The sequence below is a fragment of the Muscardinus avellanarius genome, assembly GCF_963383645.1.
Source record: "Muscardinus avellanarius genome assembly, chromosome: 18".
Classification (NCBI taxonomy): Eukaryota; Metazoa; Chordata; class Mammalia; order Rodentia; family Gliridae; genus Muscardinus; species Muscardinus avellanarius.
This window is the reverse complement of record NC_137804.1, coordinates 43,522,583-43,593,630: the sequence shown is the minus strand read 5'-3', so window position 1 is coordinate 43,593,630 and position 71,048 is coordinate 43,522,583. Positions and strand designations below refer to the sequence as shown.

The 71,048-nt window shown below is 44.8% G+C and overlaps 2 protein-coding genes across 2 annotated transcripts; one reads left to right on the top strand and one right to left on the bottom strand.

Annotated features, from left to right (window-relative positions):
* Positions 1-13,378: 13,378 nt before the first annotated feature.
* Positions 13,379-39,328, bottom strand: LOC308276626 (vomeronasal type-2 receptor 116-like; the record flags this gene model as incomplete). The annotated part of the gene is made up of 4 exons (XM_080715450.1): positions 13,379-14,280; positions 28,677-28,821; positions 29,631-29,922; positions 39,231-39,328. The coding sequence occupies 4 exons, from the start codon at positions 39,326-39,328 to the stop codon at positions 13,379-13,381; spliced, it is 1,437 nt and encodes a 478-aa protein (XP_080571576.1).
* A 19,937-nt stretch (positions 39,329-59,265) lies between these two features.
* LOC308276305 (peptidyl-prolyl cis-trans isomerase G-like) lies at positions 59,266-61,528 on the top strand (the record flags this gene model as incomplete). Its single annotated transcript, XM_080714969.1, is given in 4 exon segments — positions 59,266-59,727; positions 59,731-59,979; positions 59,983-60,167; positions 60,169-61,528. Coding segments are annotated over 4 exon segments (2,256 nt in total).
* Between the last annotated feature and the right edge of the window lie 9,520 nt (positions 61,529-71,048).

The window sequence follows — 71,048 nt, the reverse complement described above, 5'->3', positions numbered from 1 at the left end:
TGAGAGGATTTGTTGTGGAGTGTGATTGACACCGTTGTCATCTTTGCCAGCTGAGACAGTCTCATCCAGTTGCGGAGGGAGCAGCTTGGGACTCTCACTGGAGAGAGAGTCTGCGATCCTTCAGATCATCTTTAACGGTGAGGACCGATGTTGCAGCCGATCTCATGGGGAGCTCTGGAGTTGGTGCTGCCCTCCAAGGCAGACCTAAATTAAAGCAAAGAGATGGTATGTTTTTACCCTGCATGAGCCAGTCATTGGAAGCAGGCTGTCTTGTTAAGGTGCCATGTCCTTACCGTGGCACTTCCCTTTGGCCTGAGAGAATTCCCGCAGAGGACAGCAGCATGAGCCCTTAGCAGTCAGTCCCTCTGGAAGCCGAGGACTGTCTTGTGTTCTGGATGCCACTCAGACACACTTGCCTGTAAAAGACAGTACCCTGAAGATCTGGGGTAGTCTGGTCTCCTGGAGAGACCTAGAGGGGGAAGATCAGTGGGACGGATTAGATTATAGGCAGCGCTTATTTATTGCACGTTACTCCTGGCAGCCCTAGCCCTCAACTTACTTGAGGGACACTGGTAGAGGCAGCCATTTTTTGGCTTCAGGCGAAGTTTCAACTGGCAACATTAGTCCAGGGCAGCACAGTGGCCGACAGAACCCTGGGCAGTGGTGCGGACCTCCCACCAGGCGATGTGATGGACCAGCGAGGAGTCTGAGAGGCAGAGGGATAGCTAGTATTGGGCTATCTTCCCAGTGGAGCCAGCTCCTCTACTTGTGGCACCTGGGAAGCTTAGTTGGTACTGATGGCATCAATGTGGTTCTCTGCCTTATAGGCTCTGGTGGGGTTTCTCAGTGGGTTGCACAGGCATGAGATGTGAGGGATGAAGAAGTCTGAGTTCTGTCCGGCTAGTTCCTGCAGAAGAACCTGGGTCTAGATGCTGCCTTTGATCTCCTCTCAGATCCTGGAGTACAGCCTTGTCTCTAGATTTCAGGAAGAGGCATCTCCCCTCGCACTTCATACTTAAGGCCAGACCTTCCCAGCTACTGAGCACTGCACTGCTGGATTGGTGTTCTCCAGGGAGACAGAGCCAGCAGGATAGGAGTGGAGGCATTTATCATGGGGGATTGGCTCATGTGATTATGGAGTCTGAGAAGTCCCAGGATCTGCCATCTGCAGGCTGGAGGGCCAGAAAAACCAGGGATACATTTTTAGTCCAAGCCCAAGGATCTGAAAAGCAGAGGAGCCAATGGTAAGCCTGCCCGAGTCTAAAGGCCTGAGACCTGGAAGGGGTCACGGTGTCAGTCTGGGTCTGAGTTCAAGGGCTAGAAAGCCAGGAACACCACATCTGAGGACGGACGAGGACGGAGCTCCCCTCTGCCACCTTTCACAGTTCTGTGGTTTGACGCAGTGCCCAGGAAAGCTCACATATTGGTGGAGGGCCTACGTTGTTGAGGCTGGCCACAAACAGTGATCCTCCTGTCTCAGCCTCCCAAGGACTGGGATTACAAGCATCCTCCGCACCAACACAAAACAAAACAAAAGTTCAGAGGTGAAGTCACTGAAATGGGGGCTCTAGTCTCATCTGTGGATAAAGCCACAGAAGGGCTAGTGATCTGAATGGATCTACTGGGTGGTAATATGGGGCATGGCGGGGGAAGGTCACTGGGGGGGTGGCTTTGGGAACTGTATCTGTCCTTGGTCACGTCATGTCTTTTCTCTGCTATCCAGTGGTCATGAGATGAATTGAAGCTGTGCCACATGACACGACGCCTGCCCTGGAGTTGGCCCACTCTGGACTCTGAAACCTGAGCCCAAGTAAACCTCTCCTCCTCTACTTTGTTCCTATCAGGGCTTTGGACACAGCAATGGGAAAGAGGACTAAATGTGGTTTCCTCACATTCTGTCCACAACTCAGAGAGTAGCCTGCTATGAAAACACCTCACATAGACCTAGTGGGAGTGCAGCGACTGGTTCCTGCTAGACACTCACTGATATTCCAACTCACTGATATTATGAGTCCTAGCTGGGCATAGTGGCACATGCTTGTAATCCCAGTACTTGGGAGGCTGAGATGAGCAGATTGCAGGTTCATGGCCAGCTTCAGCTACTTAGTGAGATCTTCTGCAACTTAGTTAGACCCTGTTTCAAAATCAAGAATAGCCGGGCATGGTGGTGCACGCTTGTAATCCCTGCACTTGGGAGGCAGAGACAGGAGGATCGTGTAGATTCGAAGCCAGCCGCGCTGGCTTAAGAGACCCTGTTTCCAAATAAAAATATAAAAAATAGGTGTCTGGGAGTGTAGCCCGGAGGTAGAAGGGTTTCCAAGAATCCCAGTACAACAAAAAATAACAAACAAAAAACCACCACCAACAACAAAAAAATAAAAATAAAAGAATAAAAAATACGGGTGTAACTTGGAGGTAGAATGCCCCTGGGTTCGACCTCCAGTACAGGGAAAAAAAAAAAAATATATATATATATATAGAGAGAGAGAGAGAGAAAAGAACTTATGAGTCCTAACAAGACTCCATATACCCCAACACATATATCGCAACACCGCAACGCCACGCCACTGACCATGTCGTCTTCTCCCCACTGTTCCTGCTCCTGTGCTGTCTTCTGCGTCACGGTCTGTCCCTTGCATGTCAAGACTGCTCTTGCCACACAAATCCACGAGTGTCATTCATTAAGGTCTCTGCTCAAATGTCCTTCCAATGAGAGACTTTCCCTCCTTACCCTATATAAAATAAAATAGGAAGTTCCCAACCCCAATTAGCTTTCTTACAATGATTGTTGTTTCTGATAAGACATATAATAACATGTCGCTCATTTCCTATCATCTGTCACTCCTCATTAGGATGCAAATGCCTCAGTGGCAAAATCTGACTTGTAGTCATTGCTGGAGACGTAGCGTCTCCGTGTTCGAACACATACGACACCCACAATAAATAGACCCATGGTTATGAGCTTGGACTATCTAAATTTGATCTGAGCTCTACCACTTACTAGTTGGTGAACTCAGGCAAGTAAACATTCCAAGTTCTCTTATCTTTATAATAATAGTACATACCTCATAAGTTTAAATTGAATGCTTAGTCAACACTCGTTGGACACTTAGAAGAGCACCTGGTTTATGTTAAGGGCAGGTAAAAAATCTGATCTGTGACGGTCAATGTGTTAAAATGTTTTGGTATAAAGAAAAGGTCCCCGCCAAAAAGGAGCAGTTCCCAAGAAAATATCTAAACCTGTATGCACCTAGTTATGTTATATAAAAATATGTAACGCAAAAATGACACAATATAAAAAGAATCTGCTAATTCACGATTCTAGCTGAAGACTCCTAACACTTCTATGACCAAGTCAAGTCGAAAGAAAATGAGTGAGGAAGTACATACCACATATGAAAAAACAAAGTTAGATTGAGTAAATGGATATATCCTCTATGTAAAAATGAAGAGAGTAAACATTGTTTTTGAAGGAACTTATAAAAACTTATAAAAATTGGTTGATTAATAGGTTTATTAGTTAGCTATTGCACTCAGCTACAAGTTAACAGAACACTTCCTAAAACACACACATATACACACATACGCATGTGTGCCCACATGTTGGCTTTAGTCAGTTAGGATTTACTTTTAATTATATGAGGAAAAACCTAGCAATAAACAGCCCAGAGCTGATGCAGCCAATTAGAGGCTTCTGGGGAACTCAAATCACGGAGACTTTTAAGTGCACTGTGGCTTTTGTCCTCATAGTTGCTGCAGTTTTAGTGGCTGCTGTGAGCTCTTTTCCCCAGCCTAGATAGATATCATGGGCTGGGAAATAAAAAGTCAGGACAAGCAGTTGGAATTTAGTGCAGGGTAATAAGAAAGAGAGATTTGTTATAAAAGTGAGAGTCACAGTGCCATGTCTTAGAGATGGAGGAGGGAGAAAGAAGAGAAAAAGGGAGAGAGGAGAGGAGAGGAGAGGAGAGGAGAGGAGAGGAGAGGAGAGGAGGAGAGGGAGCAGGAGAAGCATCATGCCTTCAGGGGGAAGGCAGTGAAGCAGAGTGCTGCTGCCCCCTCTGCTCCCCCAGGTCTTAAATAGGATTTGTCCTGTCTGATCTTATCTGATATTTCTTATCTGAGTTGCTAAATTCTCAGACCAATAGCTCACACTTTGCCAGCATCTACATGAGAGGATAGCACAAAGGACTTCCAGATTAGGAAAGTTGGAATAAATACCTATAAGAGCTTTCAGGAAAGCACGTCTTCAACTAAAGGTCAAAATAAGGTGCCAGAAAGTGACCAAATAACAATCAGGATGAGAGAACTTGCAGAGAATTTGAAACATATATTTTAAAGAAAAGGAAACTCAGTGATCTCCAAGAAAACAGAGGAAGAGTTCCTAACAGAAAACAGTAGCAGATAAATAGAAACAACTAAATAAAAGAAAACAAGCTATTTGTGGGGCACATGCCTGTAGTCACAGACCTTGGGAGGCTGAGACAGGAGAATTGCAGGTTTGTGGCCAGCTTTTGCAATTTAGTAAGCCCCTCCCCAACTTAGTGAGACCCTGTTTCAAAATAAAAAATAAAGTAGGGCTGGGAGTGTAGCTCAGATGTAAAGTGTCACTGGGTTCCAATTCCTAGTACCACAAAAAACAAACAAACATAGAAACACTTGATCTGACAAAGAACCAAGATAAATTGAAAACACAGTGGAAGGCATCAATACCAGGGCAGACTAAACAAAAACCAACTAATGTGCTGTTAAGACAGAATATTTGAAAATGCAATCAGAAGGGAAGAAAAGATAAAAAACAAAAAGGAAGGGAAGTGGTCGTAGTGGCGCACACACTAATGCCAGCATTCGGGAGGCTGAGACAGGAGGATCGCTGTTTGCGGACAACCTCAGCTCCTTAGTGAGGTTGGGGGTTAGGGGTTAGGGTTAGGTTTAGGGTTAAGGTAAGGTAAGGGTTACGGTAGGGTTAGGGGTTAGTGGTTAGGTTTGGGGTTGTGGTTGTGGTAGAGTTTGGGGTTCTGTTGGGGGTTGGGGTTAGGGTTAGGATTAGGGGTTAGGATTAGGTGGTTAGGGTTAGGGTTTAGGTGTTAGGGTTAGAATTGGGGTTGGGGTTTGGTGTTAGGGTTAGGGTTAGGGGTTGGGGTTTGGTTGTGGTTGAGGTTGGGATTAGGGTTATGTTTGGGGTTAGGGTTAGGGTAGGGTTATGGTTAGGGGTTAGGGTTAGGGGTTTGAATTAGGGTTGGTGTTGATGTTGGGGTTAGGGTTAGGGTTTAGGGTGTTAGGGTTAGTGTTAATGTTAGGGTTAGGGTGTTAAGGTTAGGGGTTAGGGTTTGGGTTAGGGGTTAGGGTTGGGTTGGGATCAGTGTTAGGGTTAGCAGTTAGGGTTAATGCTACGGTTTTGGGGGTGAGGGTTACTGTTTGGGGGAAACTGTCCCCAGGTACCTTGTTAGACTCCTGGGATATTTCCCCAAAAAACCCCACCAAAATACAAAAAAGTGTGGGTTCTTGTCCTGAGCTAAGGATATATATGCAATAGCCCGGACTCTTGCTGAAGATTTAAAGGAGTTTATTAAAAAGATAGAAATAGCCGGGTGTGGTGGCAAATGCTTGGAATTCCCCGCGCTTGGGAGGCAGAGACAGGAGGATAGCGCAGGTTCGAAGCCAGCCTTGCTGGCTTAAGAGACCCTGTTTCCAAATAAAATATAAAATAAAATAGGTCTGGGAGTGTAGCCCGGAGGTAGAAAGCCTCTAGGTTCCACCCCCAGTACCACCAAAAAATAAATTAATTAAAAAATAAAAATAAATAAAATTGGAAATCCCAATACTGGTACAATTAGGGTTAGGGCAGAGGTAGAATGTCCCTGGGTTCAACCCCTAGTGACACAAAAAAGGAATGAATGAATGAATGAATGAGATAAAGTATGGCTGGGGATTTAGCTCAAAGGTCAGAAATCCTGGGTCCAATCTCTAGTGCCACACAGAAAAAGAAAAATTAAGGCAGGATTTGGTGCAGTCAGGTTTTTTTCTGCAAAAGTGGCCTTTTATCCAACCCTAATACAGAATATGGTTCTCATTTCCATCTGAGACTAATTCCCTAGTCTTTCCGTGTTCTGAACCCAGACCAGAATTGCCCCTAATGCTGTTTACAGCATCTGTACTGTTTTCAGCTTCTTCCTCCAAACTCTTCTAGCCTCTGCCCATAATCCACTTCCAAAGGTAGCTCCATAATTTGAGATATTCCTTATTAGCAGCAGCCCTATTTGCAATGCCAATGTTTTGTATTAGTTTTACAGTATTATAACAGATATCCTCCCGAATAAGGGAGAGGGTTTTTAAAATTTTGTAGTATTGGGGATGGAACCCAGGGCATTCTACCTCTGAGCTACACCCCAGCCCTATTTTTATTCTTTATTTTGAAACATGGTCTCATGGAGTTGCAAAGGGCCTCACTAAGTAGCTGAGGCTGTCCACGAACCACGATCCTCCTGTCTCAGCCTCCTGAATGCCAGGATTACAAGTGTGTGCCACCATGCCTGGCTTAAAGGAGACTTTTTTTACCTCAATATTTGGAAGGCTAAATTTTCAAGATAAGGTGGCCCCTGGTGCTTGGCCTCTGGTTGATAAGCATGTGTAAGAATTTCATTCTATTGGGCCAAAGAACATAGTTTTTCTGGGCATAGTGGTACACATATGCAATCCCAGTACTTGGGAGGGCAAGATGTGAAGATCGCAGATTCCAGCCAGACTCATCGACTTAATGGAACCCTGTTTCAAAATTAAAAAAATAAATAAATAAAAAGGAAAAAATATACTTTGTATGGTTTAAATATTTTTAGATTATTGCTGAATTGTCTATATCTTTTTTTTGTGGTACTGGGGATGGAACCCAGGGGTCTTCTACCTCTAAGCTACACTCCCAGACCTATTTTATATTTTATTTGGAAACAGGGTCTCTTAAGCCAGCTGATGCTGGCTTTGAACCTGCGTGATCCTCCTGTCTCAGCCTCGCAAGTGCGGGGATTAGAAGTGTGCACCACCACACCCGGCTTTGTCTATATCTTTTATTGTCAGTTTTGTTTCATGTATTTTGGAAGTCTTTGTTAGTTCACATACTTTTTTATTTTGTGTTTGTGTGTTACTAAGATTGAACTCAGGGGTTTTCTACCTCTGAAATGGTCCTCAAAACTATTTTATCTTGAAGTGGGGTCTTATTAAGTTTTTGAGGTTCTTGATACGTTGCTGAGGCTGGCCTTGAATCTCTGATCCTCCAGTTTCACTTTTCCAAGTACTGGGATTATTGGTGTGCACCACCATGCCCAGCTTACACACATGTTTACAATTGTTACAACTTGTAAGTGGACTGATGATTTTATTATCACAACATTATGATTAGATATAAAATGTCCCCTAGAGAAGTCATTATTAATATTCAGGATTGGTACAGTGGAGTCTTGAGGGTCGTAATCTCAGTAGTGGAAAATTCCATTGTAACAAATTGATCTGGGTGGTGACCCGGGCTGTTAGGTTGTGGCTGGAGGAGGTGGTCCTTGAGTGCAGCCTTGGGGGTTATGTGCGGTTCCTCCTCCTGCTCTCTATCTTTGCTTCTGGCCTCCAGGATGTGAGCAGCTCGGCCTCAGCTACTTAGGCCCTTTTCAACTCAGTGAGACCCTCTTTCAAAATAAAGAATAAAAAATAGGGCTGAGGGTGTAGCTTAGAGGTAGAATGCCCCTGGGTTCCATTCCCAGTACTGCCCCCTCCAAAAAAAAAAAAAAAAACTATTTGGGAATATCCGATTATGCAATATACTGATATTTGATATTTTTAAAAGTTAATTTTAATGAATATATTATATATAAAGTCATTTAATGTAACTTGAAGATTATTGAGATTAGCCATAGATGTTTATGCTAAAAAAAAGACTAAACATTAATGGGCTAGAGGCCCAACTAAGGATGAGACACTGATAAATGTAACCAGATTTTAGCATCTACCCACTGTTGTTCCTGGTATGAATGACTTTGTGGCCACTCAGTGAAGAGCTGGAGTCGAGGCAGGGCATATTGATCGCATTAGAACTTCACTCCAGGATGAATTCCCACACAATGAAGAGAGGAGCCATCAAATTTCTCAAAATCAAGACATTTTGTCCAGGGAAGTTTTCATTTTTCTTTTGCTTATATTGGGGTCTCATTGCAGACTTCCCCTCAACCTTATACTAACCTCTTCCTTTGCAGTGCGAATACCCACGTTTCTAAGAAATGTAAGAAAACGGAAGGTTGATCCGTGTCAATGGGTTCTACTCTCTGGTATGGATTCTGTCTAAAAATGGAGAGAAGCTGGGCCTGGTGGCACACACCTGTAATCTCAGTACTCGGAAGGCTGAGACAGGAGGGTTGCAGGTCCGAGGCCAGCCCCAGCAACTTAAAAGACTGTTATCAACTTAGCAAGATGCTATTTCAAAATAAATAAAAAAAAGGTCTGAGGGTGTAGCTCAGAGATAGAAAGCCCCTTGATTTATCCCCTGGCACCACAAAGCAAAGCAAACACAAAACCTGAGAGGGCTTTCAGGGTTTTCTGTTCTTATCTCACCAAGCTACTGTCTTGTCTTCAATAATGCAAATGCATTGGGACTTTTTTGTGAGATGAGGTGTCACTATATTGCCCAGGCTGGCTCCTTCAAGTGACCCTTTGCTTCAGCCTCCTGAGTAGCTGGACTCTAGGCACGCACCACCACACCTGGCTGGCTTGCAGGCTTTTCCACGCTCCTTATGTGCAAAGTGTTCCTTTGTGGTGTGATTTCTCAAGTATTCCTTCTGGGTTCCCATCTGTTAGGGTTAGGTATAGAATGTCCCAGAAAGAGCTCATGTACTGATGTTCAGAGTTGATATAATTGAGGAGGGGTATAGCTGTAATCTCATCAGTGGGTCAATCCACGGCAGTGGTTTATTGGGTGGTAACCTAGGCAGCTGAAGCGGATGGATGAGGCGGGCCCCTGGGGGTGTATCCTTGTGGATCACGTGTGGTCTTTCCTCCCCCTCTGGCTCTCCTGCTTTTGGCCTCCATGATATAAGAGCAGGGTCTGGCTCTCTCCCTCTTTGCCTCCCCCACCATGCTCTGTGCTCTGCAGACCTCACCCAGCCTAACATGCACTGAATCCTCTGAAATCTGCTGGACTGTGAGCAGATGAATCTTCCTTCCTGTAAGTTGCATGGTGGTCAGGATCCTGGGTTACAGCAGTGAGAGGCTGACTGAGGCACCACCTGGGTGACATCCAGCTTTTCCTTGCTATAATTTGTTGTGCGACTCCTCGAGCGATCACTGAAGGCTCCCTACAGCTTCTGCACTGCTCAGGCTTCTCCCCAGCAGATGATCGATGTGTCTGTGTAGAGGCTGGAACAGGAGGCATGCGTGTGTGCGTGTGTGTGTGTGTGTGTGTGTGTGTGTGCGTGCACACACACACACACACAATGGGGTTAGAGTTGAAGGCCTTACCATATAGACTACACTTACAAGGTTTCTCCCTAGAGTGAGTTAACTAACTTGTGGGTTATTGAATACTATTCCATATTGATTAGAAGGATGAGACCTGATGAAGGTTTTCTTCATTGATTCCATGGCAAGATTCCCAGATGGTTCCCAGTGATCGGCTGCCTGGTTTTCAGCCGTGAGTATTCTCCTCGCACATAGTACAAGGATAGGTGTGAGTAACCACTGTGGAAAAATGTTAGAGCGTGACCTTCTGAGGTGAAGTCATGACAGACTGCTTATGTCGGTCTCTGGATCCCTTGCTTTTGGGGGAACCTGCTTCCCAGCATGACGACTCGGTTCTATAGCTATTTCTCCTTGGAGAAGAACAAAAATTTCCTTGTGGAGTTCGTTGTAATGACATTCCTGACACAGGTACTTATAAAGTTGCCGCAGACTTCTCAATCGGAATGGCCGTGAGTCCACTCAGGATCTAATTGTCTCAGAAAAGATGGGCGAGGATTCGGGTACCGTTCTGCAGCCGCTTATCTGCAGCGATTCTTTCCCCTTTAGGAAATAAATTTCTTTAAGTTCCTATTTACGGCGCTTCTGGAAAGAATCTGACATGGACAAAAGCTTCTTGAGCTATTGACACTTTATTACAAGAACCCAGAAAATTTATACCCTTCACCAGTGAGGTTAATAGTAAGAAAAAAGAGGGGAGTGCAATCACTGCAAAACAATAGTGAATAACATGTAAACAAAGGTAAAAAAAAAAACTAGTCCGGCATTCAAGGGATTAGCTCTGGATCTTTTCCCGGTTCTTGCAGACAGTGCTTCCAAAGGGCAAATTCCAGAAGGCATGGCACGCCCAGGGCTTGGAGGCCTCTCATGGAATCTTCTTTAACTTTTTTTTGAACTTTCCATCTTTAGGGCTTAGTCCATATGGCAGGCATGGGGAGATGTGGCGATCCAGGTGGATGTGATGGAGTTCTCCCAGGTGTCATCCACCTTGCCTTCTAAAATCTGAAAGCTTAAGCAAACTCACAACACAGTTTGGCAGATAAACACCAAAAATACCCTGAAGTTTTTAGATTTAGTTGTCAGATGTATTTCCTTAGCTGCTGAACACTTTTCCTCAAACAATAGGCTTATTAGAAACCTATTCATCTTATAAATAATCCATATTCCTGTCCCAGACCCTTTGTAATATCTTTTTCTTAGCCATGTGGCATCTCTCTGTCTCTGGCAGGGGTCATACTGGGTGTAAAGGTCAAGAATCTTCCTAGCCTTCAGCTCCATTGTATTGGGCAGTGTTAGCTGCTCATAAACTAGGTTGCTTTGATGTCACGCCCAACGTTTGTCTTCCTGTATCTGGGCAGGATCACAAAGAGAGGGGTAAATAGAGGCACCAGTTGCCTCCCTTCTAGGGCTTTTGTTGTAAGTTAGTGATTAGGATGAAGGTCAGAGATAGAGGGGAAATCTGCATTTGTAATTACTGACTGGAATGCTGCCACTGCATCTAAATTCTAACTAGATTTTATTATCATTTGAACAAAGCCGAGGGCGTTTAGAGGCTTAGACAAATTACCAGAAAGTTTGTTTTCCACGGACTCAGTTTCTCTCACAGACCTGATCTTACACCACCGGAGCAATTTGTGTGGAGAGTTAAAAGAATCATTACCAAAAGAATAATAGTTATGAAAGAATATCTAAAAGCCGGGGGAGTACTTTGGCCAGAGACAACACCCTCTCTCGGGGCTTTTTTGCCGATTAGCTGCATGGGAGGTCTTCACGCAGATGCTGAGAGAAAGCAGGTGGTCTCGGCATGAAGTAAAGATTTATTTGAGTCATGATTCTGGAGATTCAAATCCAAGATGAGTGGCTTCATGGATTTGGGTCTCGAGAGGGTGGCACATCATGGCAGGAGTGAGTGGTCACATTTCAAGCTGAGAAGCACAAAAGTAGAAAGGATGGGTGCAGTTCTGTGATTCATTTTCAGGACAGATCTTCTATAGGGTGTTACCTCTGTTTTCATTTTGAAACTGATGATTAAACCCAGGGATTTTCTACCTCTGAGAAGCACCCAGCCCTTTTTATTTTTATTTCAAAGCAGGGTCTGGCTAAGTTGGTGAGAATGTCGCTAAGTTGCTGAGGGTGGCCTTGAGCTTGCAGTCCTCTTATCTCAGCCTCCCAAATACTGAGATTACAGATGCACTACCATTGCTGGCATCCAGTGCTCCTTACCAGTTGAGATTATTAAAGTCTGACTGCACCCTGCACACTGACTCTGTTCAGAGGATGTCTCTCTCTGGTGTATACCCTTGTGTGCACAGTTAGAGAGAAGTGACTGCTGAGGAGTTTCCCACACGCATTACAGTCACAGAACCTTTCTCCTATGTGAGTCCTCACATGCTGTGTTAGAAGAGTCCTTCCTGAAGATTTTCCCACAGTCATGGCACTTGTAAGTTTCTCTCCTGTTGGAATTTTACTGTGTGTACAATGAGGGAGGAGCGTGTGCTGAAAGCCTTCCCACAGGTTATGTTCATAGCAGTTCTCCATACGAGTGCTCTTGTGCCTTTTGAGAACACGTGGACACACTGACTGGTAATGTCCACAGGGTTTTCTCGAGTGTAAATGATCACATGCAGGCGAAGGGACGAGGGACGACTGAAGGCTTTTCTGTGCTCACTGCACTTGTGGGGCTTCTCGTTGTGTAGTCTCTGATGAACAGTGAGTTAGTTACTGCTGAAGGGTTTTCCATGTTGATTATAGTTATGTTTTTCCCCTCATTGTGAAGTCAGTGTTGAATCAAGTTAGACTTTATACTGAATGCTTTGAAATGCTGATTAATTTATTTTTACTCCAGTATCACTGCTTTCCATTTTAATAAATGTTGACTAATAACTGAGTGGAAGTGTTTCCTGAATTTCTTTTTCAGTGAATTTATGGTTGGTGTACAGAAAAGCTTCTGATTTTTTAAGATTGATTTTGTATCCAGACACTTTGCTGAATTTTTTTATTTAAAGGACTTTATTAAAAAGATAGAAATATAGAAGACAGTTACAGCCTATGTTATAACATGAAGGGGTGCTTCAAACGAAATCACCGAAGTACAAAACACAGAACAGACTTTTTATACACATGATATCCACCTTGTTTCACGTAATTCTGACCCATTAAAAGTCCCTGTAAAGTTCCTCCCCTTACTTTTCCCACTGAACTCTTAGTTTGTGCCCAGGAGTCTCCTTTCATGAAGGTCGACCCCTTCCTGCCATCCTAGCTAGATTATCCAATTATGTAAACCTGTCTTTAGAATGAGGATGTCCTAGTTCCCCTCTCCTATCAACTTGCTAATTACCTTTAGCTAGGTTAATTTACATTAGAATAGTTGCCTGTTTCTTGGCAGAAGCCAAGTCCTTTCACAAATCTGTCCCTTACCCAATATTTGAAATTTATTTATTTATTTAATTAATTATTTATTATTTCTTAAAAAATTTTTATTTGTGCATTATATTCATACATCATATTGGGGTAAAAACTTGTGTGTACATACATGTACACATCACCGATTTAACCCCTACCCAATTCCCACCCCATTCCCTCCCCATCCCTCCTTCCCTTGCTTGGCTTAGTGGTTGACTTCGATGTTTAAGTACATTGTGTGTTTTAGAGAATTTCCTTCTTCCCCTCTCCCATCCCCTCATTTAGGTTGCCTTGTTTGCTGCTCTATAGGATTTCCTTTTTCATCTAGAGTTCCTCCTATGACCCATTTTTCCTTGGCTTTCACATACTGATTTCTTATTTTTTTGTGACTTAGTAACAAGAAAAGAAAAGTATATTGAAATCCCAAATTAGGTCTCTTTTTGCTTTAACTTCCTAAAACGTGATAGAGATGTGATAAACTAAAAAATGTTTATTTCCCCCCCAATTTTCTTCCTTTAAAGGAGTTCTTATCAGGTCTTATGAGAATGATGTAGCACTTGGGGGCAAAGATGCAGCCCAGGAGCCCCGCACTGGAGGCCAAGATGGAGAAGACCTCCACGGCCACCATGGCCTTCCCCTTGCTGCTGTGGTAGACAGGGAGGAAGGTGACCCAGACACTGCAGAACAGCAGCGTGCTGAAGGTCAGGAACTTGGCTTCGTTGAAGGTGTCAGGCAGGTTCCTGGCCAGGAAAGCCACAGTGAAGCTGCCCAGGGCCAGGGAGCCCAGGTATCCCAGGACACAATAGAAGGCGGTGACTGAGCCCTTGTTGCACACGATGAAGATGTGGCCGTGTTCAGAGTGTGCATCAGTGTCAATGAAGGGAGGAGAGGTTCCCAGCCAGGTGGCACACAGCATCACTTGGATCAGGGAGCAGATGGGGATGATGAAATTAGGAGCCCCTGACACCAGGAGCTGCTTCATCCTCCTCCCAGGACCCGTGGCCTTGAAGGCCAGAACCACAGTGACAGTTTTGGCCAAGACAGTGGAAACAGCCACAGTGAACCCGACTCCAAAGGCAATCTGCTGGAGGATGCAGGTGGCCATGTTGGGACGGCCAATGAAGAGCAAGGAGCAGAGGAAGCAGAAGGCGAGGGAGACGAGCAGGACGTAGCTGAGTGCGCGGTTGTTGGCCTTGACGATGGCAGAGTCTCTGTGCTTCACAAAGACCCCAAGAACCCCAGCTGTGAGCGCAGAGAAGCCCAGAGCGGCACAGGCCAGAGCCGTCCCCAGGGGCTCCTCATAAGCCAGGAAGGCCACCACCTTGGGGAGGCAGCGGCTCCTCTGTGTGTTTGGGTACTCGTGCGGGGGACACCGGATACACTGCTCTGCATCTGGGGAAAAGCAAAGATTCAGCATTTCTTCACAACGTCTTTATTTTTGTCATTTTTAAGAAAATGATTGCCTCTGCAATATCATTTGAATGCAGACTGCTTTGGAGTAATTCTGAGATACACAAGAGAAAACTCATTTCTACCACTGCAGGAGTACTTTCAACCACAGACAGAATCAAACCCACTCAAATGGCATCTTTAGAGCCTGGCGTGGTGGCACATGCCTGTGACCCCAGTACTTGGGGGCTGAGAAGGAGGATCACAGTTTTGACACCAACAACTTAGTGAGACTGTGTTGCAAAAGAACAAAATAATAACAGTAACAAAAATAAATTAATTATAAAAGTTTAGCTTGAAGGTAGAATGTCCCTAGGTTCAATCCCCAGTAACCCCACTCTCCCAAAAGAAAAAAGGGCACACTTGGTTTTGACAGATATAGTTCCTTACATTTATATCATGTCTAAAGCTATTCGCTGGGTACCAGATTGAGCTGCTTATTAGAATATCATCCTCTAGCCGATGCTTGTCCCTTTCTTGAATGCTGTGATTTTATAGCAATGGCATCTTAATATTAATAACATATTAAATACTGTGCAATGTTTTTAGACATGGTACAAATTTTTAAAAAAATTTTTATTGGTGCATTATATTCATACATCATATTGGGGTAAAAAACTTGTGTGTACAGACATGCACACATCACTGATCTAACCCCTACCCAATTCCCACCCCACTCCCTCCCCATCGCTCCCTCCCTTGCTTGGCTTAGTGGCTGACTTTGATATGTTTAAGTACATTGTGTGTTTTAGAGAATTTCCTTTTTCTGCCCTCCCATCCCCTCATTTAGGTTGTCTTGTTTGCTCCCCTATAGGATTTCCTTTTTCATCTAGAGTTCCTCCTATGACCCATTTCTCCCTAGCTCTGATTTCTTATTTTTTGTGACTGACTAATCTCACTTAGCATAATGTCCTCCAGTTCCATCCATTTTCCTGAAAATGATGTAATTGAGTTTTTTTAATGGCTGAGTAAAATTCCATTGTGTACATATCCCACAGTTTTGTAATTCATTCATCTGTTGATGGACATCTTGGCTGGTTCCATAGTTTGGCTATGGTGAATTGTGCAGCTATGAACATAGATACACATGCATTAATTTGGTAGTTTGGTTTCCTATCTTTTGGGTAGATACCTAGGAGTGGTATTGCTGGATCAAATGGTAGATTTGTTCCTATTCTTCTGAGGATTCTCCATACTGTTTTCCAAAGTGGTTGCACTAATTTGCAATCCCACCAACAATATCTTAGAGTTCCCACTTCTCCACATCCTCGCCAGCATCTGTTGTTGTTTGTGTTTTGAATGATGGCCATTCTAGTTGGAGTTAGGTGAAATCTCAGGGTAGTTTTGATTTGCATCTCTCTGATTGCCAGTGATGTTGAGCATTTTTTCATGCATTTATTGGCCATTTGAATTTCTTCTCTTGTGAAGTGTCTATTTAGTTCGCTTGTCCATTTTGTTATTGGATGCTTTGTTTTCTTAGTGTTGAGTTTGTTGAGTTCTCTGTATATTCTAGATATTAGTCCTCTATTGTAGGAGTAGGTGGCAAAAATCTTCTCTCATTCTGTTGGCTCACGATTGAGGTTCTTGACAGTTTCCTTTGCTGAACAGAAGCTCTTCAGTTTCATGCCATCCCATGTATTGATTCGCTTTTTAATTTGTTGTGCCTTTGGGGTCTTGTTGAGAAAGTGTTTATCTGTGCCTATGTGTTGCAGTGTTGGAGCTATGCCCTCTTCAAGGAGTCTCAAGGTCTCTGGTTTGATTTCCAAGTTTTTGGTTCATCTTGAATTGACTCTTGTGCAGGGTGAGAAAGTGGGATTGATTTCCAATTTTCTGCATATGGTTAACCAGTTTTGCCAACACCATTTGTTGAACAGGCTATCTTTTTTCCAGTGTATGTTTTTGGCCCCTTTGTCAAAAATAAATTGGCTGAGAGTGTGTGGACTTGTTTCTGGGTCTTATATTCTGCTCCATTGGTCTATATATCTGTTTTTGTGCCAGTACCATGCTGTTTTTATTACAATGGCTTTGTAGTATAGTTTATTTATATTTTTTTGAAGACTTAAAGGAGTTTATTAGAAAGATAGAAATACAGAAAATAGAAATACAGCTCCATACCAGACTGGCACAGAAGGGTGACTCGAAATGAATACACCCGTAGTATAGTTTTAAGTTGGGTATTGTGATTCCGCCTACATGGTTTTTATTGCTGAGAACTACTTTGGCTATCCTGGGTTTTTTGTTATTTCAAATAAATTTAAGGACTGATTTTTTCTATGTCTGTGAGGTATGATCTTGGTAGTTTAATGGGCATTGTGTTAAATCTGTAGATCACTTTTGGAAGGATGGCCATTTTAATGATATTTAGTCTGCCAAACCATGAACATGGAAGATCTTTCCATCTTCTAAAATCTTCTTCGATTTCTTTTTCAATGTTTTATAATTTTCTTTGTAGAGATCTTTTACCTCTTTGGTTAAATTTGTTCCTAATTTTTTTTTTTTGTGGGAGATCCTGAGTGGAAGTGTTTTCTGAATTTCTTTTTCAGTGGATTTCTGGTTAGTGTACAGGAAAGCTTCTGATTTTTTTTTTTTTTTTGGTAGTACTAGGGGTGGAACCCAGAGGCTTTCTACCTCTGGGCTATACTCCCAGCCCTATTTTATATTTTATTTGGAAACAGGGTCTCACTAAGTTGCTGAGAGCCTCACTAAGTAGCTGAGGCTGGCTTCGAACCTGTGCGATCCTCCTGTCTCAGTCTCCCAAGCTCAGGGATTATAAGCGTGCACCACCACGCCCGGCTCAAAGCTTCTGATTTTGTATCCAGATACTTTGCTGAATTTGTTGATCAGTTCTATAAGCCTTTTGGTTGAGTTTGTTGGGTTTTCTAAATATAGTATCATGTCATCTGCAAATAGTGAAAGTTTGAGTTCTTCTTTTCCTATTTGTACTCCTTTGATTTCCTTTTCTTGCCTTATTGATCTGGCTAGAGTCTCTAGTACTATATTGAAGAGAAGTGGTGATAATGGACATCCTTGTCTCATTTCTGTTTTTAGGGGGAATTCTTGAAGTTTTCCCCCATTTAATATGACATTGGCAGTGGGCTTATTGTAGATTGCCTTTATGATGTTGAGATATTTTAATTCTATTCCAATTATCTGCAGTGTTGTTATCATAAATGGATGTTGGATTTTATCAAATGCTTTTTCAGTGTCTATTGAAATGATTGTGTGATTTTTGTCTTTGATTCTGTTTATATGGTGAATTACATGGATTGATTTTTGTATGTTGAACCAGCCTTGCATGCCTGGGATGAACCCTACCTAGTCATGGTGTATGATTTTCTTCATGTGGTTTTGAATGCGTGTTGCTAGTATTTTGTTTAATAGTTTTGCATCCAAGTTCATCAGAGATTTAGGCCTGTAGTTTTCCTTCCCGTATTAGTGTGATGTTGGCTTCATAGAATGTATTTGGGAGAGTCCCGAATACAGTGTAGACATTACTACACTGTCAGTAGTAATGTCTCCTTTTTATCTATCTTGTTAATTTTTTCAAGAAACCAGGTTCTGGTTTTGTTGATTTTCTGTATTGTTTTTTTATTCCCTATTTCGTTAATTACTGTTCTAATTTTAATAATTTCCTGTCTTCTACTGGCTTTGGGGTTCAATTGTTCCTGCTTTTCAAGGGCTTTGAGATGTGTCGTTAGGTTATTTATTTGAAGATTTTCTGTTTTTTCTATTTCGTGAAATAGTTTGAGGAGCATTGGGGTTAGCTCTTCTATAAAGGTTTTATAGAATTCACCTGGGAAACCATCTGGTCCTGGGCTTTTCTTTGATGGTAAGCTCTTTGTTGCTATTTCAATCTCTTTGATTGTTATTGGTTGGTTGAAGTGTTCTATATCTTCTTGACTCAGTTTAGGAAGGTTGTATTTATCTAGGAAGTTGTCAATTTCCTCCAGATTTTCCATTTTGTTGGAGTATAGTTTTTCAAAGTAGTTTCTGATAATCCTCTGAATTTCTACACTGTCAGTAGTAATGTCTCCTTTTTCATCTCTTATCTTCATAATTTGGGTTGATTCTCTTTTTTTTAGTTAGGTTGGCTAGTGGTTTATCAATCTTGTTAATTTTTTCAAGAAACCAGGTTCTGGTTTTGTTGATTTTCTGTATTTTTTTTATTCCCTATTTCGTTAATTTCTGCTCTAATTTTAATAATTTCCTGTCTTCTACTGGCTTTGGGGTTCAATTGTTCCTGCTTTTCAAGGGCTTTGAGATGTGTCGTTAGGTTATTTATTTGAAGATTTTCTGTTTTTCTTATGTGAGCACTCAGTGCTATAAATTTTCCTCTTATTACTGCCTTCAGAGTGTCCCAGAGGTTTTGATATGTTGTATCTTTATTTTCACTTATTTCTAGAAATTTCTTGATTTCATCTCTTACATCTATGACCCATTCTTCATTTGGAAGTGTGGTGTTCAGTCTCCACATGTTTATGTTGTTTCTCTGGGTCTTCTTATAGTTGATTTCTAGTTTCATTCCATTATGGTCTGAAATGACACAGGGAAGTATGTAACATTTTTAAAATTTGCTAGTGCTCATTTTGTGTCTCAGGATGTGATGTATTTTGGAGAAGGTTCCATGAGCAGCTGAGAAAAATGTGAACTCCACTGTAGTTGGGTGAAATATTTTATATGTGCCCAATAGGTCTATTTGATTAATGGTGTTCTTTAGTTCTGAGGCATCTTTACTGACCTTTTGTCTGGAAAATCAGTCTAATGTTGTGAGAGATGTGTTGAAGTCTCCCAGTATTATTGTATTGGGATTTATGTGTGATTTCATGTCACAAAGAATTTGATTTATGAAAGTAGCTGCAACTATGTTTGGGGCATAGATGTTGATTATTGTTATTTCCTCTTGCTGAATTATTCCTTTTACCAGTAAAATATGACCTTCTTTGTCTCTTCTAATAAGTTTGGTTTGAAGTCTAACTTGTCTGATATCATAGTTGCTACTCCTGCTTGCCTTCGAGTTCCGTTAGCATGGATTACCTTGCTCTAGCCCTTTATCTTGAGTTTGTTCCTATCTCTACAAGTTAGGTGTGTTTCTTATAAGCAGCAGATGGATGGATTCTGGTTTCTAATTCATTTTGCCACTTTGTGTCTTTTTATTGGGGAGTTGAGGCCATTTACATTCAGTGTGATTATCAAGAGATAATTTTTTTTGTTGTTTTTGGTGGTACTGGGGTGGAACCCAGAGGCTTTCTACCTCTGGGCTATACTCCCAGACCTATTTTATACTTTATTTGGAAACAGGGTCTCAGTAAGTTGCTGAGAGCCTCACTAAGTAGCTGAGGCTGGCTTCGAACCTGTGCGATCCTCCTGTCTCAGCCTCCCAAACACAGGGATTACAAGCACACGCCACCATGCCCGGCTCGAGAGATAATTTTTAATTCCTAACATGTTAAGATTTTATTTCTGTTTGAGATACTGTTTATTCTTCTTTGTTTAGTTGTCTGCTGAATGGGAAATGTTGTTTCTTTGGTTCTGGGTTGTATTACCTATCTCCTCTTTGTAGTTAATCTCCTTGAGTATTTTCTCTAGAGCAGGTTTTGAAGACATAAATTCCTTCAGTTTCTGTGTGTCATGGAAGCTTCTTATTTTCCCATCTAATTGGATAGATAGTTTTGCTGGGTAGGAAATTTTTGGCTGGAAGTTGTTTTCTTTCAGAGTTTAGAATATGTTACTCCAAGCCCTTCTGGCTTTCATGACTTGGTTTGGGAAGTCTGGAGTGATTCTAATTGGTTTGCCTCTGAATGTCACTTAGCCTTTTGTTTTTGTTGCCTTTAAGATTCTCTCCTTGGCGTCCACATTAGACATTTTGACAATTATGTGGCATAGGGAACCTCTTCTCTGATCCTGTCTAAAGGGAATTCTATAAGTTTCCTGGACCTGTGTATCGACCTCTTGCTCTATGTTTGGAAAATTTTCTGCTATTACTCCCTTGTAGAGATTATTCATCCCTTTGGTTTCACCTTCTTTCCCCTCCTCTATTCCAATTATTCTTAGGTTAGCTCTCTTAAAATGGGCCCATATTTCTTCACTGTCAAATTTCTGGTTTGGATTTTTTTTTCCTAAATTATAAACTATGCGTTCATTTTTGGAGTGATCATCTTCTAGGAGCTAGATTCTATTCTCCATGTGGTCTAATCGGTTGTTTATACTTTGAATTGAGGCCTTTACTTCATTGATTGTATCCTTTATCTCTTTTTGACTCTCTCTGAATTCTTTTTGAAGGTCCTGTATTATTTCTACAGTTATTTTCCTGATTTGATCTCATAGAGATCTCTGAATTTCTGTGTTATCAGGTTCTGATGTTGTGGGGTTGTGGGCATTCATTGCTCCATTGTTATTCCTCTTTCCCATGATTTCAGAAGCTTGTTCCTTCTCTGAGTTCTTCCCTGGGTCACTATGACTTCACTTAAGGTGCTCTGGATCTCGAGTCTGTGGTAATCTCAGTCACCACTACTCCTTTACTGGGTTGTACTGCAAAGTCTCAGACCCAGGGAGTTAATTGAGGCTGCGTGAGATCATGGGGTTGCCGGGCTAAATGTTTTCCCATGGGGAGTTGCGACTAGGGTGTGGTATCTCTGCCACTGCTACTCCTTCACTGGGTTGGACTGCAAAATCTCAGACCCAGGGAGATTATCAAAGCTGTGCAAGTCCCTGGGGATGCAGTACTGGGATTTCTCCTATAGGGGCTTCAATTTGACTCACAGTTGTTGAGTGTGCTGATCTGGAGCTGTCACAGACTCGGTGAACTCACTGCTGCTGCCGCTGGCAATATGGCACCGCTATTACACCCTTGGCCATGAGGCTGGTGTATTTCTTTTCTGGTTTTGAGCTCCACTCTGAGTTCCTGGAGGGCGTGCTGAGCCCGGCCCCTGGGAGCTTTAGACACTTCTTGTGCCGAAAAAACTGCTGAAATATACCCCGTTTTTCCGCAGCTGCTCACCTCAGCTCCCTGTCCACCCCTCTTCTCTGGAGCCTGGTGGGTTGTTGAGTGCGCTGATCTGGAGCCGTCCGGTGAACTCTCCGCCACCACCAGCAGTATGGCCCTGCTGCCACGCCCAAGGCCGTGAGGCCGGTGTATCTCTTCTCTGGTTTTGAGCTCCGTTCTGAGTCCCCCTCCTCTCTGGAGCCTGGTGCTGCGAGGGAAGATGGCACTGGCACGGCTTTGCCATAGCACTGTGAGCTGGTTTCTTTTCTGGTGTCTGGTTGTTCTTCTAGCCTTCTTTTTCTCTGTCCTGTGTATTTACAGTTTTTATTTCTCTGCTGATGGTGTTTTCTGGCTATGAAAAGCACTGATTTTGTGGTAATAGTGATCGATTGTTAGCGGGATTGTAAATGCAGTCCTGTCGTAAACAGGACTCGTAAATGCTGCTTTTCTCAGTTGCCATCTTCCTGGAAGTCTAAAAAATTAATACAGTATTTTTGCAACAGCTTATGTACTTATCATTTGGTATGAAAAAGTGTTGCTTGCTTTCAATACTTCAAAGCACCCACAGTTGACCTTGAGACCCACACATCTTACAGCTCAAGGATAGACTTTATTCTGATTTCCTGTGAGGTCTGAGATTGAGGCTGTCTCACAGCCTTGGATGGAAAACAAAGGCAGACTCACTTGAGTCTAATATAAGAGTCTGAGACACCCAGGCAAGAGCTGGCGCATTACCAAATAATGGCAGTGACTTTGACCTGGTACCTAAGCTGCAGGTGCGCGGGTGGGTGAGAACAGTGGTGTAGTGATCTTGTCGCCAACACCCTGGTTTCCTTTCAATTGGGAAGTTGCTAGGTGGTAGATTTAGCCATTTGTAGTTCTTTAATTTCTACCTGTCTGGTTGGAAATGTGTCTCTCTTGGCAAAAAGCACAAGCAAAGCAGCAGACTGGTCTTCCTTCCTGTGGAATTTTCCTGAATCCTGGACCACAGCTCTGGCTGCACAGAGATTGGGGAGTCTGGGGGGAAAAGAGAGGTTCTGGTCATGGTTTAGCACATTATTAGCCGTTCTGACAGGGTGTAATTCCCTCCCTCTGCAGAAGGAAACTCAACTTTGAGTAAGTCATCACTTTATCTTTTCCCAAGCTTGCCATGTTGATACCACCTAGCACCTCCTTCTGAATTACAACAATGAAAGAAAGGAAGAAAAAAAGAAAGAAAGAAAAGGCATTTTTAAAATTGATGCATTGCACATTATACATGATAATAGGGTTCAGATTGATAGAAACTTACATGCACATAGCACTGGGCCCATCCTGCACCCTTCCTCTCCCCATTCATAATAGTAAATTTGGCAGTGATAATATCACACATGAACATAGGATATTTGAAATGTTTCCTTCATCAAATTTCCCCTTTCATCTCTTTACCTCCCTTCCCAAATTCTCTTCCATCATTCCACTCTTCTCTCCCCTTATTTATCTGAAGTCACTTTTGTTTCCCAATTTTACTTAGTGCCCACATGTGAGTGAAAACTCATGGCCTTTCAGTTTCTGGGACTGGCTAAACTTGCTTAGCATATATTTGCAAATATTACCAAAACTCCTGATCATGTCTGTTTCTGAGAATCACCAGCAACACCCCTTCTTGGTTTTCTCTCTTCATATACTACCACTTCATTCCAAATCTTTTTCATGCAAGTTTCTGTGTGGTCATGACTCTGAGAGCGCATTTGCCTGACAATACGTTTTACCATGCCTTCATTCTTGGCTGAGTATAAGGTTTTAGCTTCTAGGCAAGACTGTAATGGCATAGCAAGTAGCAAACTGCCGAAAGTCAGTGATGTTCCCACTGTTAGCAGCAAGGTCACAGAGGAGTGTTGGCATGCACTGTGAACCGTGACTTGTGTTTCTTGTACTTATGGCCTTCCGATTCAAGGTGGACGCCACTTTTTAAAATTAACAGCACATCAGGGATGCAAAGAAATATTTCTAAATCACCTAAAATATTGTGTGGGATCATCTGCCTGTGAAAAGATGGTATGAAATCATGCTAGTGCTTTGAGATGCTGAGTAAAAAAATGTCAAAGACTGAATGTTATCCAAATTAACAGAGGATAATGGGGCAAAGATGTGAATGTGTGTCAATCCATAATTTGCTCGTGTTTCTAGGGCATCAGAGCCTAGTGTCTCTGATGATATATAATTCAGGGCTTCAGAGAAATATATGGTGTTTATGAATCTGTATCTTTGTCTCTTCCTCAATTTTGTCTATTTTATTCCTTCCACTGCTGTATGAATTCATATACTCAATTGAGAAAATAATGACTTGAGTTAGCCATAGTCTTGCAAACCTGTAATCCTGGTAGTTGGGAGATTGAGACAGGAGCATCAAAGGTTTGAGACCAGCCTCATCAACTTAGTGAGACTCATGGAACCTAGCAAGACCCTGTTTCAAAACAAAACAACAACAATAGAAAAGGGCTGGGGGTATAGTGTTGAGGTGAAATCCCCTTGTGTTCAATCCCCAGTAACACATAACACACACGCGCGTGTGCGCACACACACACACACACACACACACACACCTTAAGAAAACTTGTTCTTTCTATGGATTTTAGCTCTGAATATATCAAGGCAAAATCACTTAGTACAAAGATTCTCAGGAAGTATGGATGGATATATTTGGTATTTATCTCTCTCTCTCTCTCTCTCTCTCTCTATATATATATATATATATATATATATATATATAGTGTGTGTGTGTGTGTGTGTGTGTGTGTGTGTGTTTTCCTGGGGGTGGAACCCAGGGGCATTCTACGTCTGAACTACACCCCCAGCCCTATTTTTTATTCTCTATTTTGAAACAGGGTCTCACTGAGTTGCAAAGGGCCTCACTAGGTAGCTGAGGCTGTCTGGGAGCTGCAATCTCAACTTCCCAAATGCTGGGATTACAAATTTGCGCCACCATGCCCAGCTTTTTATCTCTATTGTTATTCATTAACTTTGTTCAATCTCATTATGGATGCATGAATAAATGTACTAAAAATTAAAAAAATATAGCTTCTAAAAACTTGCTCGTCCTATAGATTTTAGCTCAGAATTTGTCAAAGCCAGATCCATAGTACAAAATTAGGATGTGGTGAGCGAATTTAGTACAGAGCTGAAGGAGTCACATTTGATCTCATCTCAGGACTCTATTTCTTGATTACTTTTATATACTCAGGATTGACCAGGACCTTGAGTGTGCTAGGCAAGTGTTCTACCCTGAGCTGCACTCACAGCCCTTTAATGCTCTAGCTCTGTCTCTATGTATCTTTCCTGAAGCAAAAACATACCTGTGTGAAGCCAACAGGCCACTCTATGATCTCTTTGTTGATGACTAAGCCTTGCTTGACTGGACTCTGGGAAACAAACTCCCCAACTTTAACCAGCAACCTAAGGCTATCAGGGAAATTCACAGAGTTCTGGATATCATAATGGGTCCTGTGGTTTCCTTTCTTGTCTAAGGACATGTGTAGTCCAGCGCTGTTGGTAAACTGGATTTTCTTCAGAAATGGATGGAGCTGGAGGAGAGGCATCAATTTGGAAATTAAGCATGTGAACAAATTAAACAATCCTCCCCACTTTTCTAAACTCAGGTTTTCTCATAAAGGTTCAGGTCTGTCTGTTCGAATGGTCACCTTCTCCTTGGCTCAAGGGAGGAGATGAGTTCTCCCATGGACACAATGGTTGAGCAATGGAGTCTGGGCATTCTAGGGTTTGCCCAGAGGGTGGCAGTGGCACGGGCTCTGACAGAATGCCGACCAGTAAAGTCTGGAGCATCGCTGAAGCTAACCCTTGGATTTTATTTTACTTTAATTTTTTTTATTTTTTGCAATAATTGAGATTGAATCCAGGGGCATTCTACTTCTGAGCTACACCCCCCAGCCCTATTTTTTATTTTTTTGGTGATACTGGGGTTCCTGGAAACCCTTCTACCTCCGGGTAGAAGGATTTTATACTATTTTTAACCTATTTTATACTTTTTTTTTTTTTTTAATTTGGAGACAGGGTCTCTTAAGCCAGCATGGCTGGCTTCGAACCTGCGCGGTCCTCCTGTCTCTGCTTCCCAAGCGCAGGAATTACAAGTGTGTGCCACCACACCCGGCTTTAAATCTTTATTTTGAAACATTGTCTCACTGATTGCAGAGGGCCTAAGTAGCTGAAGCTGACCATGAACCTGTGATTCTCCTGCCTCATTCTCCCAAGTACTGGGATTATAAGCATGTGCTTCTGTGCCCAGCTGCCTTTGTATCTTAAGAAGTTGTGACATGGGTGGGTTTGTTGCCCTTTCACTGTGGAGATGTCACATGAGTGTGTATAGGTCTAAACTCATGGAAATTTATACATTAAATATGTGCACTTTTGTTCTAGGAATGGTGGCACATGCTTATAATCTCAGCGGAGATACCAGGATTGCTGGTTCGAGGCTAGACTCAGCTACTTAGCAAGATTTTCAGCAACTTAGTAAAACCCTGTTTCAAAGCAAAAAATAAAATAGAGTTGGGGGTTTAGCTCAGAAGTAGAATGCCCCTGGCTTAAATCTCTAGTATCTCACCCCTCAAAATGTACATTATTTGCATATCAAGTATATCTTAACAAAGCTTAAGAAAGAGCACAGTAGAGAATCATATGAAATAAGGCTCTTAAAATGTTTTACACATCCCAGCATTCAAGAGGCTGAGACCGGAGGATTGTGGTTCGCGGACAGCCTCAGCTACTTAGTGAGGTCCTCAGCAACTCAGTGAGACCCGGTTTCAAAATAAAGAATAAAAAAATAGGGCAGGGAGTGTAGCTCAGAGGTAGAATGTCCCTGTGTTCCATCCCCAGACCCACACACACAAAAAAAGGTTTACACAGTGCCTAGAATATTAGCATTTGGTATACTATAGCCTTTGCCATTATTTCTTAACTGCCAAATTTGAGGGAGGGAGGGAGGGAAGGAGGGAGAGAGAGAGAAAAGAAGAAGAAGAAGAAGAAGAAGAAGAAGAAGAAGAAGAGAGAGAAAGAGAAGGAGAAAGAGGGAGAGAGAGAGGAGAGAGAGGTAGAGAAGAGAGAGGAGAGAGATGAGAGAGAGAGAAAGAAGAAGAAGAAGAGAAGGAGAGAGAAAGAGGAGAAAGAGGGAGAGAGGAGAGAGAGGTAGGGAAGAGAGAGGAGAGAGAGATGAGAGAAGGAAGAGAGGGAGAGAGAAATAGAAACAGAAAAGAGAAAAGGAGAGAGGAGAGAGAGGGAGAGAGAAAGAGAAAGAGAGGAGAGAGGAGGAGAGAGAGAAGAGAGAGAAAGGCTATAACATGGGCTGTTTTCTCTCTGCTTTGTGGGGTTACTGGCACTTGAACCTGGAAACATTCTACCTTCAAGAAGCATTCTAATCAATTCATAATTATTTGGGAGGATGAGACAGGAAGATCATATATTCTAGGCCAGCACACAGAAACTTAATAAGACCCTACCTCAAAATAAGAAATGAAAAGGGCTAGGGGCACAGATGAGAGGCAGGATGCCCCAAAGTTCGGTTCCTAGCACCACAAATATAAATAAATGAATAAGTAAATAATTTATAACTACATCATTGGAATCCATCCTGGGGAAATCACCTATTATTCTTAGAGTCAACTCCAAGAAGTTTAATGTGTCCTATCAAATATTATTAGTGGTAAAAATGGAGCTTGAATGTTCAACTTGACATTGGAATATAATGTACATATTTGCATTTGTCTGCATATTAAATTTATTTAATTTATTCAACAAATTGATTAAAGTATTTGTCTCTTGTTTACAAAGTCAGTAGTTCATAATTCCATGTGTGGGTTATGCACTCATATAAACCAAGGTTAAAATACAGAAAAATTTATATGTGCCCAGGTAGATAACCTGAACTGATATGCATATAGGACCACAAGTCCTGCTCCCAGTATCATTCTATATTTTAAAAGAACCTTGATGTCTAAAGATAATTCATTTCCAAGAGTGACTGAGGGACAATATGTAGAACCCTTTTCTGTTTTTACCCATAATCTCTGGTGGAGGGCTACTACTTATACTGTATTATTTTGCTCACTTTTTGCTTTGTTATCACATGATTTAGACTTTTTTGTTATTATTACTGAGGAACAAATCCAGGGGCATTCTATCTCCAAGCAACACAATCAGCCTCTATTCTATTTTTTAATTTTGAAACAGGGTCTTAATAAATTGCTGAGGCTGGCCTTGAACCTGTAACCCTCCTGTCTCACCCTCCCAACTACTGTGATTACCAATGTATGCCAGACAAACAGGATGGAAATATTTTTGATGTACCATTTAATTAGGTATTCAAAAATGTAGCACTCAAAGCTGGGTGTGGTGGCACAAACTTGTAATCTCAGCATTTGGGAGGCTGAGACAGGAGGATCGCGGTTCGTGGCCAGCCTCAGCTACTTAGTGAGGCCCCCTACAACTCAGTGAGACCCTGTTTCAAAAATAAAGAATAAAAATAGGGCAGGGGGTGTAGCTCAGAGGTAGAATGCCTCTGGGTTTCACTGCTAGTACTGCACCAAAAAAAATTGTAGCCCTTAGTGGCAGAATCTATTGATACTGGGTAACAATTATGAGCGGGGAAAGAAGCCATATCTGTTTGCCTGGTTCTACTCTTTAATGAAAATAGGGCCCTGGTGCACATAAATAAAATACTAACAGATGCTGTGAGGTGTTCAATTCCTGATCTGTTTCAGGAGGTTTACCTGCCAGGGAAGAAGGTCAGGCTGCTTTGCATCTCCTGGAGACCCCATTTCTATTTTCTCCAAAAGCATTTTGTGGAGAACATGGGCCACAACATACACCGCATTATAGATGAAATAGCTGGACTCAGATGTGGTCATGATGTCTATACGCCCTAGACCAGTCTCGAAGGAGGTATTGGGTTCACAGACTTCAGTTTTTATACATGAGGATCCAGCAGGTAAGCAGTCAAGAAGGTAATGCCACACTTTACTGAAGTGAAAATCTTCTGGGTAGTGGGAAGGGTCAACTGTCTTGAGAAAGTGTTTGAAGCCAGGAATTTCCCGTTTGTGGTGTAAAATTGACAAGCTTCCATGGAAAGAATTCAGCATGTGCTTCATCTCAAACATAAAAATATCCCACTGGTCTGCCATGATCCATACCTTCCCTGTGGTCAGATAGAATGCTGACCCAATGTCCACCATGATGAGGCTCCCAACTTCTCCATAGAGTATATGCACGTTTGCAGAAGAAATGCCAAGCCTGGTCAGGAAAGTGATATCACTTGACCCATACATTGTCTTCGTGGCAGGGAGCCTTTGTGTTAAGGCCACACAGATACCGTTCTTCATCATCTCCACTTTCAGACCTTGAAGGAACTGTTCTCCTTTCAAGTCATCAGATATGAAGATGGCCACCCACGTCCAGCCAAAATGCAGCAGTAATGAGACCATTGCACAGGCCAGAGAGCTGTCATCAGGGGCCATCTGGTAGAGTGAGGGGAACTGGCCTTGGTCACTTAGCATTGGATTGAAAGGACCATAAGTGACCTGAGTCAGTAAAGAAAAAGACCATGATTCTAAAGCCAGGCATGATGGACTGGCTTGTAATCCTAGTACTTGAGGGGCTGAGGCAGAAGGATCACAGGTTTGAGGCCAGCGTTGGCAGTGTATCCAGAGCTTCAACAACTTAGCAAGACCCTGTTTCAAACCAAAAAATAAGAAGGGCTGGGGGTGTATCTCAGAGGTAGCTCACCCCTGGGTTCAACCCCCCTCACACACAGATGTGCTTGGGTGGACTTAAGGCAGGGGTGGGCAGTGAGAGTGGCCATCAGGTCTCACTGAGCCTTAGCCACTCCTGTGCATGTCTGGTGCTGGGAAGGCCATCAGCGTTGGCCCAAGTGGAATCCAGATGCCAGGTGTTACTATCAATACAATATCTGACAGCCTTGAATGCCCCTGAGTAGGCTGTATTGCAGGATGGTCAGTTTTCTGTTCTGTGGACATAGGTCAGGAGAGCCTCAGCTGACAGCTCTCAGCAGGCAATATTCCCAAGGGTAGAGGGATGAGTACTTTGGCCACAACACAAATCTGGATACAAGTCCCAGGACCACAGAGGCCGAGCTTTCATTCTTCTCCTTCTCGCTACCAATGATTGTGCGATGGAAGCACTGCTCTCGAATCTGTTTCTAACCCTCATGGGATGTGCCCTTGGCTTCCTCTTTCCCTTTGATCAGATGTGAGGCTAGCACTGAAGGAGGTCTAAACTTTCTCTCCAGAATTCATGGGCCATTTACCTGCGGGATTCTGTACAGCTCCAAAAAGGTTCCGATCTCAGCTGAGAATGCTGCCGTTGTTCCTGAAACAATGGCCACAGATCTGCTCTGCGTCTGGCAGCTGTAATTTGGGAGAAGATCACTTCTTCCAGATAGCCACGATATGGGGCTCCATAAGGTCAACTGGTCACTGGAAAAGGCATTGTAGAGCTGGAACCCCAAGGACAGGTTGGGGAGCAAATGGGAATCCTTGTTGATCTCCTTGATGGCATAGTAGAAAGCCAGCACATACTGGTAGTTCTTCCAAATCCAGCTGAATGCAGAGGGAAGAAATAGTGTTCAAATCTTGTAACTCAAGGGAAACTCCTCAGTGAAGCACAGGCAATTTGGGTTAGACTCGGGCATCCTGCTCCCAGATTCTCCTGCCTGCCTGACACATGGAGCCAGTATGAGTTGGGTTCATGGAGGCTCAGGATGCTCTTGGAATGTGTCCGTGACCTTTCTGAAGTAAGCTATGCTCCAGGTACTGAGAAGGCTGCAGGCATTGTGAGTGTGGTGAAGTGGCTGTGAGTTGGATGGTGTAGATGTCCACTGGACATACTTACTTTAAATGTCCCATAAATGGGAAATGCATCCATGTAAAGATGAAAGAGCATGGAGTTGCCCAGGGACCTGAGTGAGGACTGCAGGCATTCATCCATAAACACCTTTACAGAGGCTTGGTGTTTCCCAGCCTAGGAGCTTGTTTCTACTTTGAGGAAGACACCAAAATGCAAGCATTATGGTTTGGTTTTTTTTGGTACTGGGGATGGAACCCAGGGGCGTTCTACCTCTGAGCTACACCCCCAGCCCTATTTTCATTCTTTCTTTTGAAACAGGGTCTCACTGAGTTGCAAAGGGCCTCACTAAGTAGCAGAGGCTGTCCGCAAACCGCGATCTTCCTGTCTCAGCCTCCAGAACGTTGGGATTACAGGTGTGCACCACCAAACCCAGCATTCTGGGTTTCATATGTAGTACAAAAGTTGAAAAAAAACCAACTGTTTCTTGTCAGTTTTTCAAATGTGTCAGTATTCTCTTTATCTACATTCAAGATACATTTTGACTCAGCCATTTCTATAACTTTTTACTCTACTATGTCAACTCTTATAATTTTGTTCAAGTATATTTTTCTTAAAAAATAAATATTTGAAGCCTGGCATGGTGGTACATACCTGGAATCACATTACCTGAGAGGCTGAGACAGGAGGATCACAGCAATTTCATGATGCCCTCAGCAAGTTAGTGAGACACGCTTTCAACATGAACAAGTAAAGTAGGGCTGTGGGTGTAGCTCAGAGACAGAATATTGTTGGGTTCAATCCCCAGTACTGCAAACCCAAATAAGTGAATAAATAAATAAACAAATAAATAATAAATTAATAAATAAATAAAGCCAGGCACAGTGGTGCATGCCTCTAATCCCAGTAGTTGACAGGCTTGGAAGTGAGGATTGCAGGTTTGAGGCCAGCTACAGCCATACATAAATGAAATAGGGCTGACAGTGTAGCTTGGAGGTGTAATGTCCTGAGTTTCACTCCGGAGTACTGTGCCTCCCCCATTTTTTGTTGTTCTGTACTTCTAAGTTAATTTCAAAGATCAAGCTCTTCACTCAGTTTCTTTTAATTTTCTTTCTCCACAACGAATTCATCATTTTTCATCTTACATTTGAACATTCTTTTGGGTTTTTCCAAAGTAAATTGGCCAAAACCATAATTTTTTAAATTCAAAAGTGGGTCTCACATCTTTTAGCTTCACAAAGAAATAATGTTTTCTTTTCTCTTTATTGTTTCCCCCTTCTTTCTTGGGAATTGTTCAGGTATTTTGAATAATTGCTTAAACTTTAAGCATTCAGAGATAAGATTATTATTGGTGAAAAGATTATTAAACATTATGTCAGGATAAATATTATATCTAATCAATAGTTTAATTTCCATTTTCTTATCGTTATATTTTTTTGAGGTGGTACTGGGGTTCCTGGAAGCCCTTCTACCTCCGGGCTACACTCCCAGACCTATTTTTTTTACATTTTTTATTTGGAAAAAGGGTCTCCTAAGCCAGCACCTGCGGCTGGCTTCAAACCTGCGTGATCCTCCTGTCTCTGCCTCCCAAGTGCGGGGATTACAAGCGTGCACCACCACACCCGGCATCATTTTCTTATGTTTTAAATTTGTGATTATTTGGCCGGGCGTGGTTGCGCATGCTTATAATCCCGGCGCTTGAGAGGCGGAGACAGGAGGATCATGAAGGTTCGAAACCAGCCTCTCTGGCTTAAGAGACCCTGTTTCTAATTTTAAAAAATATAAAATGGGTCTGGGAGTGTAGTCCGGAGGTGGAAGGGCTTCCAGGAACCCCAGTACCACCAAAAAATATTGTGATTACTCTATTTAATATTTATTTTATGATAATTCTCTAATTAAATACCTTTGAGATTTTTTTTTTTGTGTGTGTGTGTTACTGGGGTTGGAACCCAGGGGCTTTTCTATCTCTGGGCTATACTCCCAGACCTATTTTATATTTTATTTGGAAACAGGGTCTCACTAAGTTGCTGAGAGCCTCGCTAAGTAGCTGAGGCTGGCTTCAAACCTGTGTGATCCTCCTGTCTCAGCCTCCCAAGCGCGGGGATTACAAGTGTGTGCCATCATAGCCAGACTTTGAGATATTTTTAAGTGCTTCCAAAAGACAGTTTTTATTTCATTACAATGTGTTTTTACTGCATCAAATAATTTTGTTTGTTATTTCTCTTACTTAAGGAATTTTGGCATTATTTTTATTGACTAAACATAGTCAAATTTTATTACTCTCTGATAAGTAGTTAAAGTAAAGATGTATCAGTTCACACATAGGACAAATTTGGTATACGTTAAATCTATTCAGTAGACAAAAGATACCATTTGTCCTGTCCAATACAATGTTTTAGAATGAATGAGAGAGACATCCCCAAACAGAACCCCAGAGAATGCCAACAGAAGCAATTACTGATAAGCACATAAATCAGGAGAATCCACTTGTAAGAAATGTTCAAAATAGACAAATCCATAGAAACAAAAAGTGAAGGAGTCCTTCCAGGGCTGGGTGAGAGGAAGAGGGTGTGAGAAGAACTGCAAGTAGGAGTGGAGAGAGAAATATGTCTGCTTCCCAGCAAGCATTTAGCAAGAATATCAGAAACTATGAAAGAATGTGTGTCTGTAATCTGCACACAATATCACATGCGTGGCTCCTCTTAACACCATCCCACTCCTCTCCCCACACACCACACACCTCTTGCGTGGCCCCTCACACCTCCCACTCCTCTCCCCACACACCACACACCTCTTGCGTGGCCCCTCACACCTCCCACTCCTCTCCCCACACACCACACACCTCTTGCGTGGCCCCTCACACCTCCCACTCCTCTCCCCACACACCACACACCTCTTGCGTGGCCCCTCACACCTCCCACTCCTCTCCCCACACACCACACACCTCTTGCGTGGCCCCTCACACTGCTCACTCCTCTCCTCATACTCTTGGCAAAGTTGTGAATGACATCTCACACTGCACACCCAGTACTGGGTGTGGTCCTTCCTTTAGCCTCCTCCCCCTCTGCTCACCCTTCCCTGATTCCGTCCACTTGTCTACTTGTCTCCCTCCCTGTCATCACCATGTCTGTTTTCTTTCCTATTTTCTCTCTAGCTTCCACATTTGAGAGAAAACAGTGTCCATTGTTGAGTAGAAAAGCATTGATATATCTATATAAAATGACACTTGGCACATATAGAAATCATAACAGGAGAGTGCATTAAACACAGGAAGTTATGTTTGTGATATTTTGTTAGGTGTGAGAAGCCCATTCGCAGAATGAAGTGGACAATTTGTCCTATGTGGGGACTTGTCTGCGCTTAGAAATAGATACTTCTAGGGCGTAACAACCACTTAGAGCCTGGTCTTCTCTCACGGTGAGTGGAGGTGGCCAGGATCTTCCCCAGCTGGCAGAAGGCAGAAGGCAAAATGTGCGCTCCAACTTTGCCACCTGGGCTGGTAGCTTTTGCAGAGTGTTGCAGGATAAAGAAGGGAGAAAAACTCAGAATTCATTGGTCTGCATGTCTGCTTTTGCTGAGCACATGTTTTATCATTCTGGGGACACACACACACACACACACACACACACACACACACACAGCCATACACAAAGTCCTAGCCTTAGTTAACACATATGCACAATCAAGAACTTACCTTGCTACTTTCACATTTGTTTTTGGCTGGAGTAAGAAAGCCAGCCGGGATACATCTTCATCCTGTCTTCTATAGTAAAGAGGGAAAAACCCGCCCAGCACCAGATTGCCATCCCTGTAAACACTTGGCCTCGAGTCCTGTAAACAGTCCAAAACTTTCACTGGCAAAGGGTGCAAAGGCTGAAGTAGCAGGAAGAGACAGACCAGAAAGAGCCACGTGTCCGGCTTTGCCCTTAGAGAGACAAAGCCCTGTGCGTGGTCTGCAGAGAGAAGGTGCGGCAGCAGCATTGTCTGCAGGCTCAGCGTTCCACAGTGAGAACTGGTGAGCTGAGGGCACGGAGAACTCTCACGCTGCTGGGTGTCCTCAGTCTGTGAAGCCCGGGGAAGACCTGTTCCAGACAAGGCTGCAGCTGGAAGCCCAGGGGCACTGGTAACACAGTCACAGCGCAGCGGCCGACCTCGCTGGCCCTGTGGTCAGAGCCGCTCTGGCTTTCCTGTCTCTTCCCTGCTTCCCTTCAGTTCCAAGCCGGGGCTCTGGGGACTCGCGGCCTCGGGCTTTGCACCTGCCACCTCACAACTTGGTGAAGAAAGCTTTTGAAAAACATGTTTGTGATGCCTTCTCCTCTAGGGTATGTGACTTCATGATCTTCCACCAGGGCTTCGGGGACCACCATGTTCTCAGAGAGCAGGTCCCATAACTGTTCTTATAATGAGCCTGAGTGGCTGTATCAGAAGCCCATCCTGAGGAGTGTAGAAGGTTTTGAATGAGCTGGTGTTGGAATTCTTGCTTTTTCCTTATGGAAAATATTTATGATAGCATTTTATGATTTTTTTGTGGTACTGAGATTGAACCTTAGAGTCCTTCTACCTTTAAGCCATACCCCCAGTCCACTTTTATTTTCTTATTGAAAACAGGGTATGCCGGGTGTGGTGGCGCACGCTTGTAATCCCCATGCTTGGGAGGCTGAGACAGGAGGATCGCACACGTTCGAAGCCAGCCTCAGCTACTTAGGCTCTCAGCAGCTTAGTGAGACCCTGTTCCTAAATAAAATATAAAATAGGTCTGGGAAGATAGCCCAGAGGTAGAAAGCCTCTGGGTTCCACTCCCAGTACCACCCCCCCCCCAAAAAAAAAAGAAAACAGGGTCTCTATGTTGATGAGAGTCTCACTATTTGCTAAGGCTGTCCTAGAGCATGCAATCCTCCTATTTCAGCCTCTCAAACACTGTGGTTACAAGTGTGGGCTACCACACCTGGCTCTATTATTTATTTATTTATTTATTTATTTGTTTATTTGTTTGTTTATTATTTGTGGTGCTGGGGTTCCTGGAAGCCCTTCTACCTCTGGACTGCACTCCCAGACCTATTTTTATACTTTTTTATTTGGAAACAGGGTCTCTTAAGCCAGCGCATGCGGCTGGCTTCAAACCTGCGCGATCCTCCTGTCTCCACCTCCCAAGCGCGGGGCTTACAAGTGTGCGCCACCACGCCTGGCTCTATGATTTATTTTTACTTGAAATATTTTACTAAGTATAAACTACATATATTTATGTTTTATAACAAGATATTTTGAGATGTGTAAATATCTTGAAATGGCTGTTTAACAATGCATTACCTCACATGCTATCATTTTTATGGTACAATCCCTTATAATATACTGTCAGAGCTGGGCGTGGTGGCCTTTATCTAAAGACAGATCTACATGATTAGATAAGCTAGCTAATATGGTAGGAGGGGTCGACCTTCATGAAAGAAGACACCTTGCCACACCTTGCTGGGGGAGGTACCTTACAGGGTAAGGGGAGGTACCTTACAGGGACGCTCACTACCTCAGAATTATGCAAACAAGATGGAGGTCATGGGTATAAAAAGTCCAGTCCATGTGTGATCCCTTTGGTGTACTCACTCGAGTTATCCCTCTGTGCCAGTCTGGTATGGAGCTGTACCTACCCTCTGTATTTCTATCTTTTAATACACTTCTTTAAATCTTCAGCAACTGTCCAAGCTATGCATATTTATTCTTAGCTTAGGACAAGAACCCGTGGTAATTTTCTGTTTTTGCCTGTTTTAGGTTTTGTTGTGGTTTGAGGGAAGTTGTGTCCGGGACCCTAACAGGGGTACCCAGGAACAGTTTCCCCACAACCATATTCTCCCAAACCATAACATTTATAATTACAAGTTTGTCATTTATAAGATACTCTAAGAAGAGACTGCATTTCACTGGTTGGATGTTATTATGCATTAAAGATTTTATTATCATTAAGGTGAGCTGGGCCTGGTGGCACACACTTCTAATCCCAGCATTTGGGAGGCTGAGACCAGAGGATCACGGTTTGCAGACAGCCTCAGCTCCTTAGTGAGGCCCTCCGCAACTTAGTGAGACCCTGTTTCAAGCTAAAGAGTAAAAAGTAGGGCAGGAGGTGTAGCTCAGAGGTTGAATGCCCCTGGGTTCCATCCCCAGACCCACAGAAAAAAAAAAGATGCATTAAAACCAGAATAAGCCGGGAGTGGTGGCACATGCCCGTTACCCAGTACTTGGGGGGCTGAGACAGGAGGATAGGTTCACAGCCAGCCTCAGCAATGTGTGAGCCCCTCTGCAACTTATTGAGACCCTGTTTCAAAATAAAATATAAAATAGGGCTGGGGTTTAGCTTTGAGGTGGAATGCTTGGGTTCAATCACCAGTACCACACAAACAAACAAGCAAACAGTAAATAGGAGACTCAAAAGCGAGGAAATAGTCTTATCCATTCTCTAAGATCTTTAAGATAAAAAGTGCTGGGTGTGGCTTGCACACACATAATCCCATTACTCCAGGGGCTGAGACTTGAGTAGAGCAGGTTCTAGGCAATCAGCAAGACCCTGTTCCAAAAGGAGGGAATGCAAAGGAGCTTCTATTTCAGGGTCAGAGGCAGTGACTTTGTTCTCCACTAAGTTAGCTCTCTTCAGGCCTCTAGGCCTGGGTAGGAGGTGGGGTAGAGTATCAGTCAAAGCAATCTGGCTTCCTCTTCTTGTTTTCAGGACCTGTGAATCCTTATTCTCATACACAATTTAAAGTCTATTTTACTAAGAATTAAATTTAAAAACTCAAGGTGGATTAAAATTTATTTTGATGGTATTGGGATTGAATCTAGGGGCATCTACCTCCATGTTACTCCCTGCCCCAGACCTAATTTTTATTCTTTATTTGGAAACAGGGTCGCACTGAGTTACAAAGGACCTCACTAAGCAGCCCAGGCTGTCTGCAACCTGCAGTCCTCCTGTCTCAGCCTCCCAAATGCTAGGATTACGAGCCTCCACCACCATTCCCGGCTTCTGGCAATCAGCCTACCTTCCTGTGGCCTGCAGAAATGCCTGGGGTGAGACAGCACAAGTGGTCGCTTAGGTATACATTTAATGTCATAGTAGGTACAGAAAGTCTTCTTGAAACTCTTGAGAAGCTTAAGTAATGATTTTGATTTGGTTTCTTTTAAATGCAAGACACCTGCAGTGTGCTGAGTATTCTGTATTGTTGCATTTCTTCTTCCCTAAAGGTCAAGCAGAATGTGATTGGTAAGCAGAAGTCTAGTTGGTGAGTCACTGAGACTGGTCAGGCTGATGGCTATTAAAAGACTAACATGTCACCCTTACTAAGCAGGCCCACTTCCTGGTGTTAGAACCCTGGGGGAAGCCCTGGGCTGAGGCCCCACCTTTGAGGGTGGAGGCTAGCTTGAGCAGACTCTCAGTGGCCCCTCCCCTACCCTCCACTCTTGCCCCCCGCCGCCCTCAGCATTTAAGCCCTGAGGAGCACACCTTCTTCCTCTGCGCTGGGAGCTGAGCTCCTGCAAGTGGGCTCTGCAGGCCCGGCATTGGCTGCCGCACCAGACACCTTCCTGGGTCCTCATGTACCTTTGGGGACTTGCCCCAGCTGTGGAGACCTGCCCCAGCTGTGGAGACCTGCCTCTTCTGAGCCTCCTTGGGTCTGAAAGCTGGTGCTCCTGCAGCCTTGCCCTAGGGCAGGACCTGGCTTTCTGTCCTCCAGGCATGAGGGAGAGGCTTCTTGGTGCTGCAGCGTCCAGGTTCCTCTGGCCCTATTGCTCTTTGGAAAGTCTATTCCTTGAGACATACAGCACACCACGGTGGATTTCAGGTAAGTTTGGGTGCGAACTTGTAGAATTGATGTGGGTTTCAGAGTGTTAGTAGACCCTGCTGTGGCCCTGAGGTCTGCTCTAGGGCACTGGGCCTGTTGTACACTAGTCCGTAGATTGGACAAGGAATTTTTCCATTGTGACCTCCAGTGCCAGATACCTTGTCTCTTATAGCTGGCCCTGGAGGCAAAGTACCTAGAATCCTATTACTTGGAGCAAGAGACAGGAGGGTCTCATGTTAGAGGACAGCCTCAGGAAGTAGTGGGACTCTCAGGATCCTGTGAGACCCTGTTTCTAAATTAAAAATACAATAGAATCTGGGCGTGGTGTAATCCCAGCATTCGAGAGGCTGAGACCAGAGGTTCGCGGACAGCCTCAGCTACTTAGTGAGGCCCTCTGCCAACTCAGTGAGACCCGGTTTCAAAATAAAGAATAAAATACAGGGCAGGGGCTATAGCTCATAGGTTGAATGCCCCTGGGTTCTATCCCCCGACCCGCAAAAAAAAAAAAAAAAAATACAATAGTGTTGGGGGTGTAGCTCAGAGGTAGAATGCCTCTGGGTTCAATCTCCAGTACCAAAAACAAGAAAAAAAAAAAAAAAAAGATACTATTTCTGGTGGATACTATTTCTGGTGGAAAAGAACCAGGGTTCCACCCCAAGCACCACACACAAAGCGAGGCAAAATACGGGAGGCCATTCAGGCAACAGCTCTCAGGTTTTCATTCCACACTGGACTTCATTCTAGAAGTAAAGAGGCAGCTAAAGTGAATTTTAATTGGTTAATTAGTTAATGCAATGAGTCTTACTGATACACTGGCAAGGACAGGTGGCACATAATATCTTTCACAAATACTGAACCCTAGCTACCTTCCCCGTCAACCCTTCTCGGAAGGAAGCACGTGGAGCAGCCGTTGCTCCTGGACCCTACGGGCAAATAGCAATACCAGTACAATTTGGGGTCAGCCAATAAAGGATGAATGGTGGCTGCAGCAAGAGTCAGGCTGTGCTGGGGCTCCCCTGACTACTAGGACAAGACTAGGGCTTCCAAAAGAGATTGAAAATGGACCAATCAGAGCCCAGTTCTATGGACCAATCAGAGCCCGGCTCTAAGGACCAATCAGAGTCCAGATCTAAGGCCCAAACAGGAGAGTTGTCAGGCTATTTAAGCCAGCTTTCTGCTCTCCAAGTAGTAGCGGCGGAGCAGCTGAGCAGTAGAGCAGTCAAGGGGCTGAGGGGTCAGTTGACCGAGGGTCCGTGGGGCCGAGCTTCCGAGTGGCGGAGCAGTGGAGCAGCAGAGCAGCAGAGCAGTGGAGCGGCGGAGCGCCCGAGGGGCCTAGCGGCATACGGCGGAGCCGCAGAGCGGCGGTGCGGCGGTGTGGCGGAGCTGCGGGCTGAGGAGCCTAGGGGGCATAGAATCTGTTTCCAAATAAAATATGAAATAGGTTTGGAGTGTGGCCTGGAGGTACAAAAGCATATGGGTTCCATCTCAAGTACCACAGATAAAGCTGGGCAATATACGGGATGCCATTCAGGCAACAGCTTTCAGGTTTTCATTTCACACTGGACTTAATTCTGGATGTAAAGAGGCAGCTAAAGTGAATTTTAATTGATTAATTAATGCTATGAGTCTTACTGATACACTGGCGAGAAGGACGGGTCACACATAATGTCTTTTACAAATACTGAACCCTAGCTACCTTCCCCCGTCAACCCTTCTTGGAAGGAAGCACGTGGAGCAGCCGTTGCTCCTGGACCCTATGGGCAAATAGCAATACCAGTACAATTTGGGGGCAGCTGGTAAAGAATGAACGGTGGCTGCAGCAGGAGTCAGGCTGGGCTGGGGCTCCCCTGACTACCTGGACAAGACTAGGGATTCCAAAAAGAGATTGAAAATGGACCAATCAGGGCCCAGCTCTAAGGACCAATCAGAGCCAGGCTCTAAGGACTAATCAGAGTCCAGATCTAAGCCCCAAACAGGAGAGTTGTCAGAGTATATAAGCCAGCCTTCTGTCCTCCAAGTAGTAGCGGTGGAGCAGCTGGGCAGCAGAGCAGTCAAGGGGCTGACGGGTCAGTCAGCCAAGCATTGGAGCATCGTAGCGGGCGGGGCTGAGGAGCCGAGGGGACAAAGAATCTGATTCCAAATAAAATATGAAATAGGTCTTGGAGTGTGGCCTGGAGGTAGAAAAGCACCTGGATTCCACCCTGAGCACCACACACAAAGCTAGGCAAAATATGGGATGCCATTCAAGCAAAAGCTCTCAGGTCTTTCATTCCACATTGGACTTCATTCTGGATGTAAAAAGCAGCTAAAGTGAAATTTAATTGGTTTATTAATGCTATGAGTCTTACTGATACACTGGCAAGAAGGACGGGTCACACATAATGTCTTCCACGAATACTGAACACTAGCTGCCTTCCCCCGTCAACCCTTCTCGGAGGAAGGAGGTGGAGCAGCCGTTGCTCCTGGACCCTATGGGCAAATAGCAATAATAATACAATTTGGGGGTAGCTGATAAAGGATGAACGGTGGCTGCAGCAGGAGTCAGGCTGGGCTGGGGCTCTCCTGACTACTTGGACAAGACTAGGGATTCCAAAAAGAGATTGAAAATGGACCAATCAGGACCCAGCTCTAAGGACCAATCAGAGTCCAGAACTAAGGCCCAAACAGGAGAGTTGTCAGGGTATATAAGCCAGCCTTCTGCCCTCTAAGTAGTAGGGGCAGAGCAGCTGGGCAGTCAAGGGACTGAAGGGTCAGTCGGCCGTGGGTCCGAGCAGCGGAGCCGCGGAGTGGCGGTGCGGCTGAGGGCCTGAGGGGATGAGGGGATGAGGGGCCGACGGGCCGACGGGCCGACGGGCCGACGGGCCGACGGCGGAGCGGCGGAATGGCAGCAGTGGCCTAGTGGCAGAGCGACGAGCTGAGGAGCCGAGGGGACATAGAATCTGTTTCAAAATAAAGTATGGCTGGGCGTGGTGGCGCACGCTTGTAATCCCCGCGCTTGGGAGGCGGAGACAGGAGGATCGCGCTGGTTGGAAGCCAGCCGTGCTGGCGTAAGAGACCCTGTTTCAAAAATATAAAATAGGTCTGGGAGTGTAGCCCGGAGGAAGAAGGGCTTCCACAGGAACCCCAGTACCAACAATAAATAAATAAATAAATAAATAAATAAATAAAGTATGAAATTTGTTTCAGCGTGTGGCCTGGAGGTAGAAAAGCACCTGGCTTCCACCCCAAGCATCACACACATAGTGAGGCAAAGTAAGGGAGGCCATTCAGGCAACTACTCTCAGGTCTTTTATTCCACACTGGACTTCATTCTGCATGTAAAGAGGCAGCTAACATGAATTTTAATTGGTTAATTAATGCTATGAGTCTTACTGATACACTGGTGAGAAGGACAGGTGGCACATAATGTCTTTCACAAATACTGAACCCTAGCTACCTTCCCCGTCAACCCTTTTCAGAAGGAAGCACATGAAGCAGCCAATGCTCCTGGACCCTACGGGCAAATAGCAATACCAGTACAATTTGGGGATAGCTGATAAAGGATGAACGGTGGCTGCAGCAGGAGTCAGGCTGGGCTGTGGCTCCCCTGACTACTAGGACAAGACTAGGGATTCCAAAAAGATTGAAAATGGACCAATCAGAGCCCAGTTCTATGGACCAATCAGAGCCCAGCTCTAAGGACCAATCAGAGTCCAGATCTAAGGCCCAACAGGAGAGTTGTCAGGCTATATAAGCCAACTTCTGCCCTCCAAGTAGTAGTGGCGGAGCAGCTGAGCAGTCAAGGGGCTGAGGGGTCAGTCGGCCGAGGGTCCGTGGGCCGAGCTCTGGAGCATTGGAGCAGCCGAGGGGCGGAGCGGCCAAGGGGCCTAGGGTCAAGCGGCGCAGAGGCGGTCTGAGGAGCCAAGGGGATATAAAATCCAATTCCAAATAAAATATGAAATAGGTCTTGGAGTGTGGCCTGGAGGTAGAAAAGCACCTGGGTTCCACCCCAAGTACCACACACAAAGCGGGGCAAAATAGGGGATGCCATTCAGGCAACAGCTCTCAGGTCTTTCATTCCATCCTGGACTTCTTTCTGGATGTAAAGAGGCAGCTAAAGTGAATTTTAATTGGTTAATTAATGCTATGAGTCTTACTGATACACTGGCGAGAAGGATGGGTCACACATAATGTCTTTCACAAATACTGAACCCTAGCTGCCTTCCCCCATCAGCCCTTCTCAGAAGGAAGGACGTGGAGCAGGCGTTGCTCCTGCACCGTATGGACAATTAGGAATACCAGTACAATTTGGGGGCAGCTGATTAAGGATGAACGGTGGCTGCAGCAGGAGTCAGGCTGGGCTGGGGCTCCTCTGACATATAGGACTAGACTAGGGATTCTAAAAAGAGATTGAAAATGGACCAATTAGGGCCCAGTTCTATGGACCAATCAGAGCCCAGCTCTAAGGACCAATCAGAGCCAGGCTCTAAAGACTAATCAGAGTCCAGATCTAAGGCCCAAACAGGAGAGTTGTCAGGATATATAAGCCAGCCTTCTGCCCTCCAAGTAGTAGCAGCGGAGCAGCTGGGCAGCAGAGCAGTCAAGGGGCTGACGGGGTCAGTCGGCCGAGGGTCCATGGGCCGAGCATTGAAGCTTTGGAGTGGCAGAGCGGTGAGGAGGGCCCAAGCGGCCGAGCGCCTTAGTAGTGGAGTGGCCAAGGGGCTGAGGGTCGAGCGGCTGAGCGGCCGAGTGGCCGAGTTCCAAACGACGGAATTCGGAAGGCGGAGCGGCGGAAGCGCCGAGGGACTGAGGGAACATAGAATCTGTTTTCTATGAAAATATGAAATAGGTCTTGGAGCATGCCCTGGAGGTAAAAAAGCAACTTAGTTCCACCCCAAGCACCACACACAAAGCGGGGCAAAATACGGGAGGCCATTCATGCAACAGCTCTCAGGTCTTTCATTTCACACTGGTCTTCATTCTGGATGTAAAGAGGCAGCTAAAGTGAATTTTAATTGGTTAATTAATGCTATGAGTCTTATTGATACACTGGCGAGAAGGACGGGTCACACATAATGTCTTTTACAAATACTGAACCCTAGCTACCTTCCCCCGTCAACCCTTCTCGGAAGGAAGCACGTGGAGCAGCCGTTGCTCCTGGACCCTATGGGCAAATAGCAATACCAGTACAATTTGGGGGCAGCTGATAAAGGATGAACGGTGGCTGCAGCAGGAGTCAGGCTGGGATGGAGCTCCCCTGACTACCTGGACAAGACTAGGGATTCCAAAAAGAGATTATAAATGGAACAATCAGAGCCCAGCTCTAAGGACCAATCAGAGCCCAGTCCTAAGGATCAATCAGAGTCCAGATCTAAGGCCCAAACAGGAGAGTTGTCAGGCTATATAACCAGCCTTCTGACCTCCTAGTAGAAGCTGACAGGCAGAGGAGCGGCGGAGCGAACTTGGACTGTTTCCAAATAAAATATGAAATAGGTCTCAGAGTATGGCCTGGAGTGAGAAAAGTAACTGGGTTTAACCCCAAGTACCACACACAAAAGAGTGGCTGAATACAGGATGCCATTCAGGCAACAGCTCTCAGGGCTTTCATTCCAGAGTGGACTTCATTCTAGATGTAAAGAGGCAGCTAACGTGCATTTTAATTGATTATTTAGTTAATCTATGAGTCTTACTGACACACTGGCAAGAATGACAGGTCACACAGAATGTCTTTCAGGAATACTTGGTTTATTTTACAATGCTCATTACACTTCTATCCTTCTCTAACCAAGCCACTGGCCAGATAGCATTGGTTACCTGAGGCAACATGGGTCTCTGCGGGTAATTGAGGTTCAGGATCGCTGTCACAGCCATCATCGATGGTCGAGGTGCAGATGCTCCATGTCCGGGGAGTCAGACGGAGATGAGCACAACTGTCATTTAGAATAATTGTACAGCAGCTGCCAGAGGAATGTTTCCTTCTAGCCGGGTTAACTTTCAGCCACTTAGATAATTGGGTCAGGACCACCAATCCGGCCATTTGCTAGGTCTTCTGTATCCTAAATTGATGTCACTACTTACGTAGGCTCATTGCTTCGACCGTCATCTTGTTTTCTCAGCTGTTTCATCTTATGGACATATGTCCAGGATGTGTGTCCGTTATACTCACAACAGTTAATTTTGTTGTTGGCACTGGGAATGAATCCCAGGGGCATTCTTGCTCCAAGCTACAGCCCCTATTCACATTTATTTATCCCTTTACTCATTTATTTTTGCTCTACTGGGGATGAACCCCAGGGGCATACTACTTCTGCGCCACACCCCCAGCCCCATTATTTATTCTTTACTTAGAAACAGGGTCTCACTGAGTTTCAAAGGGCTTCACTATGTAGCTTAGGCTGTCTGCAAACACCGATCCTCCTGTCTCAGCCTCTGAAATACTAGGCTAACAAGCGTGTGCCACATGCCCAGCTGTGCTTTATATTTGCTTAACATGATCGTCAGGCTTATGTCTTCCCACGTAGAGGCAATTAAATTATAAATAATGCGCCAGACAGAGCCACAGGGATGGCCCAGGAGAAGTCTCCCAGCTCTCCACAATCTCTGAGTCCTGACTGCCTGTCTACTGAACCGTAGCTATCCTTCCCCCTCATCAACCCTTCTCAGAAGGAAGCAGCTGGAGCAGCCATTGCTTCTGTTCCCTATGGGCAATTAGGAATACCAGTACAATCTGGGGGTTGCTGATAAAGGTTGAAGGGTGGCCGGAGAAGGAGTCAGTCTGGGGTCACAACTCCCCTGACCTCTAGGAGAAGACTAGGGATTCCAAAAAGAGATTGAAAATGGACCAATCCGGGCCAGCGCTATGGACCAATCAGAGCCCAGAACTAAGGACCAATCAGAGCCCAGAACTAAGGACCAATCAGAACCCAGAACTAAGGACCAATCAGAGTCTAGATCTAAGGACCAATCAGGAGAGTTGTCAGGCTACATAAGCCACCTTCTGTTCTCCAAGTAGAAGCAGTAGAGCTACCTGGCAGTGGCGGCTGCTGTTGATGTAGTGTTTTAACTTCCTACTGGCAGGAGAGCAAAGGCAGTAGTGACTGAAGATACTGACGCATGCAGAGTGGTTGTGTTGAAAAGCGGAGCTTGGGACAGATTCTACGGTGCCGCCTCTGAGTAGCTGTTGGCCAGGCCCACCAGGAGCATCTGTCCACAGCAACCCTCTCAGACCTTCTCAGGCTCTTCCACCTGCACGGGATCTCTGGTGGAGCAGAGATCATGGTTCACCCCCAGGCTCGGCTTCTACTTGTCCTTTTGAATTGTCCATCTTTCCCCACACAAGTCTCATTTCCACCAGATTCCCATGAGCCCAATGCGTGCAGAGCCATGGTACTGGACAGCTAGAGCTAGCAATTGATTCGACAGCACTTCCTCTGCAGTAGTGGCAGGCCAGGCCCTCCATAAGCTCAAAGTACAGAGACCTTTTCAGGCTCTTCCATGTGCGCGGGACCCCTTTGCCACTGGGAATTATGGTGTGCCACCAGGTTTGGCTTCTGTACGTCCTTTTGAATTGTTTATCTTTCTCCACTCAAGGCTTGCTTTCTCCCCCCTCTGTGCACACCCACTTCCCCAGTCCAATGAGGCCAGAGAAAATTGGAATTAACAGGCTATCTAGTCTGGGAGGCTCTCCGGAGTCAGCAGTGGTATGAAAACAGTACATTTGTCAAAGAGCACTGCTTCTCCCTACCCTGAAACTGAGGTGAATCCCTTCCTTAGGAGCTCTGGAGGTCCTCCATTTCTGCCCACTGTGGCTCTCAGGGGAGCAGAGCAGATGGTCCTGGCCCCGGGCACCCTAATTTGATAAAAGAGGAGGCTGGTCTGCAGACCCAAGGGCCATGACACGTGGCCACTGGCAGAGCTCGCTAAGGGAGGGGCCGCTCCAAGCTACATGGGCAGCGAAGCCATGGGCATTGATGAGATGCAGAATGGAGCGCCAGTTGGTGGAGCGGGCAGAGAACCTTCTCAAAGGGCAAAGTATGGGATGCCATCCAGGCAAACGGCTCTCTGGGCCTCTCTTTAATGCTGAACTGGATGTAGGCAGCTAAGGTGCATTTTAATTAATTTTGTTGGTGGTAGTGGTTATGGTTCTCAGTGGCATTTCACCTCTGAGCTACACACCTTATCCTAAATTATTTATATATTTTTGCGTTATTATGCATTAACGATTTTATTATCATTAAGGTGAGCTGGGCCTGGTGGCATACACTTTTAATCCTAGCATTTGGGAGTCTGAGACCAGAGGATCACGGTTCGCAGACAGCCTCAGCTCCTTAGTGAGGCCCTCCGCAACTTAGTGAGACCCTGTTTCAAGCTAAAGAGTAAAAAGTAGGGCAGGAGGTGTAGCTCAGAGGTTGAATGCCCCTGGGTTCCATCCCCAGACCCACAGGAAAAAAAAAGATGCATTAAAACCAGAATAAGCCGGGAGTGGTGGCACATGCCCGTTACCCAGTACTTGGGGGGCTGAGACAGGAGGATAGGTTCACAGCCAGCCTCAGCAATGTGTGAGCCCCTCTGCAACTTATTGAGACCCTGTTTCAAAATAAAATATAAAATAGGGCTGGGGTTTAGCTTTGAGGTGGAATGCTTGGGTTCAATCACCAGTACCACACAAACAAACAAGCAAACAGTAAATAGGAGACTCAAAAGCGAGGAAATAGTCTTATCCATTCTCTAAGATCTTTAAGATAAAAAGTGCTGGGTGTGGCTTGCACACACATAATCCCATTACTCCAGGGGCTGAGACTTGAGTAGAGCAGGTTCTAGGCAATCAGCAAGACCCTGTTCCAAAAGGAGGGAATGCAAAGGAGCTTCTATTTCAGGGTCAGAGGCAGTGACTTTGTTCTCCACTAAGTTAGCTCTCTTCAGGCCTCTAGGCCTGGGTAGGAGGTGGGGTAGAGTATCAGTCAAAGCAATCTGGCTTCCTCTTCTTGTTTTCAGGACCTGTGAATCCTTATTCTCATACACAGTTTAAAGTCTATTTTACTAAGAATTAAATTTTAAAAATCAAGGTGGATTAAAAAAATTTTTTTGGTGGTACTGGGGATTGAACCCAGGGGCATCTACCTCCCTGCTACACCCCCAGACCTAATTTTTATTCTTTATTTGGAAACAGGGTCGCACTGAGTTGCAAAGGACCTCACTAAGCAGCCCAGGCTGTCTGCAACCTGCAGTCCTCCTGTCTCAGCCTCCCAAATGCTGGGGTTACAAGCCTCCACCACCATTCCCGGTTTCTGTTATTTTGAAACAGTTTCACTAAATTGCAGATGGCCTCACCAAATTGCTGAGGCTAGAACCTGTGACCCTCCTGTCTCAGCCTCCCAAGTACTGGGACTGTAAGAGAGTACCACTTCACTTGGTAAACCAGAATATCTGAAGGACCTAGCTTTATTATTACTATTACACCTAATTACCTAGGAAGCCCAAGCAAATTGCTGTGCTCATGGTTGGTAGGAAATCTTTACGTTAAGTTGTATCCAAGATGGTTGTGAGCACATCTGGAAAATGGGAAGACTGCAGTCAACTTGTTTTCTGCTCCTGCTTTATGAGAATGGCCGGCTCGCTCTGTCCTGCCGATAATACCACATGGCAGCAGAATGGCCGCAGTTCTGGTGAACCTGGTAAAAGAAAAAAACTTCACTTCTGTGAACTATTCTGTGGTGTTTGGATTTCCCTGTTGCTGTGGACGAGGCTTTGGAATTGATGAGGACAGAATGCTGAGACTCACCTCCCAGCAAAGGGTGCCCTGGTATTGATCCTGGCCAGCTGTCGGGCTCCTCGGTTTCCTCCAGGTGACCTCTTTCCTTGCTAGACACCGTCCTGTGGGCTGCAGTAACACCTGGAGTGAGACAGCACAAGTGGTCACTTAGGTATACATTTAATGTCACAGTAGGTGCCGAAAGTCTTCTTGAAACTCTTGAGAAGCTTAAGTAATGCTTTTGACTTGGTTTCTTTTAATGCAAGACACCTGAAGTGTGCTGAGTATTCTGTATTGTTGTATTTCTTCTGCCCCAAAGGTCAAGCAGAATGTAATTGGTAAGCAGAAGTCTAGTTGGTCACTGAGCTGGTCAGGATGATGGAGCTTAAAAGATACTAACGTGTCACCATTACGAAGCAGGCCCACTTCCTAGTGTTAGAAGCCTGGGGGAAGCACTGGGCTGAGGCCCCACCTCTGAGGGTGGAGGCTAGCTTGAGCAGCCCCTTCCCTGCCCTCCACTCACGCCCCCAGCAGCCTTAAGTATTTAAGCCCCGTGGAGCACGCCCTCTTCCTTTTTGCAGGGAGCAGGGAGCTGGGCTCCTGCAGGAGGGCTCTGCAGGCCCTGCATCTGATACTTCACCAGACACCTTCCCGTTTCCTCCTGTGCCTTTGGGGACCTGACCTCAGCTGTGGAGACCTGCCCCTGCTGAGTTTCCTTGGGTCTGAAAGCCGGTGCTCCTGCAGCCCTGCCCTAGGGCAGGACATGGCTTTCTGCCCTCCAGGCATGAGGGAGAGGCTTCTTGGTGCTGCAGCGTCCAGGTTCCTCTGGCCCTATTGCTCTTTGGAAAGTCTATTCCTTGAGACATATAGCACACCACGGTGGATTTCAGGTAAGTTTGGGTGCGAACTTGTTGGATCAATGTGGGTCTCAGAGTGTTAGTAGACCCCGCTGTGGCCCTGAGGTCTGCTCTAGGGCACTGGGCCTGTTGTACACCAGTCCGAAGATTGGACAAGGAATTTTTTCATAGTGGCCTTCAGTGCCAGATACCTTGTCTCTTACAGCTGGCCCTGGAGGCAAAGTACCTAGAATCCTACTACTTGGAGCAAGAGACTGGAGGGTCTCATTTTAGAGGACGGCCTCAGCTAGTAGTGGGACTCTCAGGACCCTGTGAGATCCTGTTTCTGAATTAAAAATATAATAGAAGCTGGGCATGGTGGCGCACGTGTGTAATCCCAGCATTCGGGAGGCTGAGACGGAAGGATCGCGGTTTGCTGACAGCCTCAGCTACTTAGTGAGACCCTTTGCCAGCTCAGTGAGACCCAGTTTCAAAATAAAGAATAAAATACAGGGCAGGGGCTGTAGCTCAGAGGTCAAATGCCCCTGGGTTCCATCCCCGACCTGCAAAGAAAAAAAAATAGTGTTGGGGGTGTAGCTCAGAGGTAGAATGCCTCTGGGTTCAATCTCCAGTACCAAAAACAAGAAAAAAAAAGATACTATTTCTGGTGAATATATTCTTGTTTAGAGGTATGAAGGAGCCTCCTTTTATTTATTTATCTATTTACTTACTAGTTTTTTTGTGTTACTGGAGGTTGAAGTCAGGGGCATTCTACCTTCAAGCTACACCTGAGCTCAATTTTAGTATTTGTTTTGAAATAGAGTCTTGCTAAGTAGCTTAGATTCTCACTACTTTTTGAGGCTGCCCTGGACCCTGTGATCCTCCTGCCAGCTCCCCCCTACCCCCAGCACTGGGATTACAAGTGTGCACCACCACACGGCTCTCCTCCAGCCCTTTACATTTTTTATTTTGAGATGGTGTTTAAGCCTTGCATGGTGGCACATGGCTGTGATCCCATTAGTTGGGAGGTTGAGACAGGAAGGTCATAGGTTTGCGGTCCTCCTCAGCTACTTAGTGAAGTATTCTGCTATTTGCACTTTGTTAAAAAAAAAAAAAAGCCAGGCTTGGTGGCGCACGCTTGTAATCCCAGTATTTGGGAGGCCGAGACAGGAGGATCTTTGGTTTGCGGCATGGCTAGCCTCAGCTAAACAAACAAGAAAAACCAGGGCTGGGGTGTAGTTTAGAGGTCCAATTCCAGCTGCCTTCCACCCCCAGTTCTCCCCCCCCCCCAAAAAAAAAAGGAAAACCATCCTGGAGGCCGTGTCCTTGGGCTGAGCCTTGGGAAGGGAGGGTTTCTGTAGTCACTGCTCTGAAGATTACTGTGACCTCTAACCTATTCAGTACACTCAGGGATATTGCGGAGTTGTGGGAGCTTGATAAAAACAGCAACACCTGAACATTAACTCCCTCCGGTTTGAACTGGTTTCTGTGGGAACCACTTTTAGATGCGAACTGAAATGACCACTTAACAAAACAGCTTGCTGGGCTGTGGCTGTAGGCTGGCAGTCGAGTGAACTCTTTGCTCCACTGAGGGCTGTGTGCTGTGGGGGTGGGGAGAAAGCGTCTTAAATGCTTAGACCTTGGCCTTGCAGGCGGTCCACTCCCCTGTGATGCCTGCAGAGGGCTCCTGCTCATGGGCACTGCCCTCCAGGCCCTGCCTGCCTTTGCTGCCCGATGGCCAGAGCACGGGGATCAGAGCAGGGAGCATGGAGGAGTCGCTGGTGGGATTCTTACCTGTATTTTTTAAAAAGTTCACGCTCAAATTTATAATCTGTACTGACTCACTACTGAGGACAAAAACTGCAAAGGATCATAGTCAGTTACTGGCTACAAATGATAATAAAGAAATGTAGTGGACAGTTGGAAGCTTAGATAGGAGGACCAAGGCTCGAGACCAGCCTCAGCAGCACTGAGTCTGTCAGCAACTTAGCAAAGCCTTTTTTTTTTTTTTTTTTTTTGCAGTACTGGGGATGAAACCAGGGATATTTGACCTCAAAGCTACACCCTCAGCCCTATTTGATAGTCTTTATTTTATTTTATTATATTTTTGCAGTGCTGGGCATGGAACCCAGGGGCATTCTACCTCTGAGCTACACCCCCTGCCCTATTCTTTTATTTATTTTGAAATAGCGTCTCACTGAGTTGCAAAGGTCCTCACTAAGTAGTAGCTTAGGCTGTCCTTTAACAGTGATCCTCCTGTCTCAGCCTGCTAAATACTAGGATTTCAAGCATGAGCCACCATGCCCAGTTTATTCTTTATTTTGAAATAGGGTCTCACTGTGTTGCAAAGGGCCTCACTAAGTAGTTGAGGCTGGCCTTGGACCAGATCCTCCCGTCTCAGCCTCCCAAAAGCTGGGATTACAAGCATGTGTCACCACACCCAGCTTTTTTATTTTTGAAACAGGGCCTTGCAGGGTTACTGCACTGGCCTTGAACCTGTAATCCTCCAGTGTCTTCCTCTGAGTTTTAGGATTGTAGCCTGAAGGACACAAGTTACTCAGAAAATCCCAGTGTCTGCAGGGGATTTCTTTCCCACATCCTTAAACAGGTGTGGTTTAATATTAATACTGTGTGATTTCTATTCCCATTTCTCTCTCCAGGGAAGGTCTGAGGACCACATTGACATTTCCCCCCAAAACTGTTCAGGAGAAGCTGGGTATGGTGGCTCCTGTCAGTAATCCTAGTACTTGGGAGGCTTAGATAGAGGGTCACAGGTTTGAAACAGCACCAGCAATTTAGGAAGGCTCTTAGCAACCTAGACAGACCCTGCTTCAAACTAAAGACTGTAAAATAAGATTGGGCATGTAGCTCAGAAGTAGAATGCCCGAGTTTAGTCTTGGATACCACAAAAGGAAGAAAGAGTGTGAAGGCATGACGCAGGGAATGGACAGCGGCCAAGTGGAAAGCAAGAGGCGCTTTATTCTGCACTGAGGTCCAGAGGCGGCCAGGGAAGCGCGCCTGGGGGCGGCAGGTTGGAACTTTTTATGGGGCTGTTTTTTGGGGGTGGGGGAGAGTGGGGAGTTGGGGGCTTTCCGGGAAGGTAGGTGGTTATTTCTTAAGCAGTGGTTCATGTTGAAGTGCTTGGAACTGTGTGCCACCTGTATCGGGAACCGGGTAACACGTGTTTATGGTTGCACACATCAGGAAACTGGTGTTTACCTGCAGCTACATGCGTTAGCCAGCTGGAATTGCCAGGATCTGGGGCAGCCACTGTCCCTGCTGACCTAACTGAGAGAGACAGAAACAGGAGTTCAGCTCCGAGTTAGAATGCCCTGGGTTCTGCCCCCAGCACACACACACACACACACACACACACACACACACACACACACACAGCATGTAGAGGGTGCTGCTTATACTGCTGGGCCTAGTGACAAAAGCCCTTCTTCACTGATGCCCGTGTGGTGTGAGCGCTCGCTGTCCTGATGGGCGGCCTCACCTGGCCCAGAGTCACATCCCTATAGATGTGCGTTGAGCGATCCATCATCTGCAAACATAGCCCAGAGTGTTCACACGAGTCCATCTCAGCAAGGGCGGTCACAGTGTATGAGCGGGGCCAGCCCAGGCTGCGGAGGCTTGGCAGCTGGACTCCTAGGGAGCCGGCGACATGCACAGGAACCAGTCCTGAGGGGCACAGCGTTGTCCACCACCCAGGAACTAAGAGAAAGTGGCTGCGGGTGGCCGCAGGTTGGATTCTTTCTTTGTGTGCCCTAATGAGCTCCTGGGATTCCAGGTTTTTGGCTTTTAAAGCACTGGGGATTAGAACCCAGGGCCTCCCATGTGCCCAGGAAGTGTGCAATCACTGAGCTGCACCCCCAGCCCCCTTTACAAAGTTTGTTTTGAGGCTAAGTAAGTGGGTTAGTGGTCCAAGCCATCCTCAGGCTTGCTCTCCCCTGCCTTATCCTCTGTAGCAGGCCTGCACCACCATGCCCAGCCAGATTGGTTTCTAATTAGCAAGAGAGAGCTCAGACTGCAATATCGGCCCCACTTTCCTCAGAGGCAAGACTGGGGGACTGTGCTCTTTGGGCCCAGTGCTCAGGCCTTGACCACACTGGCCTTGGCCTCCATTCCACTCCCAGCCCTCCAGGAAGTCAAGCTAACTAAGAGTTCTGCATTGCAGATATACAATGTGTTAAGATTTGGTGTATAGAACATTGGGTTGTGTGAGTTATTCTTTTTTTTTTTTTTTTTTTGGTGCTGTGGATGGAACCCGGGGCATTCTACCTCCAAGCTAGACTCCCAAACCTATTTTTTTTACATTAATTTGAAGCAGGGTCTCACTGAGTTGCTGAGGGGATCTCTGCCATCCTCCTGTCTCAGCCTCTAAATGCTGGGATTACAAGCTTGTGCCACCACACCTTTGAATTATTCTTGTAATGCTTGTTCTTTATAAGAATAGCACAAGCAAATCCTAAGTTCTTTGTGGAACAGTGAAACATGAGTAAACCCTAAATTGCAGATGGGGACCATCACTCTGGTTCAGTGGTAAAACCCCTCCCCTCTGCGCAGCGCCTTAACAGGACCCGCTTACACCCAGTGGGCAAGTGAATCAGAAACACCCCGTGCTGTGCACACTGCTGTGAGCCCACCCTCCCTGCCCCAGCTCCCCACCCCTCCTTAGGCAAGAGGCTGCAGTGTCAGGATCCCCCAGCCTCCACACCCACTCACGCGCGTCCTCGGCCCCCTTCCTCCACACACACACCCCCACACCCTTGGGCCCCATGTCTGGGCCGCAGACCCCAACGGGGCTTGAACTCACACCTGTGCTTCCTGCGTGTTCTTGTCATGAGGGGAAGTTGGCTTAGTTGTTATTAAAATCAAAGGGGACATGTTTTCTTAAAGTTTGTTGGAAATTATTTGGATCATGACCCAGCATAAGAGATCGATATGATTTATTAGAAGATAGGCTTTCCATCTCCTCATCCTGCATTTTATTCCTTTCTTATAGTTCTTTTTGGGTTACTGGGGCATTCCCAGGGGCATTCTACCTCCAAGGTGCATCCCCAGCCCTATTTTCATAGTTGTTGTTGTTGTTGTTATTATTATTATTATTATTATTATTATTATTATTATTTTGGTGGTACTGGGGGTGGAGCCCAGGGGCTTTTCTACCTTTGGGGTATACTCCCAGACCTATTTTATACTTTATTTGAAAACAGGGTCACATTAAGCTTCTAAGAGCCTCAGTAGCTGAGGCTACCTTCAAATCTGTGTATCCTCCTGTTTCAGCCTCCCAAGTGTGGGGATTACAAGCATGAGTTACCATGCCCAGCAATTCTTTATTTTTAAACAGGATCCCACTGAGTTGCAAAGGGCCTCATTAAGTAATAGCTGATGCTGGCCACAAACTGATCCTCCTGTTTCAGTCTCCAAAATGTTGGGATTACAAACCTGTGCTACCACGCCTGGCTCATAGTTGCCTCCCCCCCCACTGTGGATGGAATCCGGGGGTATTTGACCTCCATGCCACACCCCCAGCCCTATTTTTTATTTTTTTGGAAGCAGGGTTTCACTGAGTTGTGAAGGGCCTCATTAAAATCACTAGTGCAAGAGGGCGCTGGCAACCCTGTGTGTGTGTGTGTGTGTGTGTGTGTGTGTGAGAGAGAGAGAGAGAGAGAGAGAGAGAGAGAGAGAGAGAGAGAGAGAGAGAGAGAAGCCTTGCGGAAGGCCAGTGCCCAGAGGCAGAAATGCTGCTTCCCACCCCAAGGTTTGTGAAGGTCTTTGTATGGAATGCTTCCGCATCTGTTTTCACACATTCCTGATGCGTCCTGTTTATGGCACTTAGCTCAGGGACTTGGACCTCAGATATGTCTGTTTTGCACTTGGTTTCTTTTAAGGGGTGTAATGGTTTGGAAGCCCCAATGAATAATGCAAATCCCTGTGGCTTCTGGGACCCTGAGAATCATCAGAAACTTGAGTTGTGATTAGGTTTTTTCATTAAAAAATTTTTTTGTTGTTGGTACTGGGGATGGAACCCAGGCGCAGTCTACCTCTGAGCTACACCCCTAGCCTGATTTTTTGATTCTTTATTTTGACGCAGGGTCTCATTAAGTTGCAGAGGGCCTCACTAAGTAGCTGAGGCTGGCCCCAAACCTGCCGTCCTCCTATTTCAGGCTCCCAAATGCAGGGATTACAAGTGTGTACCACCACGCCCTGGTATTTAGGGCTTTAAAAAATTTACTTTAGCTGGGCGTGGTCACGCATGCTTGTTATCCCCATGCTTGGGAGGCTGAGACAGGAGGATCGCCCAGGTTCCAAGCCAGCCTCCCTGGCTTAAGAGCCCCTGTTTCCAAATAAAAAATATAAAATAGGTCTGGAAGTGTAGCCAGGGTTTCATTCCCAGTATCACCAAGAAAAAAATTTACTTTAAAGTTTCTCTAGGTTGTTATTTTTGTGGTATGATACAAGAAGGGTCCACTTCACGTGAATAGTAAATGCTTTAATGTTGTAGTGAGCATAACTGTCCACAGCCAATTATTTATTAGTCTGTCAAGCCACACTTTATTACAGGTTCGAACCTGGACCCAAGCACCTCTGGCACAGCAGAAATGGCATGGGCCCAGAGCTCCATTTGGGGGTCAAATTTATAGTTTTACATCAAATTGCAAGTCATTTTTACATCATTGATGACATTTTTTAAATTTCCCGCTTTACATTTTCATAACAGGGGTAGGGGCAGAGGGTCTCTTATCTAGATTTACAGCCCTGGTAGGGGCGGGTGCTCTTAGTGCGGATACTCTACACTTTTAGCTTTTCTAGGAATTTTCCCATTATTATTGGCCACTTGAGCTTACAACTTATGAAACTTCTATACAATTAAAAACATTTTCTAATCACCTATTATCTTATTTTTATTATTAGCCATTACAAACTTCTGGTATTAAATTTATAACTATAGGCTTATAATTACCACCCAATACTATTGAACTATTGGTGCACAATACTACTGATCACAATACTATTGATTGTTATTATCTCATACAATAATAATAATATTGTCACAAATACTAATCTTATTTTTAGTCACAGCAAACTTATAAAACTTAAACCAACTCCTAAAGCATCTAACTTCAAATAAGGCATAAGCTGGGGTTTCTTATCTAAGACAGAGGTGGGCTAGACCTGGGCAGCTGCTCTCTGCCGGTCAATTTTTTTTTTTTTTTTTGGTAGCACTGGGGGTGGAACCCAGAGGCTTTCTACCTCCGGGCTATACTCCCAGCCCTATTTTATATTTTATTTGGAAACAGGGTCTCACTAAGTTGCTGAGGCTGGCTTTGAACCTGTGCGATTCTCCTGTCTCAGCCTCCCAAGCGTGGGGATTAGAAGCATTTACCACGATGCCTGGCTTGCCTGTCAATTTTAAAATAAAACTTACAAGCACCAATCCATATATGACATTAAAAACTTTTTACTTAGCTATTAACTAAATTATCTGTCATTGATTATCAACTCTTATTAAAATGGCACACAACACTGCACTCATGACTATAAAGACACACTGTAACATTAAGACATTGTCATATCTCCTTTTTCCTAAGTTGAAGACTATTAAGTTTTGTTAGTTTTATTTATTTTTATAACTTTTGATTTTATTTATTTTTGTGGTACTGGGGGTGGAACGCAGGGGTCTTTCACCTCCAGGCTGCACTCCCAGACCTACTTCATACTTCATTTGGAAACAGGGTCTCACTAAGTGTACCAGTGTTGGGAATGGCCTAGGAAGATTTGAGGAAGCTCTGATTATTAATATATTTCAAAAATGATTGTGTCAAAATGGCCGCAGACCTGGAGAGAGAGAAGGCTTGGCTTTGGTCAGGAAGCAAAGAGCTATTGAAACTTAGGTAGACTGAGCTAAATGTAATTAGCAAGTCAATAGGAGAGGAGAACTAGGCCTTTATCTAAAGACAGATCTACATGATTAGATAAGCTAGCTAGGAGGGAGGAGGGTCAACCTTCATGAAAGGAGACACCTTGCCACACCTTGCTGGGGGAGGTACCTTACAGGGGCATCACTATGTCAGAATTACATAAACAAGATGGAGGTCATGGGTATAAAAAGTCCAGTCCACCTGTTGTATCTTGAGGGGTGGTGAATTGGCCCGGGCCACCGCCCCCCATGCCATTTTGGCATGGGGCTGTAACTATCTCCTGTATTTCTATCTTTTTCCTCTTTTTCTGTTTCTCTATCTTTTTCTCTTTCTGGTTTTTTTTTTTTTGTTGTTGTTGTTTGTTTCTTTGAGGAGTTTTTGGGAAATTATTCCCAGGGGTCCCTATTTTTTATTCTTTATTTTGAAACAGGGTCTCACTGAGTTGCAAAGGGCCTCACTAAGTAGTAGCTGAGGCTGTCCATGAACCGTGATCCTCCCATCTCAGCCTCCCAAATGCTGAGATTATAGTCATTCGCCACCACGCCCAGCTCCCTAAAGACTTTTATTTTGATGCAGTTTGTCCTCATGAAGATGTATCTCATATTTTATCCCTAGATTATTTTTCCCTATTATTTGAGAAAATGGATGTATGATGAACAATTTAAAATAAGAGTTGAAGCCGGGCATGGTGGCACACGCTTGTGATCCCCGCACTTGGGAGGCAGAGATAGGAGGATCGCGTAGGTTTGAAGCCAGCCACAGTGACTTAAGAGACCCTGTTTCCAAAAATAAAAAATAGGTCTGGGAGTGTAGCCCGGAGTTAGAAGGGCTTTCAGGAACCCCAGTACCACCAAAAAAAAAAAAAAAAAAAGAGTTGAAGCCGGGCGTGGTGGCGCACACTTGTGATCCCAGCATTTTGGAGGCTGAGACAGGAGGATCACAGTTCGCAGCCAACCTCAGCTACTTAATGAGGCCTTTTGCAACTCAGTGAGACCCTGTTTCAAAATAAGGAATAAAAAACAGGGCAGGGGGTGTAGCTTGGAGGTCGAATGCCCCTGGGTTCCATCCTCAGACCCGCCAAAAAATAAAATTTAAAAATATATTTTTAATGTCCTATAAAGTTCCTGAGTATTTATCTGTCATTAAGAGTTCAAATCCCAACTCAGCTCTTTTTCCATTTATCAAGCCCATTTCAGAGTTTTGAAAAATAGTTTATTGGTTGGTATGTTTTGCATGGAATTATCATAAATGAAGTAGAATTTTCCTTACTCTGTCTTCATAAATTCAAAGCCGAATGTCTGCCGCACACGTTGATTTGATGCTTTCCTTGTAGTTAATCTTTCCCTTATCTCTTTCTCAGTATCACTCATGCATAGTAATAGAAATCTCTTCTTATTCTCCTTTATACAACTTTCTTCAATTTCACGCAGTTAGCAATACATTTGTATCTAGAGATTCCAGTGTGAACTGTTTTCAACATTATGAACTGCTTTAATCCAGTTTGATATGTGAAGGGCGTGTTCAACACTAGAGCATCTCATGAAGTTCCAGGTCTCTAAGGTTATCTTTCTGAGACTCCATGGGAATTTTAAACACCTAGAGTTCAAAGAAGTATTACATTCACACAGAGTCCAAATGATCCAGCCTGAGACTGACTTACGGGGCTGTGAACAGTAAGGGTCTCCCAGCGTTTGTATGTATAGTCACAGCAGTTACGGCCCTAGTGAAGCAAGTCTGTCTCCCCGGCACCCAGGCCCTGCAGACTGTTCTTCCTGAACATCAAGGGCATAGCGGCCCTCAGCACACAAGCGACCCTAACACGTGAGCATACACCCGTGAGGCTTGTAGGTATCACAGCAGCAGGACACAGTTTGAGGAGAATTCAGCCACAACTCAGAACTCTGCCCCCGAGGCACAGTACACTGAGTCTTGGAGTCCTCCTGATACAGGAGCTCAGAGTCTCCAGCTGCTACCTCCCCTGACCTGAATGCCAAGGCCCAACGTCTTTCTAGGCCACTGTGTGATTTTTCCAAAACCATGACCAAGAAATCTGGAGATAAAATAATTGTGACCCATCTTGTGAATGTTTAGAGTTAAAAACAAAACTAAACTAAAAAACAGCGAGTAAACATTCCATGTGGCTGATCTAGTTAATTTTCCTGCTGAGCTTATCCTAAGATGACTAATTCATCAAAACACTCTTAAATTTCTTATAAATTCTCTCAGTATCTATTGCATTTTAAGAAATCTTTTTTGGAGCCAGGTGTGGTGGTGCACACTTGTAATCCCAGTACTTGGGAGGCTGAGACAGGAGGATCCTTGATTTGCAGCTAGCCTCAGCTACTTAGTGAGGCCCTCCCTCCACAACTTATGGAGACCCTGTTTAAAAATAAAGAATAGCCCTAGCGGCGTGCGGGCGGCGGGCCCAGGGCGGGCCTGCCCTCGCGGGGCTGGCTTCGCAGCTGCGGGCGGCTTCAGGCCGAGCCTCGGGCCTAGAGCGGCTCTTCCTCTGCCGGCCTCCGCCCTCCCTCGCGGGCGCACACCTTGTTCCCTGACGCATTTTGCCGCACAAGCCGTAATATGGCGGCGGCGGCCTGAACTCTTGGGAGCGAGGTTGATTTTTGATTCTTCAAAATCCTAAGATGGAGAGCGCTGGCGGGAGCAAAAGGATTGGATCAACTGCCCTTGATGTTTTTCTTTTTGTCAGTTTAAAGGCAAAATCTGCCTAATTTACAGTTCAGTTGCCTGAAACAGTATATTACTCATAAATTGAAGTATTGGAACCATGGGAATAAAGGTTCAGCGACCTCGATGTTTTTTTGACATCGCAATTAACAATCAACCTGCTGGCAGAGTTGTTTTTGAATTATTTTCCGATGTGTGCCCCAAAACATGCGAGAACTTTCGTTGTCTTTGTACAGGTGAAAAGGGGACAGGAAAATCAACTCAGAAGCCATTACATTATAAGAGTTGTCTCTTTCACAGAGTTGTCAAGGATTTTATGGTTCAGGGTGGAGACTTCAGTGAAGGAAATGGACGAGGAGGGGAATCTATTTATGGAGGATTTTTTGAAGATGAAAGTTTTGCTGTTAAACACAACAAAGAATTTCTTTTGTCAATGGCCAACAGAGGAAAGGATACAAATGGCTCACAGTTCTTCATAACCACGAAACCAACTCCTCACTTAGATGGGCATCATGTTGTTTTTGGGCAAGTGATCTCTGGTCAAGAAGTTGTGAGAGAAATATAAAATCAGAAAACAGACGCAGCTAGTAAACCATTTGCTGAGGTACGGATTCTCAGTTGTGGAGAGCTAATCCCTAAATCTAAAGTTAAGAAAGACGAAAAGAAAAGGCATAAGTCATCATCGTCTTCCTCATCATCATCCAGTGATTCAGATAGCTCAAGTGATTCTCAGTCCTCTTCTGATTCTTCTGATTCTGAAAGTGCTTCTGAAGAAAAATCCAAAAAAAGAAAAAAGAAACATAGGAAAAATTCTTGAAAACACAAGAAAGAAAAGAAGAAGCGAAAGAAAAGCAAGAAAAGCGCATCTAGTGAAAGTGAGGCTGAAAATCTTGAAGCACAACCCCAGTCTACTGTCCGTCCAGAAGAGATCCCTCCTATACCAGAAAATAGATTTCTAATGAGAAAAAGTCCTCCTAAAGCTGATGACAAGGAAAGAAAAAACGGAGAGAGAAAGAGAAAGAGAGTGTAATCCACTTAACTCTCAGCCTCCTTCATACCAGAGACGTCTCCTAGTTACTAGGTCTGGGAGGAAAATTAAAGGAAGAGGACCAAGGCGTTATCGAACTCCTTCTAGATCCAGATCAAGGGATCGTTTCAGACGCAGTGGAACTCCTCCACATTGGAGGCAAGAGATGCAGAGAGCGCAAAGAATGAGGGTATCAAGTGGTGAAAGATGGATCAAAGGGGATAAGAGTGAGTTGAATGATATAAAAGAAAATCAAAGGAGCCCAGTTAGAGTAAAAGAGAGAAAAATAACTGATCATAGACATGTGTCTGAGAGTCCAAACAGAAAAAATGAAAAGGAAAAGAAAGTTAAAGACCATAAATCTAACAGCAAAGAGAGAGACATCAGAAGAAATTCAGAAAAAGATGACAAATATAACAAAAACAAAGTAAAGAAAAGGGGCAAATCTAAAAGTAGGAGTAAGAGCAAAGAGAAATCAAAGAGTAAGGAAAGAGATTCAAAACACAGTAGATACGAAGAAAGGAGAATGAGGTCAAGAAGTAAAGAAAGGGATCATGAAAACGCTAAGGAAAAAGAAAAACAGTCTGAGTCCAAAGGAAAAGATCAGGAAAGGAGTAGAAGTAAAGAGAAGTCTAAACAGTTAGAGTCAAAAAGTAATGAGCACGATCACAGTAAAAGTAAAGAAAAGGATAGACGCGCACAGTCCAGGAGCAGAGAACGTGATATCACTAAAGGTAAACACAGTTACAATAGAAGAACGAGGGAACGAAGCAGAAGTAGGGAGAGGAGCAGAAGAGTGCGATCCAGAAGCCACGACAGGGATCGCAGCAGAAGCAAGGAGTACCATAGATACAGAGAACAGGAGTACAGGAGAAGGGGACGGTCGCGAAGCCGGGAGAGAAGAGCAACACCAGGAAGATCAAGGAGTAAAGATAGGAGAAGGAGGAGGAGAGGCTCTCATAGCTCAGAGAGAGAAGAAAGTCAGAATAGAAACAAAGATAAATACAGAAACCAAGAAAGTAAGAGTTCACACAGAAGAGAAAATTCTGAGGGTGAGAAAAGAATGTACTCTAAAAGTCATGATCATAATAGCTCAAATAATAACAGGGAAAAAAAGGCTGATAGAGATCAAAGTCCATTCTCAAAAATAAAACAGAGCAGTCAGGACAATGAATTAAAGTCCTCCACACTGAAAAATGAGGATGAGAAGACCATATCCTTGGTGGAAAAAGAAAACCAAAAATCAAAGGCTCAAGAAAATGACCGTGTACATGATAAAAATAAAAAATTTGATCATGAATCAAGCCCTGGAACAGATGAAGACAAAAGTGGATGAGTGAGCTGTGTAAACATTATTTCCTTTCTGTCTAGATTTTAAGTGTTCGAGACTTGCTGATTATTCTCCTTTATGTTGTTTTCATTGTTTGGGGGTTATGTTTGTCCTTTTTATTTATTATTATTTTTTTTAATGTGGACTTCATTGAGTTGATCTTTTGATAATCTGCAACCTGGATAATTTGTACTGCTAAAGTTTTAATAAACTTGAAATGAGAAAAATAAAAAAAAAATAAAGAATAAAAAACTAGGGCTGGGGGTGTAGCTCTGAGGTAGAATGCCCCTGGGTTCCATCCTCAGCTTGGGAAACAAAAATAAGATTGGCCTGTGAATGGAGAATGGAGTTCAGAGGTAGAATGTCCCTGGATTCTATCCTGAATACTAAAAAAGAGGAAAATTGGACCTTTATTCTTGTGTCCTCCGGAATTCCATCTGTAAGCTTGGCCGGCCCAGGGAAGCTCACGTTTTCTCTGCCTCACTCGTCATTTGGACTGTTTTTATAAAAAGCTCTTACTGCTTTTGTAGTTTGCAGTAATGCAGAGCCTCTTCTGTGTCACGTGGAAAATTCAGGCTGTGTTCTTAGAGGAATTTGCATAGGTATTATAGAAATTATATGTCGTAAGAAGCTAGTTTTCATTCCTAGATGTTTATTTTTTATTTATTTATTTTTTTGGTGGTACTGGGGGTGGAACCCAGAGACTTTCTACCTCCGGGCTATACTCCCAGACCCATTTTATATTTTATTTGGAAGCAGGGTCTCACTAAGTTGCTGAGAGCCTCACTATGCAGCTGAGGCTGGCTTCGAACCTGTGTGATCCTCCTGTCTCAGCCTCCCAAGCGCGGGGATTACAAGCATGCGCCACCACGTCCTGCTTCCCAGACCTATTTTCTATTTTATTTGGAAATAGGGTCTCACTAGGTAGCTGAGGCTGGTTTCGAACCTGTGTGATCCTTCTGTCTCAGCCTCCCAAGTGCAGGGATTACAAGCGTGCACCACCACGCCCGGCCATTCCTAGATGTTTAGGATGAGCCAACCTGTAAACAAAATAAGATGAAAGACAAAAAACCAAAATTAAATAATACAAATTTAATAAATAAGACACTAGGAACATACAACAGAATAATCAGGTTGCTCTAATGGACTCATGCCCAAATGTGCACACTCCCATTCTTGAGAAGGTCGGGTTACCTGTGTAGATCTGTCCCACCTAGACTTGCCACAGCACACTGGCCATCTCTGCATTATGTGCGGCCTTAGCTGCTGCTTTACTCAGAATTCACCTTGGAGAGGACCCCGCTGTCACAACTAGAGTGTGCTGAGAAATGCCTGGAGCCTCTGCGCGAGAGCGGCCGTGAATGCCTCCCCTACACAGCAAGGCGACGAGTGAGGGTCCTCCTGGGAGAAGAGGCATGTCCAGACCTTACGCCACAGCTGGGCTGAACCCTGCCTGGAGATGCCATGCCAACGTGGATGGGGCTTCAGCAGGGCTGAGAAGTCTTAGGCCAGAAGATGCGATAGATTGGTGCAGGAGGGCAAATGTTTCTTGCCTGAGCCGCATCCTAGGCCTTGGTTACAGGAGAGTGGAGACTCAACTCCATATCCGTCCCCTCATTTCCATTGCAGAACAGAGTGAGGGGGAGGACACAGTGCAGTGTGGGCACTCTGAGGAAAACTGAGTGGGGCGGGTGTGGAGGGAATCACATAGAGCGGCCCTCAGGGAGAGCTCAGGGAGGAAGAGAGGAAGGAGCCATGGTAGGAATCGTGGTAAAGAAGACCCCAGTCAGAACAAAAGCAGCACAGTGGTAAGAACATCTTGGGAGTGTTTTATGCAGAGCAAGGCTGATCTCAGGAGGTTAGTGGCCAGACAAGAATAGTGTTTAGGGCAAAGGAAGATGGCATTAGCAACAAGGGTTGGGAGATTCTCTGCTTTCAAAGCAGCTCCAGGTCACCTGAGTGCCTGCCAGTCATGTCTGTACAAGTGTACATTAGGAGACCTCATCCAGATATCTCAGCAATAGAAATTCATTGCTCTAACTTCCAGAATAAATGCACAACAAGAAGAAATGAAGCGTGACTTAGTTTCTTCCAGAGTGCCTGTCACTCCATTTCTGGGTGTCTCCTGTCCTGAAGGCACATGGTGTGGAGGTTGGTTTTCCTATGGCAAGTGAGGACTCGTCAGGTGTGTGGCGTGTGCCACATACTAGTGTTCCTAGTAATTGGGAGGCTGAGACAGGATCAGTGGTTTGAGGACAGCCTCACCAGGTAGGGAAACTCTTCAACCTAGTGAGACCCTGTTTTAAAATTCAATAAAAAAAAAATTGGCTGACGATGCTGCTCAGAGTTCGAATGCTCCAGGATTCAATCCTCAGTACCACAGAAAAGGGGAACTCTGAGTGAACCCCACGCATTGCAGAAGGATCATGGAGTAACAGTGGCCACTGTCTTGGCCAGTCCCATGACTCTCCTCTTGGCCCTGGACTTGGATGCCTTGAATAAGTTCTCTCTGCCAACTGGAGCTGGATGCCTCCTTCCTCCCTGCGGCCTTGCTAAGTAATGCTTGCTCAGGGCCACCTCCCTGTCCTAACCAACCCTGCCCCTCACAAGTTTCTTTTGACCCACAACCCTGCAGTTGATGCCTGCAGCTGCTCCAGAGCTCCTGGCAGCCTTGTGTGAAGGGATTTCTCCGCCTCCTTCCACTGTGCCAGGTCACTACGAGGGTCCAGTGTTACAGGCCATTTTGCCCTTCTTGCACACCAGGAAGGAGAAAAAGAACATCTTTCACAGGCAGGGAGAGAAAATCTGTAAATGGTGGGAGTCCAGGCCAGTGCAGTGACTGAGGTAAATTAGGTAGGGAGCCCCCCCCCCCAAGCATGGCTGCAGGGCAGCTCCTGGGAGACTGAGACGGGAGGGTCATGAGTTCAAGGACGGGAGGGTCATGAGTTCAAGGACGGGAGGGTCATGAGTTCAAGGACGGGAGGGTCATGAGTTCAAGGACGGGAGGGTCATGAGTTCAAGGACGGGACCTAGAACTTAGCAAGGCCCTGTTTTAAGGTAAACAGTTTAAAGGGCTGCAGCTCAGTGTTCAATCCCTAGAATCACCAGAAGAAGGGCCAGGGAGGGGTCGTGTCCCCTCCCCTTCCCTCTGCTCCTGACAGTCAGGGCTGCATCAGAGCGCTGGAGGCCTGCAACCTCCCTTGGAGTGAGCATCCCTTGGCGTGGGCTGCTGCCGTGGCCTTGACCGACTTTCTAGATCAAGCACAAGTACCTTTAGGTTCTGGCTGGATATGTCCACTAAGAAGGACCCTCAGGTGTGTTTCTGAAGCGGGTTATGGTCTACTTAGACAGTAAGCAGAGTGCTATCGAATCCTGGGAGTGAGGTGTAAGCGCGATTTAGGCAAAGAGACCTCAGAGACACCGTGCACGCTGCCAAAGGGGATAACATTCTCTTTTCTTTGCCGGTCTGGCGGTGGAACCCGGGGCATTCGACCTCCGAGCTGCATCCCCTTCGCCATTTTTTATTTTTAATTTGAAACAGGGTCTCCCTGAGTTGCAGAGGGCCTCACTAAGTAGCTGAGGCTCTTCGTGAACCGCGTTCCTCCGTCTCAGCCTCCCGAATGCTGGGATGACAAGCGTGCGCCACCACGCCCGGCTGGATAACATTCTCTTACTTGTGCGCTAGAATGTGACTTTCCAAATATTGGACAGGAATAGTAACTGCCTGCTTTATAAAGTGCCCATTAGCCAGGCGTGGTGGCCACACTTGTAAAACCTGCATGCTTGGGAGGCAGAGACAGGAGGATCCTGCAGTTTCAAAGCTAGCCCCCCCTGGCTTAAGAGACCATGTTTCCAAATACAAAGTATAAAATAGGTCTGGGAGTGTAGCCCGGAGGTAGAAGGGTTTCTAGGAACCCCAGTACCACCAAAAGAAAAAAAAAAAACAACAAAAAATAAACAGGCCAGGGCTATGGCTTGGAGGTAGAGCACTCCTGAGTTCAGTCCCCAATAGCACACATGCACGCTTGTACTACACACAATCATACACTGCATGGTTTATTACTTTACCCAACCGAGATGTGCAGTGCCAGTGAGTTCTCTGAAAAAAAGTGTGTTTACACAATAGGATGGGGGAATTTCTTTGTCCCCCTTCCTTCTTACTCCCAGGAAGCAAAAGGAGCATCAGGTAAGATAACATACTTTCCTTCACACTTAGTAACTTCTGTCCCCCTTTGGCTTTACCTGTGCAGTTTCCATCGACTGAGGATACCTGGGTATTGTGTCTATAGGGAGAACCAGCAACTTCAAATGGCATTTCTCGTTGTGGCCGCCTAGGAAGATTTAGTCTTTATTTTGAAACTGGATCTCACTGAGTTGCAGAGGGCCTCACTAAGTAGTTGAGTCTGGCCTCGAACCATGATCCTCCCAACTCAGCTCACAAATGCTGGAATAATGAGCATGCACCACCATGCCCGGGTTCATGCTGATGTCCAGCTGCGGCCAGTCCAGGGGTCTTGAAGGAGATGTAGGTTCAGAAAAATTGAAGAACGAGAAACCCTGTGTTTAGTACAGAGAAGGCATCTCTGCCTGTGCCCTAGAATATGCTTTGTTTGTACATTAATCCAAACAGATGACAGCAAGCCACGTCATACATATTTTGTTTTACATTTGGTATTTTTATTAGCCTAAATTTCAAGAAGCAGTCACCCTTAAAACCATCTATTTTTTCTGTTCTATTTTTCATTTAAATCTGTTAGGAGGTGACCTACAAAACTTATTCTCATCCATAATCTTTTAAAACTTTTACTTACCTATGTTTAACCTATGACCTTATGTCATAAATGATGTACTGCAACTCACTTTTATTCTCTATCTTAAAAGTAAGTGCTGGATTTACTGTTTCTACTTCTAAGCCTAACTGCTATTTTCATCCACCATTTTAACCTTGGGGTATTCTGTTAACTTAATCTTAACCACCAAACCTACACTGAACTTATTCTATTTCTCATGGTCTCAACATACATTGTCTATACCTTAGTTTTCTTTTCTTTTTTCTTTCTTTTTTTTTTTTTTTTTGTGGTACTGAGGATGGAACCCAGGGGCATTCTACCTCCGAGCTACACTACCAGCCCTTATTTTTTATTTTAAAACAGAGTCTCACTAAGTAGCTGGGGCTGTCTTCAAACTGCGATCCTCCTGTCTCAGCCTCTCCTGCTGGGATGACGAGGGTGTGCCACCACACCCAGCTATACCTTAATTTTCTATAAAGTTGTTTAAGTTTCTATTAAGTTTCTTAATATTTCTATTAAGTTGTTTGCCAAGAGGACTCTTGTGCTTTAGTGAGCAGGCACCAAGGAGGTCCCTGCCTGCCCATCCTCTGCAGGAACAGCAGAGTCTTGACCTCAAGCCATTTTCTACTAATATTAACTCTGCTTTCCAAAGTGGAGGATCACCTGGAGGTGAAAAAGTATTCTGATGAGTGCGAGCCCCTGAGGGGTATACCACAGCAGACCCCCTATCTTGGAGGTGACATGCCGAGGGCCTGGGACAGTAAGTACGGTTTATTTAGAATTACCTTTTCAGCCGGGCATGGTGGTGCATGTTTGTAATCCCAGCATTTAGGAGGCTGAGATGGGAGGATTGTAGTTCTCGGACAGCCTCAGCTACTTAGCGATGCCCTCTGAAACTCAGTGAGACCCTTTTTCAAAATAGAGAATAAAAATAGGGTAGGGGATGTGGCTTGGAGGTCAAATGCTCCTGGGTTCCATCTCCAGACCCACACTAAATAAAAAATAAATAATAAAGTTACTTTTTCTTTTTATGGCTAAAACCTTAGGTGAGCTAAGTGTTGTAAGCAGAGGAGAAAAAAAAATGCTCTTTTCTACGTACCTCTTTGAAAAGTTTCTCATGAGTCATATTCTTAGTGCTATTCCCAGCACAAATCTTAGGACATTTTCCAGTCATATTCATATCAATTTCCTAACTTATTACAGAACAGCAGTCTCCCTTCAAGGCTATTTTCAGTTTTCCCCAAAGAACCTTTAATACTGTCATTATTATAACTAAAATCATGAGGCATCATTGAGTCTTATGGAGGACTCCATTTCATAGGATTCCAAGTCATAATGGAAGAGTCTTCTATCCCTGTGGAATTCTCTTCCCAGCTGCGACCCTGTCATAGAGCAGGAACGGCCCTGCCTCTGCTGCCTTTATTCTTTTCATTTTGAAACAGGGTCTCCCGAGGTTGAGGAGGGCCTCACTCAGTAGCTGAGGCTGGATGAAAACCACGATCCTTTCATCTCAGCCTCCCAAGTACCGGGATGGCACGCGTGTGCCTTCATGCCCGGCCAGGTTCTGTGTTTCTAACATTCAGTGTTCAGCTGTGCTGACAGACAACCTTGAGCTGACCAAGGTCAACCTTGGCTGCAGCTCTGGCTGAGAGCTCAGAGACATAAAAGGATTGTATTGTTTTCTGCCTAAGTAGCAAAGCTTGTTCTTATTAGCCATCAACACGGGCTCCATCCCCATCAGGTCAGGCAAGATGCCATGATGAGGCAGAGCATCCTTTCTGGTTCCTCCAGAGGCAGCATCAGGGCTGGGATTTACAGGGGCTTTACCTTGGCCTCTCCAAACTGGATGGTGTGTGTGTGTGTGTGCATGTGGGTGTGTGTATTTGTGGTATTGGAGACATCAGGGTACAGTTTGTTCACCCTTCAGGCCTCCAGACATGGCTGGGCAGTGGTTTAGTGACGCTGGTTCTCACCGTCTTGGTCCTCCTTCTCCCTGGGAGTTTGAGAGAGGAGACCAGGCCTCCCGGAGTGTCATCTGGGACGTGGCTGCCCTCAGCACCTGTAGCCTTTGGGGCCATAAAGGTGATGGTGGCGCACCTGGTATGGTGGCCGACCATGGGCAGAGTGCTGTGTCTGTGTCCTCTGCTCAGCAGGGAGGGTCTGGGGTCAACTGTCTGTGGGGACACACTCCCTCTAGAGCTTCTGGGAAAGGGTCGCTCTAGGCCTCGCTCCAGCAGCTGGTGTAGCCCGGCTGAGGCAAATTCCGCAGGGCTGGAAGATGCTGGCCAAAACGAAGCCGTTATCCCTCTTGATTTCAGTTATAATAATGATAATATTGATGATTCTTTGGAAGAAATTGAAAATTGCTTTGAGTGGGAGAGATTGCTGTTCTGTAATAATCCAGAAATTGATATGAATATGACTAGAAAATGTCTTAAGATTTGTGCTGGAAATAGCACGAAGAAGAATATAAATTTTTCATATTTTTATTTTTTGTAATTGGAATTTTTCTTGGAGTGACATAGAAAGTGCTCTTTGTTGTGTAGTTGGGAAGTTTTCAAGGACCTATATAGAAAGAGCTCTGCCGGGCGTGGTGGCACACGCTTGTAATCCCAGCATTTGGGAGGCTGAGACCGGAGGATCACGGTTCACGGACAGCCTCAGCTAATTAGTGAGGCCCTCTGCAACTCCGTGAGACCCAGTTTCAAAATAAAGAATAAAAAATAGGGCAGGGGGTGCAGCTCAGAGGTCAAATGCCTCTGGGTTCTATCCCTAAACCCGCAAAAAAAAAAAAAAAAAAAAGAGCTCTTTGTTCCTCTGCTTACAACTCCTAACTCACGTAAGCTTTTAGCCTTGAAAGGAAAAGTTAACTTTAGGAAATTTATACCTACTGTGCAAGGCCTTCTGAATGTCACTTATCAGATAAGTGGTCGCTGGGCGTGGTGGCGCATGCTTGTAATCTCTGCGCTTGGGAGGCAGAGACAGGAGGATTGCACAGGTTCGAAGCCAGCTGCTCTGGCTTAAGAGACCCTGTTTCCAAATAAAGATATAAAATAGGTCTGGGAATGTATTCCGGAGGTAGAAGGGTTTCCAGGAACCCCAGTACCACCAAAAAAAAAAAAAAAAAAAAAAAAAAAAAAAAAAAAAAAAAGAAAAACGGTGGTTGGTCGACTGTGGTATCCCCCGTGGGGGGCTGGCGCTCATCAGAATACGTTTCCACCTCCAGCCGACCCTGCACTTTCCTGTACAGGAATGTATGATGAATGGAAAGCGCAGAGTTAATATTAATGGAAAGTGGCTTGACGTCAGGACTCTACCGTTACTACAGAGGGTTGGGCAGGCAGGGATCTCCTTGGTGCCTGCTCACTAAAGCACAAAAGAGTTCTCTTGGTAGACAACCTGATAGGTGTTACAAGGAAATTAAGTGCAGACATTGTAAGATTATGAGAAATTGAATAAGTTGTGTGGTATTGGTGGTTGGGACAGAATAAGTTAATAGAATACCTAGTGGTTAGAATGGCAGATAAGATTAGCAGTTGATTTTAAAACCAGAGACAGTATGTTTAGCACTAAGTAGTTAAGACAGAGGATAGGAAAAGTTCAGTTAAAGTTTATCATCGGTGATGTAGAGTAGTAGTACATTTTTATAGTTCACCTCATAACAAATTAATAATGAACAAAAACAGGACAAACAGGCTGGTCTGAGGTATGCTTGCTTCATGGAATTTTGGTTAATGAAAAACTAGATGAAGAAGTATGTGTGACGTGGCTTGCTGTCATCTTTTAGACTCATGTATAAATAAATTATATTCTAGGGCATAGGCAGGGACACCTTTCCCCCGCTAATAAGCACATTATCTCTCATCCCCTCGTGTGCCGACTCCTCGACCACCTTCAGGGACTTCTGGCTTGGCTGGAGCAGATCTCTGGCACCTATCCTCTTTGTTAAATTTTATTTTGTGTTTATTTATAAGTTTGTTTATTTAATGGTACTGGAGATTAAACCCAGGAGCATTCTACTTCTGAGCTACACCTTCAGCCCTTATTTATTTATTTATTTATTTATTTATTTATTTATTTGGTGGTACTGGGGTTCCTGGAAGCCCTTCTACCTCCGGGCTACACTCCCAGACCTAATTTTACATTTTTATTTGTAAACAGGGTCTCCTAAGCGAGCACAGCTGGCTTCGAACCTGTGTGATCCTCCTGTCTCTGCCTCCCAAGTGCAGGGATTACAAGTGTGCACCACCACGCCCGGCTAGTTTTTATTCTTTATTTTGAAGCAGGGTTGCAAAGGGCATCACTAAGTAATTGAGGCTGGCCATGAACCACAATCTTCCTGTCTCAGCCTCCTAAATGCTGGGATTACAAGTGTATGCCACCATGCCCAGCTTGTATATATTTTTGGTACTGGGGATTGAACCCAGGGACATTCTGCCTCCAAGCTATACACCCAGTCTGATTTTATTTTATTAAATTTATTTTTTAGGTACTGGTGGTTGATGGAACCTAGGTACATTCTACCTCCAAGTTACACCCACAGCCCTATTTCTTATTTTGAATCAGGGACTCACTATAACTTGCAGAGAGCCTCACTAAATAGCTGAGGTTGGCTGTGAATCTGCGATCCTTCTGTCTCAGCCTCCCGAGTACTGGGATTACTAGTGCGTGCCACCACTCCTGGCTAATTTTTTATTTTGAAATGGTCTCACTGAGTTGGTGAAGGCCTCTCTAAG